Source organism: Anarhichas minor, unplaced genomic scaffold (assembly GCF_050575085.1).
Source record: "Anarhichas minor isolate MPS153535 unplaced genomic scaffold, ASM5057508v1 ptg000033l, whole genome shotgun sequence".
Lineage (NCBI taxonomy): Eukaryota > Metazoa > Chordata > Actinopteri > Perciformes > Anarhichadidae > Anarhichas > Anarhichas minor.
Window position 1 is genome coordinate 3,321,821 of NW_027466479.1, and position 72,089 is coordinate 3,393,909.

The following is a 72,089-nucleotide window of genomic DNA, read 5'->3' on the forward strand; positions in this document are numbered from 1 at the left end:
TGACACTATTGTGTTCTGGTTGTTTGATTGGTAACAACCCAAGGCAGGACGTCCTCTCTTTTAATTGTTTTGGACAATCACAGATTTGCATGAAAAAAATGGATTACATTTGATTTATAGAGTGGAGGACAGCAGGAGTCCGTCCTCTGGTCCCCCACCACCACTTTCTTGCCTGTCCTGCAGTTGAAGCATTTTAATATAAGATTTTTTTCCAAAGAAGAGAGGAACATATTTTATAAATGATACTGAGATTTGGTTAGGGTTTATTTCCACCAATTATTTTATGCTTTGATCTTCCTCTTGCCTGTCAAAATGAGTGGAGCAGCAACCTCCTCTGCCTCTCTGGACCAGCCTGTCAAGTGTTTCAGTCAGACCAGAGAATGGAAAAAGTAAAGGGTGGGTGAAGGGTGGACACTCACCCTCCAAAGCATCAGTCTGTCTTACTCTGGGCTGATCTCTGTCTCCTGGTGTACAACCACTTTGGTAACAGACATGTCTGGATGCTGCTCTTTTGCCTCTTTAATGGCCTGAGCCAAAGCCTTTGGAGAAAGGACAACAATCCAGGCTCGTTAAGTAGGAAATGTTTAATGAGTTTAATTAAAATGACTTGCATGCAGAACAGATTTACTTGATATATGAACACAATTGCTCTATGAGGAAAATTAGGCCTACAAAGTAATTCCAGCTTCACATATTAGGTACATAAACATTTCAAGCAGAAATCTGTGGGAATATATGAGCCAACGCTGAATTACACCACATGCTGCCTGCAGAGCTTTGGGGAAAACTGCATTATTTCATTTAGTTTGAAGAGTGAAGCATGGAACAATACTGATCTTCTTCCATCAGTTACATTACTCACCTTGTCGTGATCAATTTCAGTGTCTCCAGTGATGACGATTCTCTTCTCAATGCGAGTCTCAGAGACTCCTCCTTTAACCGTCTACAACAGAGACATGACACAAGCTAAAAAATCCGCTATGAAAAACATGCCAAACCACAATCCATCTTTAATGTCCCTCTACATTTTGGATGACAACAGAATCCACATTGGGAGGGACGCCAGACACAACTTTTTTAGGATGCTGCAAAGGAAAGGATGTGTGAAAGATCAAGTAAAGCAATGTCTTATTGTATCATGTGGTACTTTCATATGTTCTGTAACTGCAGCGTGAAATCACCAAGGAATTAACAAGCTAGCTAGCTAACTAGCCATTCTCATCCCCACACTTTTGTCACAGTGTAAGAATATCTCCAGATAATCAGTCATTTACCCTCTGAGCCCTAAGCAGTTTCAGGGCGTATTTTGCTCCTGCCACATATTTCTCTCGGTGGCCTTGATTTTCACTGCAATACAAAAGTCCTGAACCTCTATGGAAACAGCACAATCATGGCTAGAAGTAGAGATGACTCAAAAATGTATTTTGTGCAGTATAGCACAGTTACAATGCCATAAATCATAAAAAACAAAAAAAATGCAAGTTGAATTTCCATGATCATTTATTTTACAAAAATTTGCAAACAATGGAATCTGCATCCAAAATGTTTCCAAGTTGCCACAAGTGTACCAATGTTGGAAAAAAAAAATGGAGGCTCAACATGCTATACAATCATGGCTTCATAGTTCCACTGAGGAGCGCAGAGTTTAATGTTTTTTTAACAGGATCTGTTGAGAGTAAATGGTTCATTTGGGGCAAAATGTTAAATGAGAAATGTAGAATAAAATGTTTTTGATGAAATATCACAATTTTAAGCGTTTTGATTTTAAAGTGTTTTCTGAGAAGAGCGTTCATCAGGGGTTCAGTGCACTGATTCACCAGATTTGATTATATGCTGATGGTTTTATTTCAAGTCCTCAGAAAAGAGAGAAAAGACTTGTGCTGTGATTGTAATGCTACACTGGTTATCGAAAATGAGGCGACAATACATGTGACGTGTCTCCTCCCCCTTTGCACATGTTGATACTTTTTTTGGAAAAGTATTAGAGTAGTAGAGGCACTTAAGCCAAAACTCTTGGGTTTAGTTACTCTTAAAGATGGACAATGAATGACATTACAATGAATGACAGTATTCAAAATGAGCTTCTATCTGCATCTCTTTGTTAATCTTAATGAACTAAAAACAATGCCGAGCTCTTTGCATGGTTGTTAACATGAGAAGAGTGTCGGAGCCGGGTAGCCCAACCACCCAGTCCAGTCAGTCAATGCTGTGTGGGACAGTAGAGCCACTGTGGACAAGGGTTCAGGGGAATTCAGTGGATATTGTGACAATTTAGTAGGCTTATTGGTAATTAAATCCTCCAGACCTGACATTGTGGAAATGAATAATCATGCTCTAAATTTTGAAGATCTCAGCTCTAAGTTAACTACAGTTCCAATAATGAGTTTTTTTTTAAATCTTTAATTTCAAAGTGGATTTATGGTATGGTTTATTTCATGATGGGCATCGGAGTGTAAATCACACTGAATGTAAACAATGTATGCTGTCTCTGTGTTTATATTTGACTGAGTTATGACTCAGTTATAACAGTAGCTGACGGTCTTGACAAGTGGTGTAATATTAGTTAACTACAATAACTACCTTCCAGTTGTTTTAGCACACTAACATGCTTCTGTTCCTTTTAGCTCACACAATATCTTTGACTCACGTTTAAGGTATGTTGCTGGGTTTTCCTGTCCATATTCAAAATCAAATGTGTGTCTACTACTCCACAGCATGCAAAAAATACTTTTATTGGCATCCAACAACAACACTGTGCATGATCTTTTAGGATATTATGCCTGTCTAAAGCTCATTTAAGTTTTTGATTAGGGTTCTTACAAAATAATAGTTCTTAAATCTTTGTTAAATTTAAGGACGAAGTTGCAACATTTTAGGTTCAAGTTCAAATTAATTTGTCTTTCCAACTAAAATAAATACAGCTGAAAGAAAATTTGGTTTGTCTCAGTACAAGCCGAGAGTTGCATATGTAACTATGGTTCTATGAATTCTGCCAGATGGTGGTTCTGTAGCACTGGATATCCTTATCAGGCAGGGCACTGATCATGGCCATCCTCCATGTAGAGTGCGCCTTACAGGAGTTACAGCTCAACACATGAAGAGGGTGAGTCCAACAAAACTACACACAAAATATGCCACAACCAATTTTATGCTACTATTGAACTGCGTTCAAACTCAACAACAATACACAAATATCCTAAATACAATGCTAGTCAGCCACTGTGTGTTGCAGTCCTACACACAACCTAGGCTAAATTTACCACGACCGTGTCAGAGCGTTTCTCAAACATTCTAAACAAAAGTTATCATACAGTAGCAGTGCACAGCTTGATTAACACAGATTGTGTGATGACGTTATGGTTTTATACTGGGACGTGCGCCCTATGTCATTGGATGGTAGAAGGTGACTTTGTTGGTATAAAGACTAGACCTGCACATATGCAAGGTGGATATATCCAGTGCTAAAGCACCATCGTCTGGCGGTCAGGAAGAATGAAATAGAAACAACAAAATATCAGAAAAAACAACATCTCATTATTGCCTCAAAAACCTGAGTGCAATAAAAGAGTTGTTTACATGAATTTCTTTTTTTTTATTGTAATTTCAGTAGCAGATACCCATTTGGCTAATATGGACAATTTTGAGAATTTTGTTTAAAATACATCAATGAAAGAAATCCACAGCAAAAATACATTGGGGGCTAGCCAGGTATCTACATTATGACTTTGGCATTCTAGCCACGTTCATGTTTTTGATGGAGATGAGAAGAAGTGGTAGGCCAGTTTACTCAGTTACTCTCCAGCAAATACTTAAATATTGTGTTGTGAAGACTCAATACCACTGACAGAAGTGACTGAGTAGGGATAAGTAGGGATCGATTATTACTGTATTGTTCTGTATTGACTGACTGTGGGGCTGTTAGTGAAGTGAACAGACCTTGGTGATCTGGGTGGTGGTGGTGGTGCTGATGGTCTCTGAGGTGATGGTCTGGGCGCTCAGCAGCACTCCTGAGTCCCTCTCTGTCATGCCGTCCACTGGCTGTGGGAGAGACACCTTTTAAGTGTTACAAAAGAACCTCAAATTAATAAATTGAAACATACTTAACTCTCCTATCTGTTATTTGTATGTGTGATTTGTAATTCATTTAATTGTAAGACTTTTAAAGACATTCTAACCACACATGGAAGTAGAGCTGAGTATTGAACCTCAGAACTTCTTGTTACCAACCAAACTTCAGCTGCCTTTGCATGTCTGGTCAAATTGTTGACATTCTCTTGACATTTTTTTAATCTAAAATGTCCATTCACTATATCACTGCATGTGATTGAATTACTGTAAATTGTTTCATTTATTTAGCACTTCTATCCAGAGTGCTTTACAAATTTCCTCACACTCCCACATGGTAGCGACCTACCATTTAAGGGTTCAGTGTCTTTCCCAAGGACACTGTGACACATGAGGAGGAGCTGGGGATTACCAAACCCTAATATATGGGCAACCCACTCAACCTTCTGAGCCACAGCCGCCCAGTGTGTGGCAACTATAGCCTCAGGACCTGTGTTAATCCCTGGACATAATATATGACCATTTCTACTAACGTAACGGAGCCAAGGATGGAAAAAAGTATAATATCCCAATGAATGACCTGAGCTTAGCCTGATTTCAACATATTTGCATGGGTCAGACAAGGGCCAATATTTCAGGCTTAGGCTGTCCACAGTGAATATATGTAAAGATGTGTACAAGCACATCTGTAAAAATAACTGCACTGCATACAACGTGAGATAATTAAGACTTAAACTGGAATTTAATCAAGGCCTGTAGAAACTGAAATCTTACTTTTTTGTGAACAATTCCCAGAATTCCCCTCACCTCTGCTGACTCGTATGTGATGGTCTTGGTCTCAGTGTGAACTAAGGGGATGTCCTTGTAGGTCACACTTCCTCTCAGGGAGTTGGTGATGTCTGAGATGGTGATTGTCTGGGTCTTTAGCACAGGAGACTGGAGGGATCAGATAAACAGTCAGCAACTCACTCTCTGAGGGCTTGATCAAGACACAACAACTCCTGTACTTTTCTATTTGTTAAAGAAGGCAAAACATTAGTAAAATCATGAAACCTAGATTACTTATGAATTTACTATTGTAACTTTAGTTCTCATGTTGACCGCATAGGCAGGGCTCATTGTGTGGAATGAATCTGAACTCATATTGATATGGAGAGGTACATATGTCAATAGCCACTTATTATATTAATCACCTGGGCAGTATATCCTAAGGGATAGGTCACTAATGGTATGCAGCTGTCCAGCCCGGTCTTATTCCCAGAGCCTCAAATATCGATGCTTTGTCATGCCCTTCAGTGTCGGATACCAACGCACAAAGCACCCTTTTACGTCTGTATAAGACGCACAAGGCTTTCAAGTCACTCCAATGTAAACTCATCACCATCATTATTAGATGCTGAGAGAAAATGCTCTGGGAGTGTGATGACATAGCATAAAGACCGAAAGAACCCACATAGGATAGGAGGGAGGGACTTTGAGTTAATTCATTTAAAATATAATATGTAAAAAGGTGACTGAATCTTTTTGTGGAAAAACCAAATCAGACACATTTCTGTGACTTAAAACAATAAAAATTTTCAGTTGAATACGAGCAAAGCCTTTTTAATGAAGATGAAGATATGAGGGTATGATGGTGCTTACATAAAGGTGTGGCAAAACACTGACAGCACCTTCATGCAGGCAAGCAAGGGCGGGGACCTATACTTGCCGAGCCCTGTCAAAGCAGAATTGCTCTAGGATCGTGGAACGTCACCTCACTGGCGGAACCGGAGCTGGTGCAGGAGGTGGAGCGGTACAAACTAGATATAGTTGACTTACCTCCACGCATAGCACTGGTTCTGGAACCAAACTCCTGGAGAGGGGCTGGACTATCCTTTTCCGGAGTTACCCAGGGTGAGAGGCACCGGGCGGGTATGAGGATACTCACAAGCTCTAGGGGCTCGTGGGGTCGCCTCTATGCGACTGATTATATCTGAGGGGAGGTCTCTGACGGTTGTTTGTGCTCATGCACCGAACAACAGTTTAGGGTACCCGGTCTGCGGGGGGCGTTCTAGAAAGGACGCCGACTGTGGACTTTATAGTTCTGTAGGGGGACTTCAATGCTCATGTAACAATGGCCAAAGAGAGGAGGTACTCTAGGCACGCTCTGCTCCTCTCTTACCGTGCTCCTCTCTTACACGGTAAGAGAGGGGCAAGTCAACTGATCGCTACCTGGTGGTGAGTTATTTCAGATCGCAGGGGAGGCTGCCAGACAAACCTGGAAAACCAAACTTCTGGTGAATTTCTTGTGTATCCTCGTTAAGCTTGAGAAATGGAATCTGAGTGGGCCATGTTCAAAGCCTCCATTGTGGAAGTGGCTGCTAGGAGCGGTGGTCATTGGTGCCTATTGTGGCGGCAACCGAACAACCCGCTGGTGGACAGTGATGGTGAAGGAGGCCGTCAAGCTAAAGAGGGAGGCATTTCGGGCTTGGCTGGCCCAGGGGTCTCTGGGAACAGGCGACAGATCCGGTTGGCCAGAAGGGCTGCAGCAATGATGGTTGCCAAGGCAAAAACCCTAGAAAAAAAGAGTCAGAAAGGGAAAGCAGGGCTTGGCACAGGCGGTTTCGTGTGGGGTCAGCAGTGCTGCCAGCCTTGTACCAGACAGTTGTGGTGAAGAGGGATTTAAGTCGGAAGGCTCAGAATTGAAGGATGAGATTGCAGAAGCGGCCGAAATTAGCGTCCTTTGTAGGATGGCTAGGCTCAGTCTCAGAGATAGGGTGAGGAGCTCAGACATCTAGAGGGAGCTCGGAGTAGAGCCGCTGCTCCTTTGCATCAAAAGGGGCCAGCTGAGATGGTTCGGGTATCTGATCAGGATGCCTCCTGGACGCCTGCATCCCTTTAGAGATTTTCCAGACACAACTGGTAAGAGGACCTTGGGTGAACCCAGAACATGCTGGAGGGATTATATATTTTGTCTGGCCTGTGAGCGCATCAGGGTTCCCCAAGAAGAGCTGGAAAGCTGGAGTGACGTCTGGAATACTCTCCTAAACCTGCTGCCCCCGCAACCTGGCCCCGGATATGCGGAGAATGGATGGATTGATGGATGTTTTTAAGGAAATTTCCCAAGTTAATGAGGACTTTAGACTTTAGATGCTGGGATGCAAGGAGTGGGAACTGGAATGGTTTGTTTACAGGTAATTTATAGGTAAATTGCAAAATATGCCTTACTAACAGGAAAACAAGCATGGCACATTTGTCTATGCCTTCTTTTTTTAAGATGCTGTAAGAGTGCTAACATCAATAAGTATACAAGGTGCTGCAGTTATATGTGTTGGACTATATGGGTGATACTCTACTCCAATCAGGAGCATGCATTCTCCCACTCAGAATTTGCATAAGCCCACCCAGCCAATCTTGAAGTGCCTACCCAAATACTTGCAGACCCCACAATACACAAGGCAGCTCACACCACTGTCTGCTATCCTACACCCTCTTCAGTGAGCGGCGAAGGAGTGACAAGGACCCCTTGGTAGAGGGCACGCATGGTGGGGACGCATCTGTGAACACCGTGATGTAAGAGGTCAATCGTTACAGTGTTCTCCCTAAAGGAGAGAATGGTAACAAAGCACAATACATGCTCCTTGGCATCCATGCGGAGGCTGGCAAACCATCTCTGCAGGTGCTGCATGTACAGCAGCCTCAGCGGCACCATTGGAAGCGCAGCCGCACAAACCATAGCGCCTGAATGCCAGGCAACACTGTAACTGTCACAACACAGTTTGCCAACTACCTGCTGCATGACTGTGCGTCTATGTTCCAATAGAGATCTTGTTCTTCTGATCGTAAACCCCAACTTGGTTAACTGCAAGATCAACTGGGCCATGTGGAACATAGATTATTTTCTGGACTTGGCCATGTTTACGTTTATTATCTGTTTATTGTATTTTAAAAGGGACAATGTACATTAATTACCAACATGTAAATGTGCCAGATTTAGCCACACAGGCTTATTTTCATCTGCAGTCCCTGGAAAGTTGATGCTATTAAAGAAAACATACAAGAGCATATAAGCACAGACCCATGAGCACGTAAGCACAACTAAGCCTTTGCTCTTTCTCTCCGTTGTAAGTGGGGATGACAGACACAGCCTGTTACTGTAACAGGGCCTGGATCTTTGTTGAGTGGTAATCTATCTCCTACTGGGAGGATAGATTCACTCCTTGACCCGTATAAACGGAGGGACACTGCAGAACTGGCTGTCTCAGTGTCCTGTTCATCCATTCTGTTAATGTGCAGTTGAATTGCCACTCCCCATAAAAATGTGTTAGAGGACAAGCGACCAGCTAAAAACCTTTGATATCCTGTCTCTGCCTTATCCGCCACCATGAATGGAAGGCTGGCCCATTGTTGGCTGACATGGAAAGGGCTGAGCCAGTGATGAGCTCCGTAAATGCATCGCCTGCTAGTCTGAAAATAAGCGGACATTGTGCCACTGTGTTTAAGCCCACTCGCCTCCCATATGAAGATTGGATAAATAGTCAGGCATACCACTGTTAACCCTGGTAGTGATATATTTGAGTGAATGGACACAGCGCTCTCTTTTTGGGGAGCGATTTGTAGAAATGTAATAGCAGCGGACACAACGGGGAATAGATATGCTCTTCAAAACCGTGGGGAGGACACATTTTCAACAACATAATTTCCAACATCAATTTATGACAACATCAACAGGAATGAGGGAAGAGGCTGAAAACATTGCCATTACGTTATGGCGGGGCCTGAGGAACACAACCCTCACCATTGCATTTCTATGCTGTCGAGCCTTATACTTCTGCCCAGCCACGTCCTCTATCTCTTTCTTGAGGATCGAGAAGCAATCAAAAGCAAGATGGGATATGTAATTTCACCGACGTATTCTGGGTCTGGTGCAGGGTCTACTACCAGTTGGATGTACCAATATAACCGTACCAAGATAATAAACATATTTCCTTCACCAGAGGACAATTAATTAACTATCTAACTATGGAGAATTGTCCAGGAAACAGCCTAGTGAGATGCCTGAATCGCGTCAACAAGCTCCTTTCAGCATGAAGGAGAGGACGTCCCTCCAGATATCTGAGCTGCTCATTCATAGTTCAAGATTCGTTTATTGTCATTGCACAACACAAGGTTGCCCAACGAAATGCAGTTGTAGTCCCTTTATGCTACCTACCCAAGAAAAAAAATAGTAGTGCAGTCCTGTTGTGCATTTTTTTAATCTGAGGAATGTAAACAGCAGCAACAATAACATTTTCTCTGGGCAGAAAAAATAGCCAACATCTTAACATAAATAATTCGACATCAGGAAACATTGTCCAACAACTTTGACTATGTTTGACCACCAGGCGTCACCAATGCAAACATAGAGTCCCTTTCACTTTGTTTCACTGGAGTTTCAATGGTCTGTTGGTGCAGACCATTGTACGCTCGTCAATTGCAACTGTGCGATCCGGGAGGCCACGATTGAGCCAGGTCACCGCAAGATGTGGACACAACAGTCTCCAACCTCCCATTGCTGGGCCAGTCCAAGTCCTATTTAATCTATTCCACTTTCCTGCAACCAGACATCAGCCAGAAGCAGGCCAAACATGCTCCAGAAACAAAGGAGAACAAATTTAACCACAAATATAGTGAAGTTTATGGGAGCTACTGGCAGTTGCATCTGCAAGTGCCGCTGTCACTTGTCTCTAGGTTTTGCTTTATAATGTGTGTAACAGTAAATAGAGACCAACCCGTCTTTACAGGAACAGTGTTGTTCCTTAATTGCATTGTCTTATGTCTCGATCACCAGCTGATGTGGTGGTTCACTTTTACACTGTGATATATGATTATTTAACCTGTTTTTGCTGCTGAATCAGTTTGACATCCTGAATATATCCTTCAAACGCATGTTGTAGACCTTCCTGTCTAATTCTCTCTGAAATCGCTTTTATGTTTTTCCAAAAGCATTGATAGTATTTAGTCAGGGAGTGCTAGCTCTGACGATTTGACGGAATAGCAATGGGGGACGGACTAAGTGAAGGGTCATTCGACAGCTTCACTTCCAGGCACAACTTCCTCTTCACCGTGACAGTCGGCATTACTGCTGCACCAGTGGGCCTGTCAATCTCAAGTTATATCTTACCTCACTTCCGATGTAAGACTAATGGGTAATTGAACTCCAAATTCCAGAAACCACATTGAGTAAACAACAGAGAAGCTAATTATACTGGTATCTGAGCTCCTCTGAAGTCAAGCTACTGAAGAGTTTTGGAGAAGTATTAATTTGAATATCCCTCCAATGTCACAAGACACTGTAAAACACAGATCAATCCATACAGTATGTCATTATCTAAAAGATCTAGCAGGGTTCGTTAAAAATTCCAATGTATGTGTTTAGAGTATACTTGACTGTTAGCATATAAAACACAAAGCCCTATTACTGTACAGTTTTCAAGAAAATTAAGGTAAAGTCACCTATAATATAAAATACCATGGATATAAATTTCTTTGAGCCTTGAATGACCAGTGAATAATAGTTTTATTTATGAATTTTCAACCTATAAAATAATAAAAGATTGAGGAGATTTTATATGGTCATTGATATGGTTATGGTCAGGGTTATTTTTAACAGAATGCCATTGAGTTCAGCCAACCTCTTAGTTCTTAGTTCTTTCTGTGCCTGGTGCAAGACCGGATGATTCAGTACTGTCTGTCAGACGTTTTTGGCTGGGATAATTAAGGGTCTCTGGTGATCCTGTTGGGCTTCTTCCTGAATCACTGGGTGTAGAGGTCCTCCATGTATGAAAGCTCTGTCCAGGTGATATGCTGTGCAGTTTTCACCACCCTATGTAAAGCCTTATGGTTGAGGGCAGTGTCGTCAGGACACTGTTATTGGTGCACTTGTAGAAGTATCTTGAGGTCCATGTGAAACTTCCTCAGCGTTAAACTTCCCTGTCAGGGTGGAGGACATTGTGGTACCTATCTGCACAGCCTGGGGACTGCCCTTCAGGAAGTTAGGGATCTAGTTACACAGGGAGCTGTTGAGTCCCAGGTCCTAGAGGGTCCAGGGAGTCAGAAAGAGAGAAGGTGATGAAGGTTTTGACTAACAGCTCAAAGCACTTCATGATGGTGGAGGTAAGTGCTACTGGGCGGTGGTCATTCAGGATGAGGGCTTTAGTCTTTTTGGGGACAGAAGGAAATGGTGGACTTTTTGAGACATGGGGGAACTGTAGATTGGTGCAGTGAGTAGTTGAAAATGTCTGTGAAGACATCTGCCAGTTGATCTAAACACACCAGCTCGGCCAGGGATGCCATCAGGGGCAAGGAAGGGTGTGTTACGACTGTGCTTGGGACAGCTGATGTGTTAGTAATATTTTGGCAGGACATTCCTCAGCTTGCCGTTGAGGTCTCAGTCCTGAAAATAAGTCCAAACTGCTTGTCCATGGCTTGGTTGGAAACCCCCCCCCCCCCCCCCCCCAAGAGATAACAAATACAGCATCCGATCATGAAGTGTTCTAGATTCGGAGAACAGTGAGAAAATGATCTCCACATCTGAGCACCACTGGTTGTTGATCTTTATTGTCTATTGGTTGAGATGCCATGCAAACATTCTTGATTAACACATATTTAGCTACAAATTCATGATTTTGAGTTTTCTGTACCTTTAAGATACTATCTGCTCTATTTGGCTACATGATGAGATTAGAGTAGGTGGACAGAGCAACCTCTAGCATATGGTAAAGAGTTGATATCAGATGTACGCCACATGGGTTACGGTGATTCACAGACAAGATGGTGTCATGTGTATACCCTGTAGACTCTAGAACCATCATCAAAGACATAAGGCAAGAAATAACATGAATCAACTGTCATTCTGATCAGAAGACAATAATTGTATTATACATATTCAAATGTACATGGCAGATTTGTTGCATTTATCATTTTATGTTACCTATAACAACCTTACTCTAGCTTTAAATTAAAGTGGCAATCTCAAAGAATTTAATTTACATAAATGCAGTGGTAGGCTGTCTCTGCTGGCCTAAACAAAATCACAAAATTATAGCTATTTTATAATTAAAATATTTTTCACAAATACACTACATGTATTGTTTTTTTCCCCCATTAGCTTATTTTCTCATTGCACAGCTACTGTCTTCCTCTATTGCTCCTGCTTCCAGCCTGCAGCGCTTCTTCCAGTGCAGCTTGTTTTAAGGAGAGCTTTTATCTAATCAGATTTCACCTCTATGTCTCTATGTAAGAGAGAGGCCCGAGGCCCTCTAGGTAGACTTTACAGATTAAAGTAAATGGGGACGATATTGTTGATTGTCATAGTCTTCAACCAATCAGATCTTTAGTTTGACATGTTGGGCGTATTCTTTGACGTGCCAGAGCTACTGAGGTAGTCTACAAGTACGTCAGCATTAACGTGCGGCTCAGTAATAACGTGCGCCGGGATTGGTCAGTGGGCTAGTGTGACTGTTGTGATGCTGAAGCTAGCTAGCAGAACTTAGTATTAGTAGTAAGAGTTCAAGTTGAAAGATATGTAAGAAGTTAATACATTGACATGACATTTTTAGCGTTTTGCTTGGTGTAGCTTTATTTTTTTAACACTCAATGGCTGAAGGATGAGGAGAAACCGATTTGGTGGCGGAGTTACTGGCAACGCAAGAAATGGCATCGTAAGAAATGGTCGGCCAACCCCACAGATAGCAGCCCTGACCCAGCTAGGAAAAGGATTTGTACGAACGGTATTCCTGTGTAACAGCGTCGGAGAAGCATTGCACATTTTATGGCTGGGAATGCGTTTAATTTGCAACTGAGCGTCTTGGTGTTTGGAGCTGTTTGGAGCTACGCTACGCTAACATGAGGTGGTTAACCAAGGCAGCAACACGACACCATAGCACGGCAGGACACTTACAAGCTACTCTTGTAAGTGTGTAACCGATGTACTGTACACCCGCTAGTGCTGGGCGGTATACCGGTTCATCCGGTATACCGGTTTTAATTTCCCGTATGATATTAATTTTTCACACACCGTCATAGCCTAAACAACTGCTGTAACTCTTCAACAGGCAGCAGAATATATTGTTCGCCATGGAGGGCACATGGTCGGAGCTACTTCACTAGAGTGTATTGAGAGGGACCCCTAATCATGGTTATAACTTTATAACACAACAATTAATAACCCACAACTAACGCTCTTTAACAGGGCAAAACACCACAACACCACAGTTTGTGACAAATAAACAATTTGTAACACTAATAATTGTACATTTATAAAATTACCCCGCCGAACGGCATGCTGGGTACAGCTCGCTAGCTAGCTAGCCCGGTAGCACAACAGTCTGTTAACAGCTGGGAGAGGCTCCGTCGCTACAGTAACGTTACATTAAAGAACAGAAAGGAGCGATGCAGGATGAACAAAGACAGACCGGAGATGCACCGATAGAGTCTGTGCCCAAGAGAGGAGCTGTGTCTGCTGTTTGGAAGTGTTTTGGTTTTAAAAAATCTGACATAGACCAAAAGACTATTTGCAAAGTCTGTCGAGCCACTGTTGTTACCGCTGGTGGTAACACGAGCAACTTACTCCATCACCTCAGCATAAAACATGAGTTGGAATACCAAGAGTGTGATGACAGCCGTCGGATTCGAGGCCGTCAACCAGTAACGTTAGCGCGAGTGAAACAGTGAAGCCAAAGGGTCAGACATCGCTTGAAGAGGCATTTGCTCGAGGCACTGCATATGACAAGAAAAGCAAGCGGTGGAGCGACATTACGAACGCAATAACGATCCAGCTATGCAAGGTACGTCTTACCGGGGCAACAATACTTCAGCCAAACTGCTATCCCAACATTATAGGAACAAACGAGCACACCCTATAGTAAGCAAAGCCTTTATACATGATGACATTAACATGTTTTTATATTCTATGTACTTCTGACAGTAGAGTAAGCCACTATAAACCTATATAAAAACCCAGTCAAGGAAAAAAACAAAATGCCGTGATATACCGTGAAACCGCCAGAATCTTAAAAAATACCGTGATACACATTTTTGGTCATACCGCCCAGCAATAACAACCGCGGTATTAAACTCTTCATTAACAAAGAAAGGAGGATGGACTTTGTCTTTAAGTGAACAGCAGCTTTGGTAAGTGAAGTGCTTTTGTATTTTTACCTCTGCAGTAGCGTTACTACTGTGTTAATTTGTCTATCGTGTCGTTTTCATGATATGGTTGATATTGTTCCTTCTGATGTGAATAATATTTGAATGGTGCTCTTCAGTGTGCGGTGGAATACGTGTTTTAGCGCCACAGAGTTGCTGGATTGATGTGTCATGCTTTGTTGTCATATAAATATATGTGACTGGTTCTTGTGAGTTCATTCTTGTCATTGTGTTAATTACATTGTCCGTTAGTGACGAAGCATCCCGCCATATGCGTATTCATGTATCTGTTTTCTTTTACAAAGCAAGAATGATGGTCTGGAGAAATGGGGATTGTGCGGCGATTGCTTTAGCCCTGTTTGAATCAGTAGGGAACAGCTAAACGCTGCGGGGAGAGTTTGTAGCGTGTGTGCTGCTGTTGTTTTCCTGCTAAGCTAGTTTAGCGTAGCGCGCCTCCCAGAACACACGCGCCTCACCAGAGTACAATGTTGTGGTTCCGGGATGGGCATGTTGCCAGGTTGAGCGCAGTCCTCCGAAAACATTATATTTCCCACAATTTAAGCTTCTGCATTTTCCAAACGCACTAGAATTATTCAAACGTATTGTTCGGTTCGTAAGCCTCGTACCGAACGGTTTAATACGAATACGTGTATTGTTACACCCCTAGAAACAAATAATAACCGTAGCTGTGGCGTCATAATGAGGTTATTAGGAGGTGGTTCAACTGTAGTAGGACAGCACAGAAGGCCCAGGTATAAAATGCACGGCCCGCCACTGCATAAATGTCTGCTAGGTCACTGTCTATCGCTGAAGGAGGTAAAACAATGGTAATTGAGACTATGGCCAACTGATAAAAGTATTGCAATATTTATATATTTAACTGCGTCACTGTGGTGACATTCCCAGTTCGTAATACTGGAACTGAAAAATAGGATGTTAGTATGAAAAACTCCAGACTGCTAACTCTAGACTGCTAACTTGTTTACACTCAAATACAAATTCCAAATCAAACAGGACTGAAATCTAGTATTGCCACTTTAATGCCAGAAGAGTCACAATATAGCAAGAAAGATAAGATAAATCTATTGGTTGAATAAGAGAAAGTCCACCAGTGGACAATGAAAAATCAGTTTAAATGTTTCATTAGTATCACAGTGAAAAGTACAGGCAGATTCAGAATTATCCCAAAATCCTGAATCATACAGATGTGCACATATCCATAAATGGTATATTTACTGAACATGCACAATATTCTATGGATATACTTAGTTAAATAGCGGTGTTGCAAAAGTAGTAAAGACAGATTGAAGCTTGTATTATGTTAATCCCACCAACACTTCAAAGGGTAAACATTGTACTTTCCCAGAGTTCATTTACATCCAGTCATACTTTGTCAAAATGAGCAAATTGTAAACGATTCCTGTCATCATTTGAAAGGTGCTGACCATCGTGTATATAGTGGAAAACCTAGGAATTATACTGCAGAATACATGATATATGGTCAGGATTTTTTAGAAGATGGTTGAGTGATGCAAATAAAGTAAAGCCAACCCATTGCTAAAAAGTGAAACTTTTACAATAATAATACATCTTTTGAACAAAACCTGAAACATTTCTCAGGCAAGTAAAGAAATGTTTGGTTCTGACCCAATTGTGGAAGTCACACATCAATAAAATGATCAGGTGTAAAAGAGAGATAGAATTCAAGATGGCATGGTCCACTAAGATAGGTAGTGTCATCTTAGTGGACCATGCTGAGTGCATTAAAATACAGTACTTGCAGAATAACAAATGGATCACAACAAAACGTCACCAAATGCACCGTAACCCTGTATTTAATCAGGCTGGGCAAAGATTTGAATCTTTCATCGTCCACTGTTGGACACACACACAGACCACATTTAAAGCTGAATATGCAACTTTTCACACTGTATGACGATTGCAATAAAGCTACTATTAGCAGAATGAGAATTGCAGTACTCCGCAACATCTGTCATGTGACCCCAGAAATGGTACTTGTCAAATTTGCCAATGCCTGAAACAATAGTGAAGGGGAGTCGGTGAAAGCCTTTATTTCATATTTGAATGAACTGGGTATTACTGTTCATTTTATGAGACCAGGGCCTGTACAGTAACCCAAGTCTTGATGCTGAAACCAAAACAATATTTTTTCGATACTTTACTTTTATATGAACATGGGGGGGGGGGCTTCTATTGCTATACAAATAAAATACAATGATTATTTCTACACTATTTACTTTTCTGTACTTTCTTATGTTCAATGAAAAAACAAGCAACAACAAAGAACAAACATTGGCTTGCAAGAGTTCTTCAAAATAATCACTGCAGGCTCTGAATGAGAATTAAACATTCAATGAATAGAGGAGAGGACAGCAAGAACTCCATGTTCACAGATCACATGGCTACTGTGCTAACCAATCATTCTGGTACTGATACACCTCCTCTCTGATAGTATCTGGAATTGGCTGTATTTATCCATCTCTATGGTAGACTGTCACACATGCCCTTTTTGATAATTGTTTAAAACAGAGCCTGTGAATTGGTAGTATGGAGTTTCATATCACATTTGTATTGTCTTGCATTAAATATTGTCAGCAAGTTCAAATGTTGTGCTGCATAGGGCACAAGAGATCAGGGCACACTAACAGGATGTGCTGGTAACAACTGGAAGTAAAGCTTATGCTTCATTATCATCCTAAAACATTAAGCTGTAGGCTACATAAAGATGAAGGTTTTGACTAACAGCTCAAAGCACTTCATGATGGTGGAGGTAAGTGCTACTGGGCGGTGGTCATTCAGGCTGAGGGCTTTAGTCTTTTTGGGGACAGAAGGAAATGGTGGACTTTTTGTGACATGGGGGAACTGTAGATTGGTGCAGTGAGTAGATGAAAATGTCTGTGAAGACATCTGCCAGTTGATCTAAACACACCAGCTCGGCCAGGGATGCCATCAGGGGCAAGGAAGGGTGTGTTACGACCGCGCTTGGGACAGCTGAACATTAAGCTGTCGGCTACATAAAGCTGATAACACATGGAATCAAGAAGTGTTATACTTTACTTACCGTGGTTATTGTGTTGATGCTACGTGTTTATCATTTTGTTACAGTAAATAGAACAAAAATCGACCAGCTCATCCCTAGGATGAATCAAAATAGTAGCAGAAATAAAACATGTCCTGATGGAGGGATTAAAAGTACTTCTATCACTCTTTAAAACAATCTTTAATACAAACAGACTGCATCAGAAAGTCTAAAAAAAAGGTGGCGACCAGGCCAACAGGCACTGAGACTACTGTCTGAAAACTCTGGTGCATGAATGATTCTGCTCTGTGTCTTCAATATTCTTTGGCATTAGGGCAGCAGTTCGGCATGTACAGGAAGTGTCGACGGCAGCGAATATATATTTGAGAGCTGGATCAGCAGCGGCTGAGTTGAGTCAGGCCTGTGGAATATACGGGCTCCGAGTGCTGAACCGTATGTGCAGAGTGTACAGCATGTCAGTCACCACCTGCACTGCTTCAGTTTGTCAGAAAGTACTCGCTTGGGTTTGTAACACTGTTTAAGGCTGTAATGCTTCCATGTTGATGACTGGCAGTTAGTTGGTAAAAGCCAAGTAGAGAGCGAGAATATGGCTATTTCCTAGAGGTAGTTTGTGCCAGTGTAGACCCAGTGAGAATCAAAGTTGCAAAATAATCGTTTGTTCATTTTTTGCTACCATTAGAATCAAAATTAAAACCATAAAGCCAGCAAGAAAGTGGTTGTCAAGTCGTTATTCTACTGCTATTGTTGCACCTCCATCTCACTGCCTCTTGTCACTATGCATCAATACATTCATGTCAGTGTCAAACATTCTTCTGGCTTTTAAGACAAAGATCTAGCTCCAGGATGTCTTTTTGGTCAACAATAGTGATTGGCATTTTGTGAGGTTACGGTTACACTGGTTACACTGGTCACTTTTATTATGTTATTAAGGAGTGTTCACAGAGAACATCTTGCACATTTTAGACAGAAAGTGCATTTAAAGTAACCCGAAGGCGCTAAGTGGACAATGTGTCAATTATCCTGGGTCTTTCAGAATGTACATCATGAACATACAGAGATGAAAGGAAAAAGAAGAAGGAGTTCCTGATGAGTTCTGTGTTTAGCCTAATTCTGAGCCTGCGCAAGCTACAGCCATACCTGGACCATCGCTACGTCGCTGTTTAGGGTGAATAAACACAGACGGCACAAATTGTCCAGCGGTCCACTTTGTGTGAATAACGCAAAGGTGACCACTGTTCCCTTGAAGAACAGTCCTGTCAATACTGTATGCAAATCTGCATGCCAAAGATCACCAAAGTTGAGCTCCGCAGGGATTTACTTGGGATCCGCTGATAACCATAATTTCATTTTAATGAATGAACAGTCCGAAATTGTGTTGTCCATGATGAGTCACGAGTCTTTGGGCAGGATTTAAAAAGCCTATAGTCTGTCTAACAGAGAAAAGTTGCATATTGTAGCTAAGCATACAGAAAACACCTTCAGCAGTCATGCAACCAACAGTTCTCCTGGCTCACAACATCTCCTGAATTTGTCAGAATTACAATTGTTCTGTTACAATTGTGCTGAACTCCCAAAATCAGTAACCTTCAAAGATTGAGATAGCTCAGTAATTAAGAAACTACAGTCAGCAAAACAAATGTCCCTCATGTCCACTGTTCTTATCTTCTGGAAGACAACAAAAAGAATGACTCTGCCTGGATCTATAGCTTTATCACGTTCTGACATTGTTGTTTTATCCTCCGAGCATTACATCAAAAAGTCAGAAACAATATTTAATCCTCTACATGTTACTGTAAAAAGTATAAAAATGCTGTGATGCATTCCTGAGTTATTCCTTTTCTTCACTAATGATTCTTAACTTACACTTGGCCTGATTGTCTGCCGGTACTTGGTCCATCATTAACACGGGGTTAAAGCATGTCAGTCATAACAGCACTCTGCTTAACTGCACACAGTCTGAGAGCTTTGGTCAACTGTCTGACTGTTGATGTTTATTGACTTTTGCCACATAGCTGAATGTTGTTCTGGGGCTGCAAATGTCCAAAGTGAGTATACTATTTTCTTAAATTGAACATGCAACATACTACATTGCTGTAGTAGTACAGCTACTGCAAATCTACTCGACAGCAGAGATACTAACTCTTAAGGAGAAAATATGTAAAAGACAAGCACAAAATGAAAGTTATTAGTAACAACTACCTTTCCTTTTCCTGCAGGGTGGAAACATGAAGGATGTATGATCATGTTTCATATACGAGAACACAAAAAATGCTCTGTTACTGACATCTTTAAGCGAGACAATGTAACTTTTGACGTTAGAAATATCACTTTGTTCTCTTGCAAATAAAAGGTCTTATTTCACTTCACTTATTGCTGTTACAGTTGTACTTGCTTTTGTATGACCAGTAACTTATTGTGGCTAATGTTTGCTAACATTAATAAAACACAGGTAGATACTGCTGTAATTTAAACATTCCAACCCTGTTAGAATGTTCCCATACGACTAAACTACATTCTCAATTACGCTTTGATTCAAGATAATGTATAACGTCATTGATTGTTAGTGGTATTCCTGTTGACTATTGTAGTATTAGTAGTGGTGACTACCACCACTTCCTACTGGCATTAACTGATTCTCAGCATATGTAGAGGGTAAGATTTCCCGTGCCACTATCTGTAACTTTCTCCACTGTTCCCTCCCCTCCAGCACACCGACAGGAGACCGGTGTAGCTATTACAGAAAGAGAAAGGAGTATGGGCAGCGCTCTGATGTGTATATATAAATAAACGTATGTATAACAGTTTTGTGGATTGCTAAAGAGGTAAGGAAATATAATAAAGCCTTTGTGGGTGGAAATGGATGAACCAGGTTGAAGAGTAACTGCCCGTGAGGGACGCTCCAGTAAAGTGATCACGACCGCACCAAGGCAGGGATCATTTCATTGGTCAATGCTAAATCTGGCATTCTATTGGTTGTGGAATTTTGACCGGCGTAGCTCCATAGATGCAACAAAAACAAATGTAATGTGGGCGAAAAAAATGATGATGCACTTTAGTTGCATGGGAAAGTAATGTTAGGAGAAAGGGCTGGACATTGACACAAGTGATTTTACTGACTTCTATGTATCTTTAGTATTTTTTAGTATTTTAGCATTGTCTTCTTATCATCTTATTGGCCTTTTGCTAAAAGCCTCGCCTAAATGGTAATAGTCCAACTGTAGCTAAGCAACCATAACTAGGCATGGCAGGTCTGTTAACCTTCTCCACATGATCAAGCAACACGCTCTCACTCCCAACTCGTCAAATTGCGACGCTTGGTCAGTGGTCTTACTCTTCATACTATGAGGCTTTAGATCCCCCTCTAGTGTCAGTTTTGGATGTAGCAGGGACGGTGTGAGTTTTCACTCGTTACAGTCATAGTGTCTTTTCAAAATATACTTCTGTATTTAGTGAAGAAAAACCCTCTTCACAACCGGAACAATCCATGTGAGAGCTGGTTCTGGATGCAATGGTATCTCTCTGTCTCCGTCCTGCTGTTTATTGGATTTAAGAAGTTTACACTCCAGTGACCCCATCAAAGCTTGTTACCCAAGATTGTGTTTCATATGGTTAGTCCTCATTCCCAGATACTCTGGAGATATTCAGTACATGAACAAATTAATCTCTATTAACAAAGTAGTGCTCCCCTCACAGGTGACTATTGAAGGTACGTTTCTACTTTGTTAAAAGCTCACTAAAAGACTGTAAAAGCTAAGTACTACTTAACTAAAGGTAGTCAGAATCAGTGCAAAGCGTTGCAGCGGTATGAGCAGTAATGCATACTGAGGTGCATTTGGACAGTGGTGAGACCACTTAGCCTTGTTTATGCTCTTGCTTGGCGTCGTAGCACGATCTTCCACATACGGCGCGCAAGCTCCAAGCATCAACGGAGGTGTTTATACTCTGAGCTGTGCGCTGCATTCTCCAAAATGCCAGAGGGCATACAAACAAAATGAACTGAGAAAAATAAAGTGTGTAACCCAGAGATATGCCCATAGACTGTAGATGTAACTGTCAAAAGCCATAAACCAACCTACACAATGCTAAGGAGGGATTGTAATTATCTGTAAACTCATATCTCATATTCATAACTTACTGTATTGCCTTAGCAATACTTTACTTTTATTCTTTACAAGCCCTGTAAAGAATAAAAGTAAAGTATTGCATGCATTAAAAAGAAACAAAGGCTGAATATCCTGTGTAGACTATTAGATTTTGCTGCAAAATATTTACTGAAATGAAGATTTTTTAAGACCTCCTGTTTCTAAAGCATTTAAAAATGAATTGGTCTTTCTATAAGTCCTAGACACGTAAACTATTATCTGAACTATTTCTGACAGTCGCGCCGAATTAGAAAAATTCAGAGGTGCACGACCAAGCGCCACGATCACTTACGAAGCCTACACGTGCCAGCCGTGATTTCCTCATTTTCTGGCGTGCACTTCACTACGCCGAGTATAAACTTTAGTTTAGGAAAAAAGTGAACAAACTATACGGTCAGTGACTACGAATTTTTTAACCGACCTGAACAAAGCGAGTCAAACCAGCCAAGTGATTCATAATTTCCACCTCCAAAAGCCTTTCCTCTTGTAACATAAATCAAACCTCTGTTGCTTGTCCAATACCTTCTTCTCTAGCAAGCATCTGAACAGGGTTATGTTGGAGCAACTTTGTTTGTTTGAACCTATCATGCTGTACGGAATTGCTATGGCAACTAGCTATCCCATAACAGCAAGGGAAGTCATTTGTCTTTTACATGGTCATTAAGTTCAATGACTGGTTACGACACTGACTTTCTGCCTGGGTTGTGTAGCTTTAGCCTCAGGATTATAGCATGATAAGTATTGTGTATGTTGGTATTCTTGGTCAAATAGAAGTCAGCAGTAGACTCAATCCTAACCACCTCGGGTAAAGTTAATTAGTAGGCTAGCTGTGTGGGACAGTTATTTCAGTCAATCAATGGTTTTGGTTAAAATGGACTATTTTGCAAGTCGTAATGGACCCGCTGTCTCAAAAATGACCACAAATTGTCACTGATAAATCTGCCACCATTATCAATGTAGAAAGCTTGATAGGCTTAGCAACAGTAACTAAGCTGGGACGGAGCTTAGCAAGGGCCAATTGCCACTTGTAGCCACAGTTCAGCAAAAGGTACATGGGCTCGCTTTAAAGACAAACATTTCTTGGGAGTCTTGCCATTTTAAGCTAAACTGAGGAGCATGGGAAGTATAGAACACATGGAGGGACAAAACAGTACATGAATGAAGCACCTTGCAGGATTAAATGTTGAGGGATCTCCATATTTATGTCTTTTTAAATGAAGGCTAGCCACAGCATGGTCAGGGCCATCACCAGCAGCCCTGTTAGAAAGAAAGACATCCGGGAATGCTTGAGCCTGGCTGGGTTTAGCTCACTTGGGTTAACCAAGCTCCTCCCCTCATCTGGCACATTGATAGCCACCTTTAGTGCGTGACCATGAGCTTGTTCTTCATCCTCTTCCTCCTCATCATCAACCCAACCAACCTCACTGTCCTCATAGTCTTCCAGCAGGCAGCCATGTCTGTACGCCGGTGGTCCCACTGGCGCTGGGGACAAACTACATGCTCTTACCTTGGGTCCAAACAGAGTCTGCCTCCCTCGCTGTGCTCAGCAGCGGCAGACCAAGAGAGACAGATAACAATGAACAGACAAGTGGGATATGGTCAACTGACAGAAGGATGAGGGCATGGAGGAAGAGGATGTTGTAGGGAAGGTACATGAAAGGGAGGCTCTGGGGGGTATGTAGCATAGAGGGAACATGGTTTTGCAAGATGTCCCACAACCTCAAAATTAAATTGTTTGTGGTGTTTATCACGGCCAGGTCGTGCCTCTTGTGTTTCCCTCTACCCCTGTGTCCCTTGTATTTCCTCTGTCTGTCTCTGTGTGTGGTGTGGGCGTGGCTCCTACCTTTTCTCCTCCCGGCTCCCTCTTGATTACGGCTCATTAACATCACCTGTCCAGTCTGCCCAACTGCCATCTTATCAACTCAGCAGTATATCTACCCCGGCTTTCCATCCACTCATCATCAGATCCTTGTTGCAACCACAGTGGTAGTTTAGTCATTCTGGGCCGCTCAGTGTATTCTGAGTTCATTCCTACTATTATCCCTTGCCTGTATTTACCTGTTCTCCCTGTGCCTCCAGGATCATCTCCTCCGGTTTACCAGCCTGTCTTACCAGCTCCTCCCACAACCGCCACGCTCACCCTTCACTTTGCCTGTTCTGCTTAATCACCCACCATCGCCCTCTTACCCTCGGTCTCCGCTGCTCCATATGACCCCTTGACATTATCACCACCCAATATCCCTGAAAATACCTCGTCACGTAAATCTACTTCCCTAGTCTATCTGCATTTGGGTCTATAACTAAAATCCGCGACAGTGTTGTCTGACAGAAAAACATGAACAGACAAGTTTGGGAAGCCTTAATCTAAGTAAGATCAAACTCAAATGATGACAGAGTAACCTTGTGGCTTATTTCCAACCTGTCTGGTCATCCGACAGCTTGTATTTCTTGACTTGTTAAGGCCAAAATACACCACCGCCGAACAGCGTGTCAAAACAGCTACTGCTATTATTTTCTATGTATGACTCCCCCCCCCCCCCCCCCACACTGCGGCATTAATAATGCCGCTGGCTTGTTTCCAGCCTCACCAGCCCTGAAAAAACCCACTTGTTCCCTGCTTGTAGATCCAGGCTGCCGTAGAAGCTTTGGAATAAGATGGTTATCATAGTTTAAGTTTAGGCTATATGTCGGAAAACAAATAGTGAAATTGGTATATGGTAGTCCACCAAGTATGTTGGTTGATCTGCTGCTTTCAAAACATGATCTTACTGCTCAGATTATACATTTATACATTTGTAGAATAGGTAACTCACCCATGCCATTTTATTGTCTTTTTGACTGTTATTAATAAAGTTAAATACCATGCGTTTGGCATGGTATTTCCTGCTCTGAGTATGGTCTTCTGTTGACAAGCTGCAGCACAGCACGATGGTGCTAAGGCTGCAGTGTGTTTTCAGCTTTAGACTTCATTTTAGTGATGTTGCCCTATTCGTAGGTCTCACCATTTCACTTGTTCAGTTAGTAATTGTAAGAAACTGAACTTATCCTTTTAAGTTTCTACGACTACAGGCCCAGATAACTCTGGCTATAGGTTTTTTTTTACATGCAGCAGGTTGTTTTCAAACCTCACCTTTATGCATTTTCGTTGTAGTATCTCTGCTCTTGTTGGATGGTATCACTAAAGAAGAAAATCGCCTTTTCTTGACTCTTTTGCAAAAGGATTACCATAACACATAAGAGAAATGATCCTGTGAGCTGGAGCGTTTTAGCAGAGATATTCTGTTACTAGCCAGTTAGGTAGCCAACGGTTAGTTATAGCTGGTTGCTGTATATGAATTGTGTTGAGTCGTCAACAGTTAGATTGTTAGCTGTGTTACAATGATGCCATCCAATTTGCCTGAAGGATTTTCTAGAATTGGAAAATTTGAATGCATTCAACAGCTTCAAGGCACTGCAATGTACAGATTCAAGCAAAGCTGCAGTGGCTACAGGTGGTTCCATTTGATATTTTGCATCATCACATGGCACTGAGTTGGCATACCGTGAACATCAAATGCATATTGAAGAACCTTTTGCAGGGTTCTCATTTTGATTTTTGAGTCAGCCAAAGAACATTTAAAGGCCTCTTGAAGGTGGCTTTTTTTTTAACAAACTCACAGTTAAAGTTAATTAGGTAGCTCACTAGAGCTGATAACTAGTAACATCTAATACCTATACTTGTCTTTTCCGGCGGCAAAATCTATAGTCATGACTAAAAATGAGAAACCTACTTTGGCCTACCTCTGTGTGAAATCAAGAACGCAACCGCTAGAAGTGGCGAATCTGCATGTTATCTTTGTAAACGGCGTACAAGCAGCGCTAGAATGGAGAGCTTGACAGAGGTAGCAACAGTAACTAAGGGGAGTGGGGCTTAGTGAAGCATGGATTACTATTGGTATTTTAAGAATTTATTCATAATATTTCTACTGTTAATAAGCAAGAGAATATTTGCAGATGGAGGACTATTAACTGATGTATTATTGGAAACATAGCTGAAAACACAGGACATCAAATGTTCATTAAACATTCAAACCCAATCAGTAGTTACTCTGACAGGATTCCGTAGTTTGTAAAAAGATGACAGAAGGGCTCTAATCAGGCTGCACCTTTGACAGAGCAGCAGCGTCACAAGGGGAAGGAAGGAAGGAAGGAAGGAAGGAAGGAAGGAGGGGAAGAGGAGCGCACTGAGGGTTAATACATAAATCTGCTCAATGATGGGAATAGGAAAGGCTTTCCCTGCCAGCTAAATTGCTAAATAGCTATTGCATGGCATTTTGGCAATGCAAAGTCTTAAATGGCAAAAGGAAGGAAGAAACACAGAAAAACCTTTAGAATGCACCAACAGGCTGTCAATTATCTTGGCATCTCAGATGACAGGAACTCTGGAAGCGCTTGCCATGAAATACGTTTCAATGAAGGTAATTGTGCACTGCTCACAATAGGGGTGATGTGGTACTGCACACAAGGCAAGATCTGTGTTTAGCCCTGTAAGAATCTAACAGCTTAGGGAAAATCTGGAAGAAACCGGTGGATGATGATGCAATGGAGACTCTTTCTATTCTTCCATTTTATGTCATCCTAATTCCTAGCGTGAAGCAATAATGTAAAATTACTAAAATGATGCCTTAGGCTTTCAGCAAAAAATTGCTGTTATGGCTGGATTCTTGAGTATCTAAAATGAATATGTGATTATTGTGCAGGACCTCATGTCTGGAATAGAAACTGTGCCTTTAAGTTGTGGGTAGAGGACAGCCGAGAGCCAGAGGGAAACACCAGCAGATCAGAGGTCTGAGATCCACTCTGACCTTCAGTGTCATTGTCTGAACACACAGGAGGGTTGTGGGGAAGAGGATGGAGTTGGTGGGGATTTGACTGGAGAAACCGGCCAAGACTTTAACGGGGAAGGGAAAGAAGATGAGGACAGGGGTGGCAGAGGTACAAGACAGAGACACAGAATAACACATAAAGACATCCAGGGACGGATAGATAGAGGGAGGATTGGAGGGTGAGACAGATGAGGAGGAGGAGGGGAGGAGGAGGAGGGTCAGTTCTCTGGCCACTAATCATTGTTTTTTAGCTTTAGTTTTCTTGTGTTCTTTTGCTTATCAGTATTTCACTGATCATATCATGCAAATACATAGCATGATTAATCCAGCCATTGGCAGATCAAGCAAGATGATAAAGCTTGCAGCAGCCATTCATAGAGCGAAGGTGGCGATGTTAGGGTCAAAGGGGATGGGATCCAGGACACAAGGTGCCAGTATGCTTCAAACAAAGTGGTTGTCAGATGGTTGAACAGTGCTAAAACACCTTTCTGATGCTGTCTTTGTGCATCCAAACTGACAATCCGCTCACTTCACAAAGTGAATCAGTAATCAAAATTTTAATTCATTACAAGCTCTTTTTTCAATTCTCACACAACTATTTCCATCACTTTTCATGTGAACAGCCGAGTACAACACAAACGTCCCAAAGTGTCCCCATTTGTACGTTTCATCACATCTTGTCCCTCTCTGTGCCTGAAAGCTTTACACCGTGGAATGTGAAAGTGTTGCCATCCGAGAACAAGTATGCCTTTAGATATGTTCCGACAACACTATGTAAACTCGTTGGTTTGAAGCATACTGAACCCTTTGGGATGTAGCCAAGCCCAATCTGGTGAAGTTAGAGAGCTGCTCGGTAACAGCTGGCCACGGCCTCCAGGTGCCATTTCTTATTGCTCAAAGAAACGCTGGACAGTGTTGATCTACAGCAGCCTGACAGAAAGCTGCACAATCAAGTTTACCTCATAACTAACTACTCTGTACGCAGGTACTGTGGACATCGTCCCCTGCACACACATATACACACACATGCCATCTTCTCAGCAGCAAATTCTGTGAAAGTGTCTTGTTCCTCTGTAACTGCAGTTAAAGTCATGCTCAAGCAGTGGAATGATATGGAGAAAGCCAACAGCACTCCCCAGTGGAGGATCAGTGTCGTTCTAGATGATGAAGTGCATTGTGGACACCTGCAGTATTCTTCATGGACAACATCAATATGTTTCTGTCCGTTGCTACACATTTGTATGTGTCTTGTCAATAAAATCCTCCCATGGAAAAATGAAGATTTAAAATAGTGGATATATACATATAATAGAATATACAGTATGACTCCTACAAAGCAAGCAAGGCCCCAGACCTTGAGTGTAATATGCACTTTAACAAATCTTGGGGTCCTGTCTTATAGTCCTGTTTGTGTGGAGCTTCGGTGAACAGCTTGGCTTTTTTCACAGCAGACGTTTTCACTTGTCATGGTAAGAAAAGCACAGGTGCTAATAACATTTAAAATGTCTCTGTTGTATTCAAGTGTCCCAGTAAGTCATGACAGGATGACAGTAAGGCAGCATGCACGATAGCAGGACCCTGGAAATGAAGCAGCTGAATGGAATTCATTGATTTGATTATTTATACTTTGGCTTTTCCTGTGACAATATAAAATATCTTCCATGAAAAGGCCTATTGTAAAATGACTTTTGAGCCATGTAATTGTCTTGTTGAGGGGCTTTAATCAAATGTTCACAAACGTCTTACAGATCCACAGTAAACCTATAGGGGGCTGCGGTGTTTCAGCTCACAAATACGGGTTGCTTCCTGGGGCTCTGGGCAAAAGGGGTTGTTTGTTTTAATAATAATTATTGTTCCAATTGAGTTGAATGCACTCATTGCATTCATGGCTTTGGTCAAAAGCATCTGCAGAATGTAATGTAATGAGTCATAGAGCTCACCATTATCTCTTAAAGGTACATCGAGGATCATTTACCAGCACTGCTTTGAAGGCACTGTATTTTGATTGGTATCTCTAGGGTGTACATGTTATTGTCTAAGAAATGATAAAATCATGGAGAATATAAAATTGTATGGATCAATTTAACCAATTAACTGTTTAATTTACAGTTCACATTATACAGATCGAGCCACTCAGTAAAAAATCAGCAGGCTTTTTCTTAAAACAAATGGGATGTTCCGGCCACCGGGACTTCTCTTTGTAAAGAAAAGAAAGGGGAGAAAATCTGTGAGCACAGATTACTAAACCAAAGTAACAAATGACTAACTGAAGTTTACAGATTAGCTCCGTTTAACTGTGAGCATGAATTAAACTGTGCAAACAGTTTAGGGGAGTCCCAGAATATATCTTTATACTCCTCTGGAATATGCATAGAGCATTCTATCTTTAATTAATATAACACAGTATTTAATTGGCATACGAACGATTTGAAAACACACACTAATAGCAGGTGTTAAATGTATTTCTTCCTGCTACTATATGACCGTTGGAGGGATCTGTGCGGATGTTGTGAAAATACAAACAAGTGCCATAAACTGGCACTATCTCCTACTGTGGAGTTGATGTCTAATAATCAGGCCCGGTGTCCCCGTGTCCAAGCTCAAGCTACTATAACTAGTGAATAAGCTGCTAGTTAGTTGGCTAGCACACAACGTGTAAACCAAGAGTTGGTTCAGGTTCACTGCGCTGCCTTTACTGAATGGAGACTATGGTTTAAAGGGTCAGTGTGATATTTTAGAAAAACCCTCTTGTTTGACATGTTACCAAGAGTCAGATGAGACTAATGACAGTTGGATCTCTAGTCAAAGAGTCTATACAGTATGTATGATCTGACTGACACATTGCATGAAATGATGTCTACTGTAATCAGTACTGCTGCAGTGTCTTTGCTCCCCAGGTTGCTGGACTTACCGCTGGTTGCAGCTGGCCGTTGATGCTCGCTGTGCGGAAAGGCGAGTTGGTGGACAGACGCTTGTCCCACTCACTGGGCCGAGGCTCCGGCACCGACTCCATGAAACTCCTCTTCAGCTCACTGATGCTAGTGTGGTGTCGCATGATCCCAGTCTGGGTCTTATCCAGGTCCTTCAACAAGAATGTAAAAATCAGAATAGGTAGATGGAAGGGAAGCAATGAGTAGTAGGATGAAACAAAAGAATGAATAAGATGTGAAAGAACAGCAGTGGGAAAAGGAAGTGAAAAACATCTACTGTACATAGTTAAAGAAAGAGGACAAATAGACAAAATAATGATGAATCACAGAGATTGGAAAATGAAGTTTTAAGAACTATCTCCCACCCTTTCAATATGTTGACGACATGGCTTTGTTTTGTACTAGGATTGAGCCTGCCTATTCTCAATGACATGCTGAAGTGATGGAGGAAGATATCATTGAGACAAACTAGACACCAGGAGTCATCATCCATCTCTTGTGATCTGTGATCCAATATTTCAGCCCAGCAGCAGAGTTTACAGCCATTTCTAAATCTCCCTGGTCTGGGTCATGATAAGAGAAATAAAGCAGCAGAGGATGATTACTGGTTACTAAGAAGGCACCAGCTCACTGGCTCACAGATTATGGCTTTCAACAATGCCAGCAAGAAGACATGTTGAATGACAGGGCGTCGTGTTTCTCTGAAAAACCTGCATATGGTGAGCAGGTTTTTCATGTTGACCTAACGAAAGCGAGGAAGGTGAATGTTGTGCACATCCAACTTCAGTTGGCTGCAGGACGAAAGCAGCATACAAAGGAAAAGGAGACGTAGTCCGTACACTGAATATTGCAAGCTCTCAAAAATGCCTTAAAAAGGTGCATGAAATGATGAGGCTAAAGCTATTTATGTATAATCACAACATTGTATACATTTTTTCCTGCTGTTTCCAATGTCAAGAATGTACTTTTGCACAAGTATCGGCACCCATTAGTAAAGCCGATGATTAAAATCAACCGAAGTATCTTTAGTCGTATTTTTCACCTGTAGGTTGACCTGTTTAATAAGGAACTCTTCAGTGGTCAACCATGACTTCCTGTTTCATTGAGGTCTAAATATGAGGTGACACAGGCCAGATTCCCTCAGTCATTCATCTTATGTGAAAGACCTGGGAACACAGTGAGCATGTGAGATAAAAAGTTGATGAGCTGCCCAAATCAGGAAATGGATGTAAGCAAATCTCCTAACTGTTGAAAATACATGTTTTCCACTATCACTATCAAGACAATAATGACGACGTTTAAAGCAACAGGAGATGCAAAAGAATCTCCAAGGATGGCAGCTGGAGAATTGCAGGGATTAATTGAGTCAGAAAGTCACCAAAACTGCTGTCATGGGAGGGTTAGCTGTCAATCAACAACGAACTAAAGCTACAGTTTACTAAACGTTGCTGGTACTTTCAGTGGGACCGGGTTATGTGGTCAGATGAGACCAAAATAGAGCTTTTTGGCAAAACATCAGAGGTGGGTTTGGGGTAGACAGAAAGATGTAGCCGTATAAAGAAACACCTCAGACCCACTGTGAAGTGTGGTGGTAGGCATGGACAGAGAACAGCCCAGTATCACGGCAGGTTGTGAAATAGTCATCTGTTGGTTTCATGGAAACCAATTGTCCATTTATTTCGTGTCGCTCAGCACGGAAACAATGACAATGGAAAGTCAAATAGGATCCTTGTTCGTGGTGGACACTGACTGAAATGGCTCATTGACCGCAAGGCCATCACAGTCCCCACAGATAATGTGTGGGACAAGCTGAAGAGGGTCCACAAGCGTCAACCTCTAAATATGAAGGATCTGAGGAGATTCTGATGAAGGGATGGTCTCAGATCCTGTTTCATGTGTTCACCAACCTCATCATGTATCATAGGAGATGTGATCTTGACAAAGAGAGGTTGCAATAATTGTGGCACACATATGTTAATATCATGATTTTTGATAAGGATGTTCGAATGTTTCTTTCAGTTATGTTACTTGAATTAAAAGTATGATTTTTGCGAATATTTTGAATGAAAGTTCATGAGGACTGGAGACATATTACCACATCTCGCTTTGCTAATTTATACTTAAGAGTGCCAACAACTCTGAGGGCACTGTACACAGCCTACTTTTTATTCACATGGATGTTGACCTGGAGTAGATCGTGAAGATAAAACGTTGGATGTTTACATTCAGTGTGCAGACTTCCTCTTTTTTACCTCAGGGAATCATAATCCTTAATGCATTCTTATGCTTTCCTTAATGATCAAAAAGCTTAACAATGATTAAATGCTCTGAAGCTAAGCTAGGCTGAACATGTCCTGGAGCTGCTGGAGATACAGTATCTCAATACTCGACACACATGAAACTGATCTGCTCTTCAGTTTGATGGATATCAAGCTCAAATGTCCAACTGTTGTTTTAATCATGTGAAACAGTCTGACGCCAAGTAGTAATGAAACTATTTAAAAGACTGCTTTATAAGTGGTAGGCCGGTATGAGTTTGAGAAGAGGGAGGTGACGTGCCACAGAAGTAGCAGGCTGAGGTTGTACCAGAATCCAGCTGTAGTTTAGTTGTGAAAACCAAACTAGGAGCTGCTCTGTGGAGCTGCAGACTGCTAATAATAGTAACAATAATCCTTGTGGGTTTGTCACATTCAGGGACCGCTTTTACACTTCATGTTGCCCTTTGATTCAATAGAACATCTATTAATTAATGCAGCGTCACAACAGGACTTCACTATCATACGTTCCCAAGCCGTCAAAATGTCATCACTCTCTGAAATGTTCAACACCAGCACAGAGAGGCACAGTGATCACAGTAATAGACTCACAGTCAACACAGTTATGTTCATGAAGACAATCAAATGAATGTTAATGTGGACCAATGATAAACATCAGTGTCCACAATCTGTTAGTGACATCACTGAGACATACATGAGTAGGAAAGAAGAAAATAGTTTGTTTTCTAATCGTCTCTGTCATTAGATCCTTTTCAGACATTTGACTCAAAGCACATGCAGAATGAATGATGGCTGCATTCCATTTAGATGAGCCAGTTCCAGGATGCAAACTCACTGACAGGGCTTACTGAGACACCTAATGTAATGGAGCCCTCACGTTATCTACACTTGTGCTTTTCCTGCTTTGAGAAGACCGAATGTGGGCCCTGAAAAGGATCCATACATGGTGGCAGAGCAGCAGACCAGGTACTGAAACTACTTTGTGGCTGATACAGGACCAGCAAAACATGGTCAAGCTCCGTTGTTTAAGGTTAGATTCATAGCTTTTGTTGAAGTCAGGGTTTCACTTCACATCGTTTCATATAGTGGCTAATCAATAGCACTAGACTAGGAGAAAAGAAATAGCTCATTTTGATTGCTTTAAGTCCTGCTCTCAGTTTTAGTGCTAACAGCAAGTGTATTGTGAGCCCCGACAATATCATAACTCATATCTCAGACAATTTCACTGATGTGTTGTTTGTTTCGGCACCAACGGCAAAGCTGCAGTACCAGTTTAAACGTTAACATACCTTTCCCAATCATATAATTCACACAATGAAAATATGAAATGACAAAGACAATGTCAAAGTGAAGTGAAGCTACTTGCATGAGAATCGGAGAGGAAAATAGTGCATGCCAAGCCTTTAGGGTTAAGCTACAAACAAGACAAGAAATGAAGAGAAACAAACAGAAAATCAACAGCACCCATGCAGGCATAAAAACGTGACGGCAAACAGTCAGAACAGATATCTGAAGACTGATGATACAAACCTCCAACATTAAATTGCTATGTCTGATATAAATAGTTTCACCCTCAAGTTTCTTTGCTCTTTTCTGTGGAAAATCAGGAAAAAAGGAAGAGCTGGTTGGAAATAATTCAGGATTAATTCAAACATTTTAGTATTTGATTTGCAATGGAATTCAATGAGCAGCACTGACCATGGTGATGACATAAATCACATCAAATGTAAAAATATAAGAGCTATGGGGTTGCAGTTCCCAGGCTGCTCAGCTCAGGGAATGGTGAGGGATTCAGCTGCACACCGGTGGTGTGTGTGAGACGCCAGGCAGACACACATTCGCTGATGTGAGTGAAGTCACATGCTATGCATGCTAAGGCTGCTGCAGTGCAGAGTACAGGACAAGGACCACGTTGCCGTCTGCTAGTCACTCCAGGAATTTGCACGTTAAATAGCAACATTCACTCGTTACTATTTTCAGTAAACCTGAAAATCATCACCTGATATGGTGAATTATTCACCAACCCATCACATACTAACCCCCGTGTTTGTAGTGTTTGTATGTCCACAGTCTTCTGAGTTATCCTCTTCTGATTCTGTAAACATGGCTTTATTGTGTCTGGAGATGTCATTGGTTTCATTTAATTTCAGTATCCTAACATCTATGGTAAAAAAGAGTTTATTGGTGAGCACATACCAGATGTAAACACATCTGTGTGTCACACATCTGTTTATTATGATGGGGAATTAAATAAACACTGTCATAGTTTTGCATAAAATTATGACTTTATTCTTAAAATATCACAACTTTTGTTGTAATGTTCTGGCTTAATTCTCATAACATTATGACGTTTGGCCCTAATACTAGCATAATAATAGCTAATACTACTAATAATAGCAGAGACAACTTCAACTGTAAAATGTCCTGTTCAGTACATACTGTGGTCAAAATGAGAAAATATAGCCAAATAACCTACTCCTCCCTATACTATTGCTTTATACTATGGGTTAATGTTAAAAATAATTGTATTATTGCCAGACTCTCACACATTGCTATCGAATATGTTTACATCATGTCCCACCATGACTTATGAGCGGCTTTGATGAAAACAAAAAGCTGCTGTAAAATCAAGCATTTCTCCTGTCACAGAAATTTCAGCAAAATCCTGGAGGGACTGATTCAATCAGCAAAAGCTTGTAACAACCAAACATCATTTTGTTAACAAGCATGTTTGCTTCTGGAGAAGTAGAAACCATGTTATATACAAGAAAAACACTTTATTTGTCAGAAAGCTGCAGGGAATGACAGTGACTTAAAGGAAAAGTGTGTAACATTTAGGGTGCTCTATTGACGGAAGTGGAATATTATTTATTATGTTGTCTTTAGTGTATAATCTCCTGAACATTGGAATCATTGTGTTTTCGTTACCTTAGAATGAGCCGTTAATATCTACAAAGGGGGCTGCCGTGTTTCTACAGTAGCCCAGAAAGGACAAACCAGAGGGACATTCCTATTTTCCTGTTTTTCCGTCAGCCACTGTAGCTCTACTACACACTTGGCACACAGGATAAGTTTCAGTTGGTTGCAATCTGCAACCTCACTACTAGACGCCACCAAATCCTACACACTAGACCTTTAATAACAACTTTGCACAATGGAGTGATTCTCCTTGGACATGGACAAGCCTTCACAGAGACACAAACAGCCAGAAATCATGAAGAAATCAAGAGATTAAAGCACTTGGTGTCTCTGCACTGGAGAATAGCACTGGCAATCAACAGACAAGCAAATTAAAAGTCTCTTCATGTGTAATTGATGACGGGATGAGGATGGTGAGTCAGCAGGAGCACCGGCTCAGGAGCATGCTAACCTTCCTCACTCGCACCATCTCCATCTTTGCTTTGTCCTGAGGAGAGTGCTGCTCCACCATCAGAGGAAACACAGAGTTATTGGATGTTAAGGTCCCATTGCAGTCCCAATCTAACAAACCATTTGACATAACATACAACTTCACCATCCCAATTGTACTGAAAAAAAGTTTACTATTGCTGTTTTTGTCAAAAAATGTTAATCATGAGAAAATATTTTGAGCTGTGTGCCATAAACTCTCAAATAAAAACCAGCATTAAAATGATGGCCAAGTGGCTATTATAAACAAATAAATGGATGTTCCTAAGAAACAAAATAACTATTATGTGTACTATAGAAGCTTATGGTAAACTCAGCTTAATAGACATTTTCACATCACTCTAGCATTTCACTTATTAGAAGAAATACTGTTTTAATTCACTAAGGACTTCCAGTCCCTTCTACTCTGCCATTCTTTTGATTGGTGTAAAGCTACTGCAAATAAAAGGCTAAAGAGTGACTTTTATGACGCTACTATGAGACAGTATAACTCGGTCAGCCCTTCCTTATTAATTCCCATTGTTGGCAATAATGTTAATTAATGATCAGGACAGATTTTGGGCAATATTTTCTACATTTCTTTATATTTATATAATATATATCTTCACATATTACATTCACTGGATTTGCTAAAAACAGAGTTTTTGTCTGGCCATCAACGGACAACGGTCTTCGGTAAAATGTATAATATCACAGTATGCATAGTGTGCATCTTGATTTACAATTAAATGTATGGCAATATAGAACAATTATTAAAGTTATTAAATAAAAACTGCAAAATGAAAGCAACTGGAAATAGTTAGCAGAGTAGTGAGTGTGACATACTGTGCTGTTGCTGATGGGACTACTGCTGTGGACATATACACTATATTGACATATACATTAGTATTTGATCATTTTTACCCTCAAAGATTTTTTTTGTATCCCTGTTTTGTGAAATATTCTTGCTCACCATATACATATACATACCGCTATATTTTGTTCTATATTGCTGTAATTTCTTTAATATCACATACAGTATACCAGTCATGGTAATGCTCTACTGTATCGATTTTTCTTCTAGTTTTTCTCTAGTTTCAGGTGGTTCAACTCTGGTTCAGTTTGATCATGCGTCAAGCAAACAAACCTGGCTCTTTTTCTCTCTCTCTCCATTGGCGGTGGTCACAGAGGGCGAGTGCCTCCGCTCTCTCCTGGCCACTGACTGGTAGCACAGACAAAGCTCACACATCAGGATCAATTCCAGGCACGACCAGGAATAAACATTCCACAGAACAATTCTGTTTCCATTAAGAGCTAAAATGTTCATTTTAAAATAAAGAAACACCTCAACCCCATCAAACCGGGTGCTGGTAGCCTTGGAACTCTTGGTCGAAGGAGGTGACTTGTTCAATTCATCTATCTCTATTTATTAGGGCCCCTGATGAAGACACACGTCAAAACGTTGGGCTTTTGATTCAGCACAATATTGTTAAAATAAATAAAGAGATGAGATTGTCCTTTTCATCGATACCAGCTACACTTACCGCTAAATTATATATGTTCCTCTTGTACACTGTGTGACGCATTTCTCTGTACCAGCACACGTCATACTGTACAGTGAGGTATATTAGCTTCCATGTAACCACTAGTTCAACATTCTTTTGCAAAGCAAACAAATGTGTGGAAAAATTCCTTTAGGGCGGGCCATTAGTTTTTACTTGCTAAAAAAAAGGGATATGTACAGTTTGGAGGATTGAAAGGTGTTAAAACCTGTAGCAATGAAACAAGGCCTACATATGCAACTCCGGTTCTATGTATTCTGGATGACCGCCAGAGGCTGCACTTAACACTGGATGTAATCCATCTTGTGCATTTGTGGATCTCCTCAATGCATAGCTGAGTGGACAGCACAAAACAAGTAGCTTCGCAATCCTTGAAGGTGTGTCATCTTTGTCTGCCAAACAGTCCATTTTCTTGGCCTTTTTTCAAGTCTGTGGTACCCCTAGGTTTACCTGGCCCACCAGGTGGTTTGTATACTGAACCATCTGAGAAGCTGGCATCGGAAACTGTGTGAGGCAGGTGATTTGATGAACCATCTGTCAATCAAACTCTGAAGCCAGTCAGGAACGAAGCAAAAGCAATCGTCAGGGAGCAATGAATTAACAACAAAAAATAACTTGTCTCCTGCTAATGGGGAAAAAACAAATATACGGCGACTATCAGCAATTGTAATTCTGAAGCAAGACTTGACAATCACTGCAAGTACGCAAAAGTTTAGAAGAAACCTGAAAAACGGCGAACTTAAAAACGGCGAAAAAGATGAACTTACTTGAAGCAACAATAGAGAATTTGTACTTTTCTAGCCGAGCTTCAGAGTTAGCGAAGACACCTGCCTTACCCTTTCTGTAATGTCAGGTGCTGAGAGCACCAGCGAATCACCAGTCTGTCAGCTAAGAGATACGAGTGTAGCCATGGTTGCCTAATTGCAGCCCTTGGAGGATGAAACCGTAACTCCAACCAAGCTCGTGAAGAGACACTGGTTATCTGCTTTTTTAAAGCTTTTAGTTTCAACCTGCATTCGCGGGTTACCTGCGAGAAGCTACAAGGGATAAATATGAAGACGTGGGCTTATCTGGGACGGGACTGCCCTACGTCATCCTAGGTCATATGTGAATTTATTTATATTAAATACTCGACCTGCGCATGGCGAGATGGATAACATCCAGAGTTTAGCACTGTCTCTGGCAGTCAGGAAGAATGAAACAATGTTTTTAAAAACTTTCCACCTGTGGAGGAAGGCAAATTACAATTCTGAAAACAGTGACCTTACAAGTCAAGTGGCCTTTTTGCTTTCTTATTATTGTATAACTCAATATTTAACTTTTTGCATACAGTAGCATACATTTCATCTCACCATATATTCATGCCTGAGTCAGTGGCTCTGAGTATGGATCTATGAGTACTTGTTTGAATTAACTAACTAACAAACTCAATCCCTCAATGGTGGCCAGGTGCCCTCCTTAAATGTTTACCGTAAACTATATGGCACTCATACAGTGTGCATAAATGGGACAGTTGTGTATTTTCATGACTTCATTTCTAATTTGACCAGTGGGAAAAAGACTGTATTTCATTATTAATAACCTCTTCTGTCTGGCCCCGGCCCTGATCTCTGGTTATAGATGCCCTGTAACCTCCCTTTTTTCTTCAATAATGAACAGAATAAAAACTGGTGACGTAAAGGACTGTGTCCACTACCTTGATTTCTGGAGTGGACTCTGGTCTGGGGCTGTGTCTCTTGGTGTACTCTGCTGGCTGACCCTCTGCCTTCACTTCTACCTTCCTGTCTGCAGAGCGATGGCCTCTGGGTGTAGAGCGGTGGTGGTCAGAGCGAAGCAGGGTGGGTAGCAGTGGTGAGGGAGCTGCCTCCCCAGGAGACACCGGTGACATAACGGGGGCGCTGACTGGACGAGTGGATTTATTGTCGGGAGTGGATGCCATGGCTGGATTGGACAGAGAGGAAAGACAGCTCACTTTAAGAAACACAAGGAAAGGATGTCATGTATTATTGTGGTATCTGCAGCTTCTGGACTTTCTTTTTTTTTGACTTTTTCTAAATAACTTTAATTATATCTAATTATATATAACTCTGACTTTCATGTATGTTAGGCCCAGTTTCCAGCATGCCCTCTATTGTCTGCATTAAGATTTCATTCAACTCTAAACATGAGGTGTCATGTTTGACATTCTGTCAAACTGATATAGTAATAATGTCCATACATTCATCAATTCATTCACTAATTCACTTATCCGGATCTGGGCTGCTGTTGCCCAGTCGCCCTTCTCCCCAGCCACGTCATCCTGCACTGCCTGCATATGGTAGACCCGAGAAGTTCCCAGGCTAGATGGGCTGTAGAATCCCATCCAGCATGCTCTTGGTCTGCCCTTTTCTGTGTTCATGTTCTGCACCCTCCAATAAAGTTTGGAAAGACCATCAAACATCATTTAATAAAAATGTGGGGAGCTAATGGCAGGAACACAATTTCTTTATTGGACTAGAAAAGCGAAGAGCAAAGAGATGGTGTCAAACAGTCAGTTGAGGCCCCCATCCTAAAAGCCCCACATATACAGAGTTGTACCACACAACTGCTCCTACTGCCAACGTTCAGCTCATTACCCTCCATGGCAGCATTGAGTTATTTCACGCAGAGAGTGCTCTTACTGGAAATGAAGCAGAGGAGTAGGGTGTGGGATTGGACTTCAATGAGAAGCAAAATTGTATTCAGTTTAATAAAACAGCCAATTCTGTAGCACACACAGCAGCTAGAACAAGGTCCCGATCAGTTCACATCTCCAGCAAATGGAGAAGAGAAATAGCAGATTGTTAAACCTATTCCCATTTGTACACATGCCAAAGTCAGCCCTGTAGTCAAAAAGATTTCCCTTTGCTATATCATACAAGTAACCTAAAGCCTTATTAGATCACACCCAATGGTGACATTATGTATGGACAGTATTTGCACTGTTCCTTGCTGGGGTGGTATCGTCACAACTGGTGAGGGCAGCAGGCTCAACAAGCGTCAGTGGCAGTCAGTGGATAACCTCTGTCACCCTCTCCATGACGAGACGAGGCAGATGGGCAGCTTCTTCTGTCACCTCATCAACCCACCCAGGTGCAAAACAAGCTTCAGGCTCTTGTTTGTGCTCACTGCCATCAGACTATATAAAGCAGAGGAGATCTCTTTGAAAAGCCAGCATTAACCAGACCGCTGTCACTTTACCTTCTACCTCTGGCTTTACTTGCTCTTTTATAGTTTCTATACTTCTATTGTATTTACCTCTATTATTATTACTATTTACTACTCTATTTATCTGAAATTATTTCTGCTTTTGCGTTGCTGCAACACCTGCATTTCCCCTTTGGAGATCACTAAAGGCTCATCTGATCTTATTTTTTCACATTCAATAGCTTTAATTGTAACTGGCGAAGTCTGCTTTTCCCATGTGGGATTCAGATGTTGCACCCATGCCCAAGGGATTCCTGTCCTGTGGTATATGACAACAAAGTGTTGACTGTCTATTTTATTAAAACAACACAGTGCGATCATTTCTCTCCCACTGTTTGTGTGGCTGTAAAGATATGCGTGACAGAGCTGGAGTATAAGACTGCATACAGCCAGAATAGACGTTGTTCATAAGTGTGTCTGTTTCAACAGACTACATAGCCTGGGGTATGTTTGAAACAAACTGATTAGTACAAAGTCTCATTTGACCAAAGCAGAACTGTTTCTATCTGAGGATAACCTTGCACACTTCCACACAGATCTCTGTCAAAGAGATTGTGGTGTTACACTCTGAAAAATGACGATAGTAGTGTAAAGAATGAAAAAAGAGCGAGAGAGAGAAGTTCAAATCCTGCCTACTTTCTAACCTCTGCACACCTAGCAATGCTAATATATGCAAATTACATTTTCAATTAGTCTCTCAGGTCTGCAGAGGATTGGTTCTAGCCTGCCCTCCATCCTGGTTTCACCTCCAGAGTCAGGAAACGGGCTGGAAAGATCACTGCGGACCCGTCACAGCCTGGACACAAGCGTTCCAACTCCTCCCCTCTGGTAGGCGCTACAGAGCTCTGTACGCCAAAACCACCAGATACAGGAACAGCTTCTTTCCACTGGCCGTCACGCTCATGAACAATTAATCAGACATACTGCACTACTACCTCTGTTTGCACTATTACCACCACTTGCACTATCACCTCAATTCCATTGCCATTGTTTATAGGTTTATGTTCACATGTGTGTATATATATATATATATATATACACACTTTTTTTTGGGATATATATTTATACTTATATTGTATATAGCTGTTAAATGTTTATACCTACATCTGTTTTTTGCTGCCCATTTTTTATTCTTATATTTTTTTTCTTGTTTATTGTAAAATAGTGTTTGTACATTGAGAGCGGAGTGGAAACCAGAGACACATTCCATGTATGCGTATTTTTTAACCAACTTTAGTTCTGATCATAAATACCAAATTCATTCCTTTTCAAAATGTTAACCCTTTAAATGGCACTTTTTGATATGATGCTGTTTTTAAATTTCAAAAAACTATTTTGAATTATTTTGTTTATCATAATGTACACATGCACACACACACACACACGCACACACACACACACACACACACACACACACACACACACACTCTTTCCGACATTCAGATATCAACACACAAGCGCTCTAGTTGTATACATTTGCTAAGTTGGCCTGCAGTGCTCCCTAATACAGCAGCGATGTCCCGCTTGGAAACTTGGAAAATAGCCCAAAACAAACATGAGAAAATGACTCAATGTGATACAAAACAGTAAAAACTACAACTTTGAAGCCAGGGCTCTAGAATGAAGGCCTGATATCATGCTGTAATGGCTCATGGTTTTCTCTTTAGTTCAAAGACACGTGAATCAGAGCAAACGAAAAGAAGCCATGAGAACCACTTGCTCTGGGCTAATATGCTCATGCAATCACACTTTCATGAAGGCAAACAAGTAAAGCCCGACAAAGATGCACACACCACACACACGTAGTTCCATAGCCTATACTGTAACTGTAACTCATTTACAGAAATGTTCTGAACCTAGGAGGTATATTCTATCGAACCTGAAGGCCTCAGGCCATGAGCGTATTTCTATCTCTCTTACTGCACAACCCCCCCCCCCCCCCCCCACACACACACACACACACACACTCCTACAGCAGGTGCAACAGTGTACCTTCATCCAGGCTGCGAGAGTTCCTCTTGCTGGAGGAGCGCTGGAACAGAGGAGCTGGTCTGTCGATCAGAGAGCTTGCCTGTCTGGTCTGAGCCTGAGTCCGACCGCTGTAGCGAAACTTAGAGCCCAACGCCAGGAACGTCCTGGGAGTGGTGGCCATCTCAGTGGAAGTCAGCCTGCAGACAAAGATCACTGATACTGATCTTCCGATCTGACTCTGGGTCAGGCAGCGAACAAGCATATTTAGCGAAATGTCCACACTTAAACGCTGCACAGGCACGATAACAAAGTGACTTCAAGAATACCTGAAGAAGGTGTGATGTTCTACACACACTTTCCACAGCTTCTTGGCCGCCTTGTAATTGGGTAGTTTGAAGCCAATTGCACTCTCATAATGTTCCACCTGTTGAAACAAGAGAAATAAACCCACTAAAAAGATAACTGATGAAATGATGTTCATGGTGTCATGGTTAAGGTGAGTTCAGTGATAAATAAATAATGAACAGATTTTACAGGTGGATGGATATGAAAACAGCCTGTACCTCTGACGGTCTTATTTTGATGAAGAAGCTGCTGCGTTTGTAGGAGACCTTGAGGACTTTGGGCCAGGGGAAACGGTTGATCCTCAGTTTATCTTTGTAAACCATCAGACCACTGGAGCAAACCCCCAGCATGATGTCAACACCATCCAGATCCTAACAGAGACACCCAGGGAGACAGAAAGATTCCCATTAACCAGACACTTCAGAAAGCCAAGACCTTCTGAGGGAGCCTGGAATGAACAACAAACATAAAGTAACATCTTGAGTTTCTGAAGGTGAGTTCCACCACAAGGCTTCTTCAGCCTCAGTCTGTTGGAGAGATAACCACCATTCCTCCTAATGATGATTTGATCGTGATGGTGCAGAGTGCTGTGTAAAGGGCGACGTACGTCATTGCAGGTTGACGTGAGTTTTATCACATCTCCTCACTGGATCAGCACATACTGGCTCCTCTCTTTCTGTCTATATCATGATTTAGCGTGTGCTATCGGCTTCAATTAACATGCGTCAAATCATGCGTTACCTTGCAACATGGGAGGTTCACACCTAAGCTGTTTGGTTTGACTCCTTCAGCCAGGTCCATGAAGACTGGTGCAGTGCCTTTGTGGTGTAAAAGCAAAGTACACCAACCACTTCATTTTGTGATAGTAAATGTGATTTTAGGTTCACACCTCTCTTGTTTTTAGAGACCCTGTGGTGGGTTGGCCCGTTTGATTCTGTTCATTTTGGCTGTCCATCAAACTCTGGTATGGACCAAAGAATTGGACCGAGACCACCTAAAAAGGTGAGTCTGGTGTGGTACAGGTCCAGTCTGCACTAATAATTCTCATAATTCGGGATTTTTTCGTGAGCTCTTAGATAATTAAACACATCAGTTAAAGTGCAGCATGACCTGTCCCTGTAGTGCTGATGATGCTGGATGATGTCACCAAAACTTTCCAATGAATGAGTAACCAATCAGTCCATATGACGTCATGCTTATTTCTGGGTTTGTTTGTGAAATGAACCGCACCAGAACTAAAAGGCAACAAGGGCTCCTCTTCTGTCTTGGTTCCTGGTCTGTTTTTATGCAGATCATAACACTATTTGGAGCTCATCAACTAAACCGTTCAGTATCCAGCCCCTTCATTTCAATTCATCAGATACAGATTTCTTATCTTCAGGCATTCTCACTTCCAGGTTTCTGCCTTATCAGCCAACTAAAGGTGATCACAGATCTGAAGAGAATCATTGAGTTGGTGCTATTTACAACTTAACTTTAGTTTTGACACTTGCAAATGTTGTAAGTTGATTTGATAAGGCTCGAAGAAGATTTTCTGTAAGCTGATTCAATACAGGATTTAGGTTCTATAAAATTCTATCAAAACCAAATTTAGCTTAAACATAATCATGTTATTGCTTTTCCAATTAATTGTAAATACTAATAAAGTCTGGCTTTGCAACAGGTCCCGCCCTGACGAATGATGACATTGTAATTTTTACACACATTTTACGTGTGAACGGTTTATTCTAAGACTCCCTCAAAGTGCTTCTAATAGTGGTGATCAGTACACACCATGCGTTTGAAATGTTTACTACTGTATAGTATGTACTACTACAAATGATAATCCATGTTAATCTTCAGCAGTTGTTTCGTGATGCAGCTTCCTTGTACAGCTCACCATCATCCACAGAGGGGCAGTATATTCCGTAGCTCCATAGCTGTTTAAAACCCTGTTCTGACATAAACAGATTGACCTGATTTCAGCTGTTCACAAGTCACATGTCTCCTTGCTTTTCAGGCCAAGCATGCATGCTTCTCTGATGCATGACATTACAATACTAACAGACAAAGCAGCAAACACATGATATGTATTTCTTCTTTTTACATCTATGCTGTTTGTTGTCACGGAGAATTGAAAGGCTGATCAAGTGGATTGTGTCTTCTATTTGATCGATGACGGATACTTGGATCTAAAGGATGACCTGCTATAGTAAATGGACTGTACTTGTACAGCGCTTTTCTAGTATTCCAACCACTCAAAGTGCTCAAACACAACATGTTTATTCACCCATTTACATCCATTGTTTCCCATTCATTCAAGTGTCTTGCCCAAGGACACATCAACATGGACTAGTGGAGCCGGGGATCGAACTGCCGATCCTCTGATTGAAGGATGACCCTGCTCTACCACTGAGCCACAGTCGTCCCTTCACCTGACTACTCGCCCCTCACTACTTACTATGCACTTTGTCAAGCATTTAGCAACTAAGAGGGCGTAGGTTGGTGGGGACATATAGAAAGTGGGGGGTCTGGAGGTCCTCCCCCAGGAAACATTGATGTCAAACTTTCATTCTGGGGAAGTTTTCTGCATCCATTTATGGTGTAATGTGTATATTTATGTAAAGGCAAACACTAAGCTCAGTAAGGCTCTCAGGCATGCTGTATTGCTATCAAATATCTATTGTCCAGATCAACTTCTCTCCTTCTCTTCTTCAGCACACAAGATTGACTCTTCCTTCTGCTTTTGTCTTTTGTTTGGGAAGGAACCTCTTTAAATGTTAATGTGGCATCTATTCACCTCCATGATACATGAATTCATTTGAACTCATGTACTTTTATAGCTCATATCAGGCAGATTATGTTCAAAACTCTCAGCACACATAGTCATACAATTTCAAGAAAAAGTCTACCTGCTCTCTAAAACCCTTGTGATCAGACATAAATCTCACTATTGTGTGTCTTATTGTCGACACAATTGTTCACCACCTCTGATAAAATGCAGGCTGGATCCACTTTATCATCAATATTCATGCCAGCAGTCTTTTTTTTGCTAGTGAGCCATAGCTATTCCATAAGAACCTTTAAATTGTAAAATATATAAGTCAATTAAAATATAAAATCGAACTACACTCAAAATATTGACAGGGACATTACCAATCATATGCAAACCTACATCCTACATCCTGTGCTCACCTTGGCCTGGTGGAGGTCCACTCCGTACATGGAGAGTTTCTTGGCATTCTCCAGGAACATCAGGTCTGCCTGGGCTGGACTCATTGACCTGCCACAACACCACAGCAGCAATCCCACAAAATGTCTCGTTACTGTTACTGTTAAGAGGCTGTGATATGAATACTGAAAGTGGTTCGGATTTTGAGAGTCATCATTTACATTTAAGGTATCAGGATGGAAGATTTTATTGAATCACTCAAAGAAGTGCTTTTTTAGAAGAGCAGGGAAAGTGTATCTTCCCCTCATCTTCCCTTGTAATAGAGTCCAAGTGTAGTTCATACATAATACATTATTGGAGTTGGTTCTGTTGAGTGGAGTACTCAAAAGTTAAAGTGAGGTGTATTTACTCAAGCGCTATAATTTAGTACATATTTTTCATTATCACTTAGTAATTTCATTCATACGACTTTAAATACTTTAGAGGCAGGTGCACCATCATCATCAGTACTTTTATTCCAGATACTTAAGTGCACTTTGCAGACAATAGTTATGTACTTTTACTTATGTAACATTTTGAATACAGAGTTTGACTTGTACCATAATTGTTTTACGAATCCACTTAATTGGTGGATTGGGTCAAGAATATGGAACACCGAGGCAGAGTTCTGACCTGTATGTGCGGTGAAGCTCCATCATCTTGTCTTCCAGCTCCTTGGTCTGACCCTGGGCCATTTTCATATCCTTAGTGTATTCGTTGCCGTGAACCTCAGGGTCGTACTCGCCCAGCTCCGACTGCAGGGCGTAGGAGCCCAGCAGGGACAGGGTGACAAAGGAGCAGGGAAGGCGGCCCTGCAGGATGTCCTTCCGCAGCTGGAGACACAGGTAATACCTGCAATGCACAAAAATGGATAATATGGACTCTGTATGGGACTATAGATTCATAATATTGTAATACAATATGTTTGATTGAAAAGGATTCATTGTGATCTTGTATTCAATCAGCTTGGAGGAACATGTCCAACATGTGTTTCAGCTCATGCCCAGCAAGCTAGAGCCACTGTTGCTGACTTCCAGAGTTTTAACACCAACGTGGAAACTTTTTATTTTAAACAAGGGTCAAATTTTGAGAAAAAATTAATATTAGCTTTTCATCATACTTCATCGATTGTTTTAATGGCACTTACTGTCTTGGTTTGTTAGTTATATGATCGGACCCCTTCATCATTATCCTTAAAAATCACAGAAATCTCTGAATACGCCACGTAATGTTTTCATAGCCTATCCTTATCCTCTCATCTGGAGAAATGAATCTGGCATTTGATACAATAAACTGATGTTTGCAGGTAGTAATTGACAAAAACCACAGGGACCCATGTAGTACCTTGTTATGTCTTCAGACAGTTGGGCTGGGTCTGGTGGATAGAATTTCACATTAAAGGTGAAATTATAGTTGGTACCTTGAGAAAGAAAAGGAGAGTGTGATGAAAGAACTGTAAACATGGATTAGAAGCATGTGAATGAGAACAGATGATGCATTTGTGGGTAACGTTCCGCTCACCTTGTACCTGCCTGTGGATCTCCTTGGTTAGGTCCATCCAAGTCTGGTCAAAATAATGAAGGATGTAGCATGATATCATCAAACACTGCTCAGATTATTCTATTCAACACTGAGGGCCACAGGTTACTCTAACCATTAACGCCATTTACATATAAAGAGCTGCCCTCTTCTGATTGCGATTGTTGGAATACTACCCAATGATGCTCACCTTCATGGTGGCCATCTCAAAGATGACCAGGCCATAGTAGTCTTTCTCCAGCAGGTTGAGGTGGTCACAGACCTTCATGAAGAGCTCCTGACCTTTTGCGTGTTTCTGACACACACATGCATTCAGAGAACAAGACACTGAATCATTACAACTTGACATTACATAAAGGACAATGTATTCAGTAATGTGCTGAACATGACCGAGCAGATGGTGAAAACAGCACAGAGGCTCAGGGGAGCGGTCGCTGTCCTACTGGACTGTTTGACAGCTGTCAGGCAGCTGAGGAGAGAACCCAAAACCCTGAGACATACTGGAATCACAAGGAGTCTTTCTTTCCAACTAAACATTAAACCATCTTTGACTGCTGGTTTTATGACAATGGAGGTATTCTGTTGAAGATCCATCAAGGCTTGTTGTTTGAGCTCTAATAGTTCACTATTCTCCTGTTTAAGTTTCAAATTTCAAGTGGTGGTCCATTTAGAATCAGACAAGAAGTTCCTCCAGGAGATCCACAGAAAATAATTCCTGAGTAGATTGTGGACGAAAAGGGGGAGGTCTATCAGATTGGTGTTCATGAAAACGTTGCAGAGCTTTAGGTGTCAGTGACACCAGACAGAGAAGGAAAGCTGTGCTGTCAGTGATTGTATGCGATTCTTAACAGAGGTAGCTGTAGGAATGAAGGAGAAACTCCTCATCACTAATTGGTGTTGCACTGAGGTTAGTTAAATGCTTGAGGAGATATTTAATACTGATTGGTCATCCGTTGGGATTTGGGTTTGTAGGTGGCCTAAACAAACTTTCCAGTGGTTTTACATTTCCGTTGCAGTGCTTGCCGTCCAATGTATGTCATCTGATTCTGTATAGAAGGATTCCCGTTTGAGACGGGGATATGGTGGAAAGAGTCAGGATTATTTGGTTGTTGTAAATCTCTGCATGTAGGAAGGTGGCCTTTGCTGATTGCAGGATGGTTTTTAGGTTGTGATCAAGAATGGAGGTGTTCCATTGAGGCAATGTTTCCAAGATAAAAGATAATGAGGAAACGTTGGAATTGGGTGCCTTTGTGTTAGCTTTGTGTGTCTTTGTCCAGTGGAGGAGACAAGCTGAGTATTCTATTGATATGGGTTTAGAGGGACCTGGGGATAATGGTTGGATGGAGATGATTGTCACAGTATTTGTGAAGATATGGTTGTGTGTTGTTACCCCTTTCTTTCTTGAACCAGAAGCTGAAGTGATCCATGAATGGTTAGTGTAGGGACCAGTGGAGGTCTCCTAAGTCCAATTTCTTAGGTTCATCCACCACCCACTAAATGATTTCATCCTGTATATGAAACCTTCTCCTAGTCCATTTGATCGTGTTTTGGGTTTGGAGAGTGATCTGATTTAGTCAGAACCCGAAGGATGACTTGTAGCCATTTAGAGGCATTACCACTCGAAAAGAGAGTCATGTTGATTTGGTGCTGCAGGACAAATAGTTCCAGAGAGCCATTTTGTCACCTCTGAAAATAGACAGGTGCTGCTTGGTTGGTCGGAGAACATTGGACATGCCACAAATGGGGGTGAGCCTGAAGTTAGTTAAAGAGAGTCTGAGTTAGACACTGGGTGTTTTCCAGTTCCTTTTGGGTTGCCATCTATCAGAACCTGGGTAAGGAAGTGGTATTAGCTGCCGCAAGGTAAGGCATGGGTGTATATAGTATATAGAGACTTGTCAAAGAAGTCTCTGGTTAGCAGTTTTTATGCAATATTTGTGTATAACAGGGCCGCACTTAGCGATTTCTTTCATTATTGATTAATGTGCTGATTATTTTCTTGACCGTTTATTCTATGAAATGTTACAAAATAATAAATCATTGCAGTTTCCCAGAATCCAAGGTACTGTTTTCAAATGTCTTGTTTGTCGTCAGAACAACAGTCCAGAAGCCAAAGATATTCCCTTACATGACAAGAAGAGGAGAAAGTTCTCACATTTCAGAAGCTGGAATCAGGAAATGTGGCATTTTTGCACAAAACATTACTCCAGAAATCGATTCGTTTATTAGCCAGTTGACAAAATGTTAATCAATTTAGCATTTTTAGAAATTGCTAAATCATTTTAAGTGATTATCAAAAAACAAAGGGGAAAGATTTTTGGATTCTAGCTTACCCAGTGTGAGTAGTTATAATAAAATGAATCATATGCTGCAGCCCAAATAAAACTGAACCGTACATGAAAATGAACCTGGTGTAAACTGGATGCTGTATATGACCTGTATATGACCATATTTATGACATGTTAATACTATGAAATTGATTTGCTCTGATACCTTCAACGAAAACCTGTGGCTGCATAAATTAAAATGAAATCATTTAACCATTTGAAATTTTACTTGTGTGCATAATGTATGAAAAAATAAAGATAGAAAAAGCTCTTACATCCAGCTCACACTCATAGAGAGTGTCATCCAGCAGGGTGACTCTGATCTGCATGGTCTTGGGTCGGTGTGGAGCTCTGGGAGCTTTGGACTCCTCCTCTGTCATCTTCTCCTCCTCCTCTCTCTGACTGCCTCCTTCAGGGCCAGACTCCTTCTCCTCCTCCTTCTCCTTGTCCTTATCCTCCTTCTCCAGGGCAGCCTCCTCTATTTTCTCCTTGTCGTTGTCTTTGTCCTTTCCACCCTCCTCCTCTTCAGCTTCTTTGTTCTCTACCTGGACAGCCTGACAAGACACTTTATTACAAAGCAATCTACACACTCTTAAAAATGTGTGTTCCTGTGAAACATTTAGTCTTGACATCCGCAGTTTTACCACTAAACACATCAATCTGTTGTCACTTTTTATGTTTTTGTCTTTGTATGAAGGGAATATTTACTCTTTACTTATTTATATTAATGCTCTGATGAGGCAATTGTATGTTCATGCAAAACCCAATAAACAACACATCTATCTGTTTACAATCAAGTTGAGCCATACATGCATATGTGTGCCTGAATTGTAATCTTAGCAATGATATGTCATGTTTGGCGTTCCTGTAACACTCGTTAACGGTATTTTAAATATGAGCTTTAAAATGTAGCGTTCTGGTTTACTCTGAGAATAACATTAAGTGATAAGACATTTACTTTAAGCAAAAAACTAATTTATTATTCAGTTAAAGGTTAAAGTTTCGCGAGCGAGCAGGTTTAAGCTTCGCGAGCGACTTTTGCTCGCGCGAGAGTGAATTCTGCTCGTGATGTAAAAGCGCTCGTCAAAGTAAAATACGCGCGCGTCTGTTTGATTTTCGCGCGCGCATGGATCTCATTTGCGCTCTCGGATTTTGACAGTGATTTGCCTTCATAGCAACCAGATCCGCGGGTGTTCCGGTTTAACGTTAATGAGTGACCGCGTGAACTGAACCGGAACACGGGGGGGCTGCATGTTTCATCGCGTTATGTTTTTACCTCGTAAATCGCGATACTGACGAACGTTAAAAGTTCCGCATGCAGTGGCAGTCAGCCTTAACCCAGCAAGTCTGAACTGTAACGGAACATAATGTAATTTAAACTTTAACGGAGGGAAAGACGGTGTAGACATCTTAACGCTGATTGGCCAAGACTCGACACGTCACATCAAAGATGTTCTATTGTGAAGATCACCACATCAGCTTTTCTCCTCCTCTCACTCCAATCTGAGAAACGCTGGCTGGCCAGTTGACCCCCCCCAAAAACGGATCTACACGATTCACGTGGATAATATATTTAGATTTTTTACTACACAGCCTGTGTAGCCACTCTGCTGCAGGTTTTCAGATCACATAAGTCTATTCAAACGGTTGTATTATATACAACAAACTTTTAGGATGTTCTGAACAATAATCTCTCACTATATTTTGAATCTATCATTCTTGCCAACTGTATTGATGAATAGTATAGCAAAACACTTTACATACACTGTAACAGCAAATACAAATGAAACGCGTCCCAACCTAAACGTCCTGTCATTCAATGCTTATTCTCTAATAAAGTCAAATAATGACTTTACTGTGAGAAGAGGGGGGCGAGCCTCCTCAGTGATGCAGCCTGAGAGAGAACAGAAACCGTCTCTCTCTCTCTCATGTCTGATGAAAGCATTAGTAAGCAATGTCTAATGAATGATAAGAAGTCATTCATCTAACAGAAAGATGTGTGAAGAGGGCTTCAGATGTACTGTAGACTAACCTGAGCCTCAGCACTGCTCACCGAGTGCTGGTCCAGGGCCACCTCTCCCTCGGTCCTCAGTTCAGGTTCAGGGTCAGCGATGGGGGCTTTAGCTTCTTCTTCTTCCTTGCCGTCCTTCTCTCCCGCCTCACTCTCACACTGCGAGCGCCTCTTCAGGAAGGAGGAGAAGAGGCGGGAGAGGCCTCGACCGGCAGAGTTGCGGTTGCGAGGCCGGAGCTGCTCCTTCTCCGGTGAGGGCGGTCTGGCGTCCTGGCCCGCTTCCTCCTGCTGCCTCGGCTTCTTCTGGTGACTCTCCGCCTCGTCTGTTGTCATGGTAACAGCTGTGGCGATAGAGGACAAAATACATTTAAAAAACAAAACAACAGAACAGCCCTGTGTACAAGCTAATCCAGATCAGACAACCCAAGAACATGTTCATACCAGGTGGAAATGAGCCTTTTACTGACATTATTATTATTATTATGGTGAAGGGTAAATGGATGTACTTGTTTAGTGCTTTTCTAGTCTTCCGACCACTCAAAGTGCTTTAACACTACATGTCATCATTCACCCATTCACACTCATTCATACACTGATGACGGGGGCTACCATGCAAGGTGTCACCTGCCCATCAGGACTAACTAACATTTATACCCATTCATACAATGATTATTATTATGATTATTGTTATTACTATTAGTGTTGTTGTTGTTGTTGTTATTATTATTATTATCCATGAACATGCTAATTGGTTGTTGTTTCAAGAGTTTAGCTGCTGGGCACAACATGTCTCCTACTTCACTGAAAAGACTTTTGTGTGTGTGTGTGTGTGTGTGTGTGTGCGCGTGTGTGTGTGTGTGTGTGTGTGCGTGTGTGTGTGTGTGTGTGTGTACTGGAGGCATCACACCTGTGTGTCACAGTCCAAACACTGGACCATGATCAGCTTTTAAACCATTTGTGATGTCACAAAGTCCTGCTCGTACACACATAATAAACTGAGATTCAAGGTAAGCACAGACAAACTTTCCCCTTCAGCAGATCATCAGCCTTCTAGTGTCAAACTGCACGGTGTGAAAGAAACACAGTTTTGAGTGGTTCTTTGGTATCAAGCAGGCCAGTCAATGAGCTGGAGCCACTGTGCAGACAGCAGTCATACAGGTAAATGTTCCCTGTATACCATATTTCACAAGAAGCTAAATCCTTTCAGCAGTGTCTCTCCTGTCCTGTGTTGTCTTGAGTGCACGTTATCCTTCTCAAATCTTTCATACAAGTGTTTATTGAAACCCATCCAGCTAAGGATGACATCCATAATTGAAATAAATGTCAAAACAACTGCCTTCATTGAAAAAGCCCATCTAAATATAATTAAAAGACGTGGAATGAATGTATACAATTGCCTTCGTCCAATCACACTAGTGTCTCTACTGCCACAAGGTTTAAAACTACTGTCTCACTTTTACTTGGTGCTAATGGCAACACGTAACCCCAGGGACTGCTGGGATTCTCACCATCTGATAAAACACGCGTTTCTGCTTGTCATGACCCATCATCCCCTCATAGCAGCAACAGGACCTGGCTTGTGGTTAATGTGACCATATGAGAGCCGTCTGCTCACATTTATATAAAGCCTGCACACACCCACATCATGACAGTGAAGGTGGACAGCTGCAAAAGCTCAACTCAGCAGACAGAAATGTGGGAGAAAAGAGAGGTGGTCACTGATTCATGCAGCTGTTATCCATATTGGCAGTAATATTAAACTGGAGTCCATGTTCTGATAACGACAATGGGTTTTTGGATCTCTTGTTCATGAAAGCTGCTGGACAGTGGTGGGAAGTAAAATACTACTTAATTTGAAAGATTGTATTTTCTGCTGTTTCATATTTCTACTTTAGTTTATTTCAGAGAGTAATATTTTACTGATTTACAAATATTTTATTTTACTGTTTGAAGGGTGCCTTCTGCAGGATAATGACCCAAAACACAGCTAAAAACACCCAAGAATGGCTCAGAGCAAAACATTGGACTCTTCTGAAGTGGCCTTCGATGAGCCCTGATCTGAATCCTGTTGAACATCTGGGGAAGGAGCTGAAACATGCAGTCTGGAGGAGGCACCCTTCAAACCTGAGACAGCTGGAGACAGTGTGAAGGTACTGTCTGTGTTGCTGTGTGCCGACGTAAAACTGTCATATGGCGAAACCTTAAGCATAGTGAAACCTTCAGGTTTAAATAGGAGTTGAGTTACGTTACTGTTCCTATGGCACCTGATACAACACTTTAAGGTCTGCTGGCAGATTGACGGTGGACAGAAATCACAGCTCGCACCACATGAAGCTCCAGAAGCTGCTGGCGGGCTGCAGTGCTGAGTGGACGCTGGCACAGCCACACAAGTGCTGACAGGGCAGAGAAAGTGAGAGCGTGGGCTCCACAGCTCCAGGTGTATAATGAAAACTAAACATACAAACAGGAAGTTCACGTTCTCATGGCTGATTGTTTAGTCAGCGCAGGTGTTCCACAGAATCAAGAGTCTGCATCTTTTCAGTCCAGATAAGCAGCACATCAGTGAAATGAGCTGTTTGCTGGAATAAAACCAGGCTTGTTCCACCACGGTAAATGGAATGGATGGTAAATGGACTTGTTCTTGTATCGATCTTTTTCTAGTCGTTGGACCTACTTTAACACTCCATGTCATCATGTCTTCAATCAGAGGATTGACCCGCCGATCCTCTGATTGAAGGACGACCCGCCATACCACTGAAACACAGTCACAGTGGTATGGTGGTGTATCAGTGTATCAGTGTATGTGCCTGTATGCAGAGCAGCAGACAGGAGACTGAAGCTAATTCAGAATAATGAGTGGTGTAGTGTAGTGGTGTGGGCATGTCCAAAGTCCGGCCCGCGGGCCAATCACAGCCCGAGGTCAGATTTTATATGGCCCGCACCTTCTGTCTTAAAATGCATTATTTATGGCCCGCCAGCACAGTCAAAACGGAATGAATAAATCATACAAATTCAACATGCAATTCCTCTTTTTACCTCATGGTGGCAGCACCACTCTGTAATTGTCTGGCTGTTTGAAATGGGCTCTGACCCTTGACCTGTCATGTTACGACAAGTAAAAAAAGGAAAGTCGATAATGAGGGCCGCGGCTTCCAGGAGAGGTGGAGATCGCAATATTTTTTTCACCGAAAACCGAAACAACTGTGTCTACCTAATTAGTCATGAGACTGTTGCCTTGTTTAAGGAATATAATGTAAAGAGACACTACGAGACCAAACATGCTAATGCTACAACAAGCTATCAGAGCGACCGAGCTAGAAAAGTGAAGCAACTCCAAGATAACTTGGCCTCACAGCAGCGGTCCTTTTCACATGAAAACATCATCAAAGTAAGCTACCAAGTGGCCATGGTAATTGCTAAACATGACAAACATGACAACGTTTATCAAAGACTGTTATGAAAATAGCAGAAAACATAATTGCCCCGAGAAGAAGACCGAGTTTGCTAATGTTTGCCTGGCTCGTAACACTGAAGAGCTATCATCACATACTAAGAGACAACTTGATTTTTTTCGTTGGCCTGTTTCATGTGTGTTGAACTTAAATGTGAGACAACTTTTCATTACCCTCACTAAGTCATATTTAAGATTGTCTTGAGGTGAGAATATTGATCGGTTTCTATGTAATTAGCTTTTAGATGGCTTGTTCTTTGTGTTATCTGACTTTCAAGATGTGAAAGAAAGGCAGAATAGTTGTTGAGATGTGGTCACACATGAATGCTTACATTTGGTTACATTGCTATTTGCTGTCATTGAAAATAAAATGATTAAATAACAATGTATGTATAGGCTACTTGTATTGTTTAAAATAATGTCAGCAGGGACTGTTGGCCCTTGGGCATTTTCACATTATCAAATCTGGCCCTCTTTGAAAAAAGTTTGGACACCCCTGTGGTAAAATAACAATGTCAGGAAGTAAAGCGACATTTTTTTATCAACCTGACAAAATTACGTTCTTGTGGGAAGAAAAGAAAAGGAAACAATGTAACTTCTTTACATTCTAATAGAATGTAAAGAAGTTACATTGTATCAGAATGTAACTTCTTTACATTCTAATAGAATGTAAAGAAGCTACATTGTATCAGAATGTAGCTTCTTTACATTCTAATAGAATGTAAAGAAGCTACATTGTATATAATGATTCTATTGAAGTTATTCCTTTTTTAAATGTTTTAGACGAGTCACTAATCACTTTAAAATAGTGATTATAGCTGCTTACATTTGGTTATATTGCTATTTGCTGTCATTGAAAATAAAATGATTAAATAACAATGTATGTATAGGCTACTTGTATTGTTTAAAACAATGTCAGCAGGGACTGTTGCCCCTTGGGCATTTTCACATTATCAAATCTGGCCCTCTTTGAAAAACGTTTGGACACCCCTGCTCTAGATCCTCAGTCGCTTGACATTTGTATTATGATTGTAATGAATTCAGTTGTGCAACACAGTAACATTTAGTCTCACATGCAATAAGTTATGGATTATGACAGAACTCTGTGGAGGATGTGATTAACTATTCAGATGAACTGCTTGAAAAATGTATGTCGGCAGGAATCTGTATGAAACAGAAAAATTCTAATTGCTAGTTTAAGCCTGTACATTTTTTTGGGCTGATGTTTTGAACATATTAGTGCATCTCAACTAGAACACACTAAAAATCAAGGATTTAAGAATCATTTATTGTCATTATGCAACACAGGGATGCACGAAATGTAGCCCATTTTCAACAAAACAAAAACAGAAGTACATTCCTGTGTAGCATTTTTTGAATTTGCATCATAAGTAATGTAAACACAAAAACAATTCTCTGGGCAGATAATATGGCCGACATCTGAACATAAAAAATTCGACATCAGGAAAACATTGTTTATCAACTTTCAATATGTTTGCTTGGTGCTCAAACAGAGTCCACCTCCTCTGAGCCTCAAGGGCCGCTGCACCTTTTCCCATTTTAAGTGTATTCTGTCACATGCCATAAGTGCTCCAGTAATAACCACAAAAAAACATCAAATTAAGACAAAAAATGTAACGAAATTCATGAGAGCTACCTGCCAGATTATAACATGATCTGTAACATGAAAGAAGGGTACTTAACAACAACAGCTTAAGTTTCCTCAACAGCTAAAAACCACCTGGTCACTCTAATTGTTATTAAGCATGCAAATATGTCCTTCCATACATGTCGTGTTGACTGAGTTTATAATTTACTAAATGGGATTGGGCCCATAAACTCGTGTTTAGAATGTTTACTAAGGTCATAGACTTCTATACAACCAGAGGAGTCGCCCCCTGATGGACATTAGAGAGAATGCAGGTATAAGACACTAAGACATTGGCTTTGAGACTTTTCAGATGTGGAGGTTGCCGCTTAGCTCCACTGTAGAGGACATTCTAAAGGTCAAACATGTTTCTACTCTGAGCTTGCTGTGAGGTCAGAGGTCAGAGCCGCTATACAAGCATATGTAATCAAACACACCGCAGACCATACTTCACACAGTTATTTTTCTGCCTTTATCCATCTCTTCAGTTACCCTTCAGACAATGTTCTGAAGCTCAAGTGATGGAAACGATCCTGTTTTTATTATTGAGCACTAAAACCCCCAGCTAATGATCTGGTGACAATATTTGATATAGGTCACCAGGTTTAAGATTTCAAATGGATTCTTGGATTTGGACTAAGGTTTGGTTCAAAGGTTAAAACTCAAATGCATTTGTTAAAAGTAAAAACATACTTAAACATATCTGTATATCTGGCTGCGTGGTAGCCTGTGTCAGAGTGCTGAAAGTGAGCTTAAGGATTGAAAGCGGCTTTAAAATTAATCGGGCCCTGTGTGGGATTAAAGGCTGCTGTGTGCTGATGTCTGGATGTCTATCAGTAACCACTGGATGCACACAGGGTTGCTCTGCTGGCACGAGCTCTGGAAACAACTCAGCTACTGTAAGTTGGCCTGACCCACATGAAATCAGAGGTGGGGAATATTAGATGAAAGACACAAGTGAAAAGCCCAAAAACACAAAAACATCTGTTTAGGGAGGGGGCAGTATGGGGTCACACCACTAACTATAAAAGGGACCGCAGGAATCAGTGATGGAAGCAGTCCTGAGACCGTCAGCAGATTAAGGAGTATCCAATTGTTTCATTCTGACAAATTTCACACCGCATTTGCCCCGTAAACTTTAAAAACCCAGAGAGGCTGAACAATTCTTAAGATAATCATTTTTAATTGCATCTAAATTTGCATTAAAATATCAAAATGATAGACAAACATGCTGACTGGCTGTTTATAATACCAAAGTTATGTCCTTCTTGTTATTATAACGTGATGTTTGAGGTTTTTGTTGCAGTGGAACACAAATGCACAGGAGTCACCAATAATACAACACGTATACTGTATGTGTAGCGTTGTGTTAAGACTTACTTTCCCAATAGTCTTAATATTCCCAATCTTATTGCTATATAAGCCTCATGCTGTCAACATGTCCAGTCTGAGGATATGTGACATGCTCACAGCAGATGTGTGCACCTGTGCGTGTTTACGTGTTGAAGAGTTATGGCTTCCATCCATCCATTATCTTTAACCGCTTATCCTGTTCAGGGGCGCGGGGGCGCTGGAGCCCATTCCAGCTGACATTAGGGGAAGGAGTTAACTGACCGGACTATCACAGGGCTGACACAGAGAGACAGACAACCACACCTTAGAGTTGTCAGTTAACCTAAGCTGCATGTCTTTGAATGCCAACATGCTGACATACTCTCAAACCAATGTTCTTCCAGCCTCATATAAATTGTGCAAAATTTGCCAACTATTAGATGAAATGTGTAGGTAATGGTGTAGTGGTGAAAAAATGTTTTACAGGGAGACAGACTTATCCTCGAAACAAGTCAAACGTGTTTAATAAATGTCAACATTTTACTAGCCACAACAAAAACCGAATGACTTGTTGGACAAAATAATCTTAACTAAAGGTCCACTAACTAGCTTTTCTGGAGCTTTCGACTGCATCTCACGGGCATATCAGAAAATGATCAGATGAGGAAGACCATAAGATACAGTTGAAAGCTCAAGAAAGAGCTAGTCAGTGGACTTTTAGTCAAGATTATAATGTCAACTACTATTCCCAAGGTTAACTAAACCCTATCATACACAAGTGGGGCGACTGTGGCTCAGTAGAAAAGCGGGCTGTCCTTCAATCAGAGGATCAGCGGTTCGTGCAGGTTGCACCTTGCATGGCAGCAATCAGTGTATGGGTGTGACAAGTCCATGACAGGCACAAAGCACTGCCTGCTGAGAAGAAGTACCAGTAAAGCAACTTAATGCCAGGACACATACAGTGTTAGCAGGTCAGGTGCTACCTATTTTCTTCTTTCCTTATATTCCATAAACATTGGTCATGTGTTTCACAGGTAGGATTTGAACCTCTCAGACCAGGGAGTCCTAGAGGCAGTATCAAATTACTCACTGATACAAATCTGGGATTCATCAATAGTTTCTTACCTAAATTGGTTCTTACTCTAAGAACATATTTAGAGCTGCCTCAGACCAGGCTTACGCACAAGTGATAACGGGTAAACACACACCTTTCAACTAAATGCATCTCATATATTTAATAGACAACAATATCTAAAACAGTTTACTAATGCAATGGCCAAATGTATTAAATAACTATGAAATTGGCATAATCAATTTGTATTTGTTCCGGCCCTAATACAATGATGAAAAAAATGACCTTGATGGATGTCCTTATTTCTTGGACATTTCCAACTAATGGATGTTTGTTCAATAATTGCGACTTAGCCACTGTCGCCCCTTTCTTTACCTGAGCCACATCTCAGGGGAACAACATTCACTATCTTCACCATTCACCATCCAGCTCTGATACTATTGTTTACTAGTAATGCTGATGAAAGTGCCTACTCATAGAACTTTGTGCTGTATCACCACACAACAACACAACTTAAAGGAACAGCATTGTCCTACAGTCAGCTGCAGGAAAATCTTAGTTTTTCCTATTTCAATTTTGACTTAAAAGTTGCCAGCTAACAAAGTGAGACTTGACAGAAGACCAGCATGACACACAGGAAAAACAGAAGAATAGTTCTGGGTGGACTGGTTTATCTGGATCTATAGACCTGCAACACAGGCCAATAGGCGGACCTAAAACCAACAGATAATTAAGAATCATTACATTTTGATGGAGTGCTTCTATTTTAACCGGTGCAAATTTTCTAGCCTCGTTCAGCGATCCAGGAAACACACCGACCAATTACATGTGTTGTAAATCTCATCACGTGATACTACTCAAGCCAATATGTGTATTCCAATAAGCTTCCTGACTCGAGTGAGATTGACACACACAGGGGAGACGGGCGAGAGACCGAGTGGTCGGAGAATAATACGTGAGTTAGAAGTTATTTCCCATGACGTTCTCCAAAAAGAGAAAAGTGGTCAGCGAGACAAGAGAGACCAGAACCTTTAACCAAGAATGGACAGACTCTTATAAACCAGTATGTCTCATATGTTCAGAGACTGTGGCGATTATTAAAAGAGGTAATGTGAAGCGCCACTACGAGACAAAGCACAACTCTTTTGGGCAAACATACCCACTCACATCCAAAGTTAGGGGCCGGAAAATAAACAATCTTAGAGAATCCTAACACGTTAATTCACTGCACAACAAAGATGTTAACAGAGAGGAATAGAGCTGAAACAAGTGGTTTAATAACCACAGATATAACGTTAAATCCTGCACACAATTTTCTCTTATTGGAAGATGAGAAGAAGATAAGAATATAACATTGTGGGTTTTTTAGGTGACATCACTTCAAGCTGCAGGGCAATTCAGTTCAATTTATTTTTCTAAAATTAAGTACTTTATTTTAAGATTAAAAAAATTCAAAAGCTTTCTGTGATGTAATCTATTCTTTAATCCAGAACTTATTTTACTTGAAATAAGAGAAGAACATTTATTTATTATTAGATTATGATTTATTTATAATTCATCCAGTTCAATTTGAAAACAATAAATATTGTTTAGATATTATTCAATTGAACTTTCTTTATTTGATTTGAGAGTCAGTTGTTGACGACATACAGACGTTAATACAACTGTTGGCTACTTTAATATATATGGGACTAAATCACAGCACAAGTTAGACATTATTGTGATGTTCCAGACCTTTGCATGAGGAAATTCTCTCTAACTGGACCTCGTTGAATCTTAATTGACTACCCCTGACCTACAGGGTGGAACCAGTTAGCCGTAGCTCTGTGAGCAATCCAGGTTTAGCTAGCTAACCTTATACAAACAAAGAAAACCTTTATATCACTTTTTTGTAGGGACACAACATGGATGGGTTTTTGAAATGAAAGACTGGTGTGGGAGACAACCCTTACCAGTAAAAGCTCCAAAGCATGTAGTGAGGAAATATGACCTGAATACAGGAAACATGGATTCATGATGGTGAGGGTAAGCAGCATATTTATTTTGGTCATTACAACTGACAGTGGACTATTTTTTGCCATGTTGTGTTTTTTCTCATTTATTTGGGAAGGTGGTCCTCTGGAAATGTCTTCAATAGTGTACACAAGTTCAGTAAGTTACAAAAGGTTGAGACCCCCTGATTAAGTTGTTATATAGCTGACACATTTAAAGAAAATATGAGGAAACAGTTTATGGGGACAGCAATCTGCGTAACAAGAATGATCCAAATATATTAGTGTCAACCAGAGAGGAATAAGATGAACTAGAAAATGCATTTCCTGCAGAAAATGCGTTGGAATGCTGAAAGCTGAAATGATTTGCAAAACATTGCTGAAAGTACAGAAATGGGAGACCACCTGTCTGAAAAATGTTGAAGGCCAGAAGCATTAAACTGCACTGCTGAAAACCCTTCTAGTTGAAATGCCTAACTGGCAGAGTTGGAAGCTAAACTGTATTATCTAAAGAAGCTCAGAGCTGAATTACAATGCAGGCTTGAGGCTTGAAGCTCAACGATTTTACTGTCACAGAGTAATAGTAGTAAAAGTAGTAGTAGTAGTGGTTGTAGTGATAATAGTAGTAGAAGTAGTAGAACTATTAGTAGGAGTAGTAGTAATAGTAGTAATAGCAGTAGTAGTGATCATAGTAGTAGTTGAAATAACAGTAGTATTAGTAGAAGAAGTAGTAGTAGTAGTACTAGTAGTCGTACTAATAGCTGTAGTAGTATTGGTAGTAGCATGAATAGCAGTAGTAGTAGTTGTAGTATAAGTAATAGCAGTATTGGTAGTAATAGTAATGTTGGTGGAAGCAGTAATAGTAGTAGTAGTAGTAGTAGTAGTAATAGTAGCAACAGCAGACGTTGTAGTAGAAGTAGTAGTAGTAGTAGTAATACTAGAAATATTAGTAGTAGTAGTAGTTGTTGCAGTATTAGTAAGAGCATTAAGTATTTCAACAAAAAAGCCTCATTTTTTAAGATACCGTTAATCCATGGGGCTTTTATTTTGGAAGGGTGGAACTGGGTGGGGGAGAGAGGAGAGGAGACAAGCATTCCAGTTAGATTTCACTCTGTGGGTCTTTTATTTTGAAATGGGGGGAGGAAGAAATCCTCTAAAAATCTCTAAGACCTGAATGACTGTGTGTGTGTGTGTGTGTGTGTGTGTGTGTGTGTGTGTGTGTGATAGAGATTGAGAATGAGAATGACAGACAGACAGAGAGAGAGAAAGAGACAGAGAGAGAGAGAGAGAGACAGAGTGAGTGAGTGAGTGAGTAAGAGAAAGAGGGAGGGAGAAAGACAGACAGAGAGAGATAGAGAGAGCGATAAAAAGAAAGAGAGAAAAAGAAAGAGAGAGAGCCTGAGACAGACAGAGAGACAGGGAGAGAGGGAGGGAGAGAGTGAGTGTGGGAGAGGGAGGGAGAAAGAGAGAGAGAGGGAGACACACAGACAGACAGAAAAAGAGAGAGAGACAGAGAGAGAGAAAAAACAGAGAGACAGCCTGAGTGAGAGAGGGAGAGACAGACAGACAGACAGAAAAAGAGAGAGAGAGACACACAGAATGACAGGAAGACAGAGAAAGACAGACAGACAGGAGGTCTAACAATCTTTGCCTGAATATCTCCAAGTCATGTGTGCATGTGTCAGTGTCTCTGCAAGTTAATCAACTTCACTAATTAGCTCAATCAAAAACACCTGTGTGCCTGCAGCCTTTACATTGAGATAAAACTGAGAAAAACCTGTTAAACAAATCCTCAAATCCCCCATAACCATAGCTCCTATTGCTCCGATATGAGAACTGGAGAGGAAGGATGACTTGAAGAACAGATAATGTGAGAATTGTGTCTGTAGTGTAAAACATGTGGCTTCAGTGGCGATCTAGAAATGTTGTACGGTTGTCTCTGCAAGATGTTCTTGGAGATAGAATTAACATTGATCTCTATGGAGCAGATAGTTGTACTTCCTCTCAATTTGAGGCTGTTGTGCCAAATGTTTAAATCTGTTGGATTCCACAGTCATATGCCTTGACCAGGACAAGATTAGCTAAATTTCACTAAAGAATTATGCATGAAGAGTGAAAATTGTGGAAATGTGGCAAAATAGAAAAGAAAATTCACAAGATTCTGAAGCTCCTGACGCACTGTGAGCTGCGCAATACACACCCATTATAAACTCCGAAAAGGACTGAAAAAATCATAAAAGTTAAATTGCTACAGTTCAAAAAGTATTACAGATATCAAAAAGCTGAATCATACGGCAATAGTTCAGGGATTCTCAACATTTTAAAGTTGAAATGGTGTCTGTAGCTGAAAGTATGAGGAAGTAGAAGGATTTGAAAGTTTAAGAAGTTTAAGAGGATTTGAAGATTTTCTCCATAGACATCCCATTCAAAAGAAAAATTGCAAAAAGCTTAATAATTCAAAACGTTTAAAGGTTAGAAACATGAAAGGTCATAGCTGGCAGCTGAATATTTTGATTGTTGAACGGTTTCTGTAGCTTGAAAGAAATATAATAAAAAGTGGAAGAACAAAGATTAGAAGGACAACACTTGAAACGCTGAATCAACATTCCAACAATTAAAGCAAACTGGGAGTTAAAGAGTTAAAATAGAGTAAAAACAAGCTTCCTGTGCACACTTAAATCCATGATGACGCTTTATGCCTTGAAAATACACCAAAATAAAGTAAGTACAAAGGACAATCTTCAAAGATGTTTTACCTAAATGATATGACTGCACTGTGGTGAAACACACCAGTGCTAATAGTAAGAAATCTTAACTCATTCATGAAAATCCAAATGTTGATGCACACAGGAGATGTTCCAGTCACCAGATGCTGCCAAATCTTTTACACATGGCCTCAAATTTCTCTTTCTCAATTCATTGTTCCATAAAATGTTTAACTGTAGTGAAATAAAATGGCAATTCAGTGAGATTACAAGCTGTTTTATATATTGTTCAAACCATTAGTGAATGAATTTCATAAGTGTTAAAGGAGACAAGAGCTGTTTTCTCTTAACTATGTAGTTGAAGTAATAATAACAAAAATACTATTTTACAAAATAGATAACTCATTTAAATGAATAAGTATCTATAGATCAAAGCATGGCCCCGGTCCAGACTCATTCTGTTGGCCTTGGCAGCAGCATGCGGAATGGGGCGGGGTCAGATAGGAGCGGGACGTATAATAAATACAAAAACAAATCTGTACTGAACTAAATATGATGGAAACTTATATATTCAATAACATATTTTAAATATACTTTTTAAACCACATGTGCAACGTGGTACTATCCCGATACAGAAGGCAATATAGATATAGATATAAAGTAGACATAATGCTTGTCACATGTATCATACACTTGCCACCCGCCCCAAGGAAGGATTTGCTTCCATTTAGAGACCTACACCCGCATGGATACTTGGAGGCTTCTAGACACATTATGCACACACCACGTTCATCCCCATCCAGAGCCAGCGGTGGATTCTTAAAGAAATATTGTTTTACTGCTTTTCCTTATTAAGTGTGTATATTTCACTAATCCGCTGTTATTCAGAGACATTATTTTTGATGGCCTGCAATAACAATAACTGCAACCTGCACATTATGAGACAGGTCTCTTGAGAGACCTCCAGCCAGCTCACAGCATGGTTTGCGGGCTGGCTACCCAGCTGGCATACTGGGTAGTCACCATCAACCAACAGTTTACAGGTGCATTACTCCACCCACTAATCTGCAGCATGGAAGGGAAGGGCAAACCAATCAGCTCAGTAGCCCCGCCCCCAGGACCCTCTCGACTCATTCGAAAGATTGAGCCCCGGATCTCCGCGGACTAGAAGCACCCCTGCTGATCGTACACAGTCAACAGTCTCCATGATGGTTCTGTCTGCTGAACAACATGCAGGCTGATAGCAGCAGCTATGACGCGCGTGCGATGGTGATTATAATGACTAATACACCAAATCATTTACAATTTATCGTGTCAATACATGAATTCTGCAAGACAAATATGAGAAGTATCGCAGATTCCAAAGACATAAGCATCCCATCTGCTCTCGTTCATGTCGGTACAGTATCACAGCCACGGCTCTGACAGGAGGATGCATTTCAGCACTTCATTCTAACAGCCCCGGTTTGCCTGCGGCGGCGTTTGTTTCGGAATAAAAGCAGTGCGTTTGAGAGCGGGGACAATAGACGCGTCGGTAGGTGTACCTGTCTGCAAATGGCGCTGATTGTGGAAAAGATGTCAACACATTGTGTGTGAGCTGCTGCTACCGATGATGTTAGTGACTCACCGCTCCGTTCAGATCAGCTGCAGAAGAGAAGATGCTCAGCGGTCAGTGCTCCTCGAGCCTCAGCGAAACAAAGCGGGAGTTGATGAGCGTGATCAAGAAGCTCTAACAATGTGTTAGGTACCAGGAGACCACGGTACTGTGGAGCCTCTGTGCCCTCAGTTCTGTCTGACAGACTTCTACAGCCGCACAACAGCGCGCCCTCACAGCAGATGGAGAAACACGGGGAGGGCACCAGATAGGGATTGTACCTTCATTTCAGATGTTATTATAAGGTACACGCAGGGTCGTCCTTCAATCAGAGGATCGGCGGTTCGATCCAGTCCATGTCAATGTGTCCTTGGGCAAGACATTTGACCCCACATATAAGTCCGTGTACATCGTCTGAAAGTTGGGAACCTGAAGTCTAATATTTTCACATGAAGTGTGTTTGTCAAGGTCTTCTTCATAAATCAGAAAATGGTGTTAAAGGGCTTATTGTTCTGAGCATTATGGTGGAGGTTTAAGATGGCCATTCTCATGCTCACTTATGTCTCATACTATTGATTCCATTTGTTACACAGATTTGGTGGTAAATGTAGCAATTGTTGACACTAGAGAATTGATACAAATGGTCAAAAGTTTTTGAGTAACACCATAAAAAAATCCGTGCTGTGATTTGGTATCAAAAACCTTTGACAATTGTAGCTTTCTGCAAGAATGGCGTTTTTCAGTGATAGGGGGCCAAGCACTGCTCAGAAACCCTCTTATTGTTTACATACCCAGGAAAGACCGGTCATTTTATACAGTGACTAAAAGGTTCACAAAATGCTCCCACTGCATGAAATGGCTACTATGGAGACTCACATCCTCATAAGTACAGTTGGTCTCATTGGATCCACAAGAGTCTCAGCTGTCAAACCCAATTTAATGCAATTCCAACACTGTTTATGGACCCCGTATGCAGAAATATTCAGATACAGCATTTTCAAAAATAACACATTTATACTGCATTCAAAAAACTGCATTAGCACAAAGTGGATCCATTTCATTCACATATCTTTTGCCTAACTTGGGAGCATTATTCAGCTTCCTTACGGAGAAGCCAGGATTCATTTGATTTTTTAGTTTCGCTATTCAATCTGCTCTAAAACTGAGCCTGCTACAGCCTCCGGAAGACAGTAAAGTCGTAAGATGGAAGATGAAAAAAAGTTAAGAATTTTATTCCCTTGAAAGAAAATGCTTTGTTTTGTTATAATTTGTCCTTAATCATATTTCACATCAAAACATTTTCCATGATCACTCAAATAGAAAGATGTCTCTAGTCAATTAGAAGACCCGTTAGCAGTATGTCACCTAAATATGAAATGAAGTCCAACCAATAGAGCAGAGTCGACTGCTCTGATTTGCAGCTGTTGAGCTGTGAGCACACACATGTTCCTGTATGAGTCTGAAAGGTGTTTAATCATGATCAATTCATATTGTTCGATTTTTCAAAAATACATTATAGGCTAATAGATTGAATTTACAATGTGTCATCAAAAAATATAATCAAGTTAATTAACTGAAATTACGGGACTGCCTAAACCATCTATTTTAATACATTTAATTAATGTATCATAACTTGTATCATAATATTTGAATTGATTATAATTAATCACCAAACACTTTAAGTATTATTTTTCCGGCAGCAGAGTTCAGAAAACAAAGTGTGTGTGTGTGTGTGTGTGTGTGTGTGTGTGTGTGTGTGTGTGTGTGTCGTTATAAAAAGGTACCCAGCAGCATGTCTACACTGAAAAGGTTTCCCATGTTCCCAACTTCAATGCCCACAAGGCTGGGCTTTAGTGTCTGTCTGACTCCACCTGAGTGCCTGCATACATACTTTATAAAGCCAACACAGCTCTAAAGGAAACAAAATAGACAAGTTAAACAGATACTGTATATGGTGAGACACCAGCCTGTAAGACAGCGCGTAGGGCTTTTTCTCCCTTGGAATCGCTCTGTGGATCCCCCTCCTTTGTACATGAGGCAGGAGCTTTGTATGTAATGAGGCAAGTGCATTTGTGGAAGCAGCCAATGGGAGCAGTGCAGGGATCAGCCTGCTCCAATCACAGCTTAGTGCTGCTGGTCATGGCAGCGCTCCGCCATCAGTAACCAAGGATTCCTGTGCTATAAAAATCAGCGCATCCATTTTCACTCAGCAGCAGTAAGAGTGGCTGAAGTCATTTAAATGGGTTCATGTCCCGCTTCTGTCTTTAGCTGATACAATTCCACAGCGAGATACAATCCCACACATGTTGGAGCGCTTTAAGTTACGTAACATACATTAGTAAGTCTACATTGTGAGTGCGTGGGAAAGTAGGTTCTGTGATCAGATCTGGCAACAAGATCAAGAAAGCAATCTTTAAGGAAGAGGACTTAAACAACAGCCTAGCTTAGCATAAACACTGTAAGCAAGGGGAAACAGTTAGAGGAAACATTATACCTACCAACACCTCATAGGTCCTATTATCACCTGTACCTCATTTGTTTAATTCATACTTAAACAGAACAGAAAACAACAGTTTGTAGTTTTAGCAGCAGTAAGATGCTGGCCAACACTTGGGTGCAGAGACAGAGCAGCAGTCAAGCTTGGTGTTGCCTGTTTGTAGACCAAAACATATCTGGCAACACACGTCATAGCTGGCACCAGAGTATAGGCGGATGAATATACTGCTGTTTGTCAAGAAATAGTTACAGCTCACATAACTCCCACTAAAAGCAAATAGTTTGCCACGGAACATTGTCGATTCTGATTGGCTGGCAGGTGTTAATTTCTAGTACCAGACAGTTCCATTAGACACCTCTGGAGTTACAGTTCCTCATCAATTTGCCTGTATTGAATTTTAACGGCGGCAGTAGCAAGACAAAGGGTAGAACTTCTGTTATTTATGTTACTAGTATGATAAAATTGATAACTGCACACTGAGAACCGTGCAAATTTGATTTTGAAACGTGTTTGATATTCGTGTGAATTTTGATGTTGAAATCATGGTACAAGGAGGAAAAAGAGGACATTAGAAGCAATTCTAGCTATGTTAAAATTGATAGCCTATATATTTGATATAAATATAATAATTTAAGTATTGCTTAACAATGGTCATGAATGGCAATTAGCAATTTCAAATTTGCTAACATTAACTATCAGCTATTAGTTATATGCATGATCGTTTTTTACAATTGGTAACACACACTTCAAAAGTGATCAGACAGTTCTCTTTACCAACATGCAGGTCTGCACAATAGGAACTGTAATCCAGGGTTTGAATCACATGGGTTTCCTAATTAAGACTTGGACCCCCCACAACAGGGCAAAACAACAGGTCAGGGGGTCGAAATATTGATTTATTGTCCTTACCTTCAGTGAATGTTTTATTCACTGCTAAAATGGAAGTGATCGGGAGGTAAATGTTCATTTTGCTCATGTGTGACTGTGACTTTACTCACATCGTTGCAGTGGCTCTCGTCCTCATTACAATGAAGTCCATGCTGGTGTGTGAAAGGGTGGTGAACTAATGTGGATGGATAAAAGCAGATTGGGTAATATTTGCACCATGTATTTATATTTTCTTTTGCTTACATTAAATGGTAAATGGATGTACTTGTACAGCGCATTTCTAGTCTTCCGACCACTCAAAGCGCTTTAACACTACATGTCATCATTCACCCATTCACACACTGATGACACTACTATGTAAAGTGCCATCTGCCCATCAGGAATCATTCACACACTGATAGCACAACCTTCGGGAGCAATTTTGGGGGTAAGTGTCTTGCCCGAGGACACATCGACGAGGACTAGAGGAGCCGGGGATCAAACTATCTCTATCTTCTGAGCCACAGTTGCTCAACAACATTAGCTATTTACACAGCTAAAAGCCATATTTCTCATTATGAATATTAGTTAGCTTGGGTGTTCACCAACTTTAGTTACCAGATCTCGCACCCGGATGTTGCTGAGACAGAAAAAAGTCTGGAACAAAGTTCATCTTCTCCCGATTTGTGTGTTCGAAAACAATAATTTTAGTGTCAGAATGTTCTGAAGATATGTGGCTTGTAAAAAATGTGTCCAATATTTACTTTAATGACTATGGAGCAAAAGAATCATACATACTCTATGTTCATGTTCACTTCTCCCATTGAAGTTAATAGACTCAGGACCTGCCACAAGTCTGTTAAAGGGTGGTGAACCTCACGTGACAGGAAACAGTCTCTCAGTGGGACATCTCCTTGTCTCCTGTCTCTGATTTAAACAGACAAGATACTGTAAGGGCCTCTGTCCACATAGTGCATAGTGCAGAAAAGCAGCTGCAGGGCGCAACCCAGCACTTCAATGAAAAAGTGCTTGAAGCACTTACTGTATGTGGACACAATATGTGGACACAGGCCCTGAGACTTCAGTTTACTGTACTGGGTTCCCTTTACGCCATGCAGAAAACGTTGACCCCCTGATTGTAATCTAACATCCAAAATGTACTAATGCAACCAAAACACTTGATTCACGTCTCAGGATCAACCCTGTCTTCTACATTTGGCCGAAGTTGTCATCCACTTCATATTTGATGTCCTCTCTCACAACACACCTGGGAGATCATTCTCCATGTCTGACTCATCACTGCTCTGCAGATATGTCCAGACATCCAGCATTCATTGTGTCCAAGAAAGACATCTGATCATGGTCATCAGAAACCTTCCCTCCCTGTGGAAAAGAGTTCCTCTATGGAGTTGAAGAACGGAGAGTGAGGTGGAAGAAAAGTGACACCATGCTGGGAGGGGCTGTAAGGCACTCTGTGACTGTGTGACACTAAAAGTAAAGTTGACATTTTCTCTCGTCAGTCGTTAGTATCGTTGGTAACGTGACTCGTTAGTCTCTCGGTAGTGAAGTGAGTTGTTAGTCAGTCATCTAAACGTCACCTTCCTAAACCTAATGTGGCTGACTGACTAAAGAGCAATATTGACTATTGATATTGACTTAACAAACTGGTAAAGAAGGCCGGCTCCATCATTGGCTGCAAACAAGACTATCTGGAACAGGTGGTGGAGAGGAGGACACTGAAGAAACTATTATCCATATTGGATAACCTGGACCACCCTCTCCACCACCTACTGCAGGGACAGAGGAGCACTTTCTCCAACAGACTGATCCAGCTCCGCTGTCACGAGGACAGATACAGGAGAACATTCCTGCCCTCTGCTATAAGACTCTATAATATATCACCTCTGGCCAGATCAATCACACATCCAACAGTGTTACTCTGTTGTTGTTGTTGTTGTTGTTGTTTGTTTGGTTAAATCTTTGCACTATTGTTTAGTCAGTTCATTTAATATGATATTGTATTGTATATATTGTGCATTTGATATTTAATATTTTTACTCTGTTATTTTTATTTACTTGTACCATAATTGCTGCTGTAGCGAAAAAATGTCCCCTCGTGGGATTAATAAAGTACCCATCCATCCATCCATCCATCCATCCATCCATCTATCTATCTATCTATCTATCTATCTATCTATCTATCTATCTATCTATCTATCTATCTATCTATCTATCTATCTATCTATCTATCTATCCATCTATCTATCCATCCATCCATCCATCCATCCATCCATCCATCCATCCATCCATCCATCCATCCATCCATCCATCCATCTATCTATCTATCTATCTATCTATCTATCTATCTATCTATCTATCTATCTATCTATCTATCTATCTATCTATCCATCCATCCATCCATCCATCCATCCATTTTGACACGCCACCCCGACACGTCTAAAACTGACCCTAGGTTACGTAGAGGGTCATTGTTTGAAGCTTAGGGCCACTGACCAAGCTGCGGTAACAGTGTAAATTGAGGAGAGCTTGTTTTATTCCTTATCAATAAATAAAAAATGAAAGTAGCAGCTGAATGAAACAATTTAAAAACGGGTGGCAGTATTTGAGTAAAGACTTCCATCTTTGACAAAAATGAAAGACTTAACACTCAAATCAGCAGCACCATGCCTACTCGTTCAGCACAACAGAAACCAACAGCATGAGTACAAAGACATATGACGCGACTCTCCTTATAATTGCCGTATCTAAGCCACTTTGAGGGCCTTTGTGTGGTGAGCATAGCGCTCCCTGCATCAGCAGTCTGTACAGTCACATCTCCTCACTCATTCATACAGACTGTCCTTCCCCCATCACTACACAAAAGGCCCCCCTTTGCCCTCGCAGCCCCTCCCCCTTCACTATAACTAGCAGCCTCTCCCTCCCCCAGTATGAGCAGGTGCTGAGCCAGACCGTCTGCTGAGGTGAAGTGACAGCTAGAGAGGAGCAGAGAGACATGTCCCCCGTCCCTTCTTGGTGGCTACCAGTTTGGAGACAATACATTTCAAGCATAAATTACGTCTGAACCTTTTCACCACATCTGAACTCATCAATAATATTATTATTATTATTATTATTATGTGTTTTTGGAGTGCAAGTTCTTGACATAATTACTCTTGATCCAGAGATGCCTATGGTTGATAACTATAGTAATAACCAACCTCAGTACATGGCCAAAAGGAGCTGTGGGCCCACTGACCCCTTTAGTTGTGCCAGTGGTGGGCCGTCAGGACCAGCAAGGCCTTCTCTGCTGGCCTAAACAGAATCACAAAGTTATAGCTATTTTATAATTTAATCATTTTTTTTAAATACACTACATGTATTATAATTTATTAAAAAAAAAATTCCCATTATCTTATTTTCTCATTGCACAGCTACTGTCTTCCTCAGTTGCTCTGCTTCCAGTGCAGCTTGTTTTAAGTTGAGCTTTTATCCAATCAGATTCTTCCCGTCGGCAGTTGGGCTCATTAACAGAGCCCGGGACCCCCACTGACTCCGTCATCCCCAGGACAATTTCCTACCGGTCACTCCCCTGCATCCCTTCTATTACACTCAACACTTTTACACTACACTTACATCTCACTTGTTTATAGTCCTGTTATCTGTTCGTTTGTGCACTTTATTTTATATTTCACTTTATTTTATATTCCACTTTATTTTATATTTCACTTTATTTTGTATTTTACTTTATTTTATATTTTTCTGTAAATTTTAATATGTTTCTACTTTGCACTGTTGATTGTTGTTGATTGTTGTTAAATGTTATGCACCTCCCGTCATGTCAAATTCCTTGTATGTTCAACATACCATGGCAA

At 41.0% G+C, this 72,089-nt stretch overlaps 1 protein-coding gene across 1 annotated transcript; it reads right to left on the reverse strand.

The window, feature by feature from the left end:
* Positions 1-440: 440 nt before the first annotated feature.
* On the reverse strand, positions 441-51,393 carry epb41a (erythrocyte membrane protein band 4.1a). Its single transcript, XM_076105723.1, has 19 exons — positions 51,082-51,393; positions 49,325-49,603; positions 46,916-47,020; positions 46,708-46,750; positions 46,531-46,606; positions 45,820-46,038; positions 45,171-45,258; positions 42,215-42,367; positions 41,978-42,075; positions 41,673-41,848; positions 38,152-38,396; positions 36,041-36,115; positions 34,877-34,924; positions 33,037-33,099; positions 29,212-29,382; positions 4,873-5,001; positions 3,937-4,053; positions 863-943; positions 441-539 (listed from the first exon to the last, which is right to left on the reverse strand). The coding sequence occupies exons 1-19, from the start codon at positions 51,391-51,393 to the stop codon at positions 441-443; spliced, it is 2,577 nt and encodes an 858-aa protein (XP_075961838.1).
* Positions 51,394-72,089: the final 20,696 nt, after the last annotated feature.

Coding starts and splice junctions, on each gene's coding strand:
- epb41a (XM_076105723.1), bottom strand. CDS start 51,393: ATGACAACAGACGAGGCGGAGAGTCACCAGAAGAAGCCGAGGCAGCAG. Junction 41,849..41,977: donor GAACATCACACCTTCTTCAG/GTATTCTTGAAG, acceptor CTTTGTCTGCAG/GCTGACTTCCACTGAGATGG. Junction 4,054..4,872: donor TCACATACGAGTCAGCAGAG/GTGAGGGGAATT, acceptor AACACTTAAAAG/GTGTCTCTCCCACAGCCAGT.